The following is a 71529-nucleotide window of genomic DNA, read 5'->3' as shown; positions in this document are numbered from 1 at the left end:
TTCCTCCACAAGCATAGTGGGATGCAGCCCAAACTCTGTTGCATAACGTATGTTACCGTGGGGGAAGTTCAGTGCTGGTGAGGTGGCACGGTTGCTCTGGATTTTTAAAAAGAGTGATGCAAATGAAAGTCATGGCTGATTATTTATTAACTGAGTCTTTATTTCACCCTCACTGCTTCACAGTTTGTTCATCTCCAACATTCAAAGGGAATTAAAAAAAAGGCAAACGACGCCTGGGTGGACGAGCCCCAAGGGTCTGGCACTGATTATATGTTTCAGATTTGTAAAAGTTATTGTGCGTAAACCTCAAAAGGAGGCCCTTCCCGTCCCGTAGTGTTTGTGCATGTGTTTCGTTTTAGCGGATGCACGCCTCACATTCACGCTTGTGAAAATGAAAACGAAGCACTGGGGAAGAACTTGATGTCTTATTTATCCGTCTAAACGAAAGCTGCTTCCTAGACAGAAGCTCCCGCTGGCTGAGCCGACTGACTTCCCGCTGGTTTATGTTGAATGAATCAGAGGATAAAAAGAGGAGTCTCTTTTCTTGGCGTTTGTGACACTCAGATTGTTTTACAGCTTTCTTCATTCATCGTACGCGGGGCCAGTTATAGTAGCACAGTTTGAAACCGCTGCTCGTCCCAGCTTCGGCTCCTGGGAGCTAGTTTTTCACCAGGCAACACGTTACTGAGATGCATGATGGGAAGTGTAGGAGGTGGTGTTGAAATATTCAAATCATGAAAACACATGAGAAAACAAATCGAATCCATTACGCTGTTGGACAAAGCAAGACAGCCGCAGAGGACCAGTAAAGAAGCAACATTCTGCAAGTTTTTAAAGTCAAAGCAGTTGCCACATATTTCAGTGAAAGTTTTCTTCATCTCCAAATAGCCAGAAGTTGCTGTTAAGAGTTGGCAACGAGTTCAAAAGATGACAAAACAAGTTTCTTCTTCTCCTCTCTGCTCCCATTTTTGACTAAACTGACATTCAAGTGAAACATTTATAGTGATCTGGTCTCTAGAGTCCAGGATAAACAGGTCCAGGTGTGAACACTGATCTGGTCTCTAGAGTCCAGGTTAAACAGGTCCAGGTGTGAACACTGATCTGGTCTCTAGAGTCCAGGTTAAACAGGTCCAGGTGTGAACACTGATCTGGTCTCTAGAGTCCAGGTTAAACAGGTCCAGGTGTGAACACTGATCTGGTCTCTAGTGTCCAGGTTAAACAGGTCCAGGTGTGAACACTGATCTGGTCTCTAGAGTCCAGGTTAAAGAGGTCCAGGTGTGAACACTGATCTGGTCTCTAGTGTCCAGGTTAAACAAGTCCAGGTGTAAACACTGATCTGGTCTCTAGTGTCCAGGTTAGAGTCCAGGTGTAAACACTGATCTTGTCTCTAGTGTCCGGGTTAAACAGGTCCAGGTGTGAACACTGAACTGGTCTCTAGAGTCCAGGTTAGAGTCCAGGTGTGAGCCCCCTTCCTTTGGTAGTGTGAACACATAATGAGTCCTGGATCTTTCTTTCTTTCTTTCCTTCCGCCCGTTCGTCATTCCTTCCTTCCTTCTTTCTTTCATTCTTTCTTTTCCTCTTGTCTTTCTTCCTCCCTTCTCTTTCCTTCCATCTCCCCTACTTTCCTTCCTTCCTTCCTTCTCTAAAATAACTACGATCATAAATAAATCAGATCTTAACATGTGAGAGTCTTTCCATCTTGTTCCAACATCTGGATCATGTCTCCAAGTCAACAAGCAGCTGTTGATGGTTCTGATCCAGCGGTAGGTAGAGATCTAGAGAAGCATAAAAAAAGACCAATATCTAGTGAGATATTGTTTTCATACAAAATGTTTGCGTGGACATTTTTTAATTTTTTTTGTTAGATGTGCTCTTTTCTTGGTTTAAATATCTTCCTCTTGAGGTCGACTGAATCAGCATTAAAACCTTTAACAAGACAGTTTTTGGATTCTGTGATAGTCAATTTCAATTCCTTTTATTTGCAATATATATAAAAGCTTTTCTCCAAAAACCACTTTCCTTTTCACAAAAGAGGTTTAAAAGCAGCATCGAAATAAAAACGGCACAACTTTCATCTCAAATCACAATCTGTAATTGGCTCAGTTTCCTTATCTACCTTCATCCTCTTTATCACATTCACAGGATTCTGAGGACAAATTGAACCACAGGAGAATGAGGGCATGTTTTTATTTATTTTTTAATATATATTTTCTTGCTTTTTATTTGTAGAAAACGAATTCAGAAAGACAACATCACATTTCATCCCAACGACACGGTGTCCTACAGAGAGTACAGGCGGTACTTCTTCGAGCCGACCATGTCTGTGGGGAACGAGTCCGACGTGGTCACGATTCCCAACATGCTGGTGCTGGTGAGGCATCATTTTATCTTCTTCTTCTTCTTTGTGCTCATTCTTTTGTTGAGTGTTTGTTTTGTTTGTTTTCCACCCAGGGTGCGTCAGTGATGTTGGAAAAGCTGCCGTTCGCGGTGCGTTTACTGATCAGCGCCTCCTTCAAGACGTTCAAGGAGGGGCCCTTCCTGACCAAGACCGTAGAGGAGCTGATGTGGGGTTATGACAGCCAGCTGGTCGATTTCCTCAATACATACCTGCCCGGCATGCTGCCCTCGACGGGCAAGTTTGGCCTCTTTGCTGAAGTGAGTGTTGGGACGCCGTAACCTTTACCTTCCATTACATTCTCATGTTGGTGAACTGGTTGGATGCTTCTTGCCATGCCTTTCACTTTTTTTATTTTTAAAGAACCAGATGTTTTCGAGCACTAGAGTTTAATGGTGAACCAAGCTGTGAAAGGAACCTTCACTTCCTGGAGCAGACAAATGAACTTGTTGTTATTATTAAAAGAAATTCATCAGCTACAACTTGCTAATTCTCACCTCTGTGTTTATTTAGTTCAACAACTCCAACACTGGACTCTTCACCATCTTCACGGGACAAGACGACATCAGTAAAGTCCACAAAGTCGACTCCTGGAACGGCCTGACGGAGGTGAAGCGCTGACCTGGAGTTTCTCCATGTTCATGTGTTCTTATATTTACTCGTCTTACTGTTCTCTCTCTCTCTTTCTCTTTCTGTTAACAGCTGCCCTACTGGAGGACTCCTCAGTGTAATATGATCAATGGAACAGCTGGGCAGATGTGGCCACCCTTCCTGACAAAAGAGAGCACCCTACCTTTCTATAGCCCTGACGCCTGCAGGTAAAAACATATTCACAGGTCATGCAACAGAGTTTGAGGTGTTGTTTCTTATTCTGATGTCTCTAAAACATCAGGCTCAAACCTGTAAAAACAACTGTCCATGTGTATTTTATTCAAAAAGTCTCTATCTGACACCAATTTGTATATTTTAGTCCAAAAATAAGAAGCCCTGTAAATATGAAAGTCAAAATGGAAAGCAACATTACCCACAATCCTCTCTGCTCCACTCTAACATGCCAGGTTTCATTAGAAACTAGAGAAGCTACTCTTTCCATTGATACCAAGTATCACATAGCTGGAGCTAACCAGCTAGCCTCAGCCAACGGAGAAAACACACAACCATCATGTCTCAATATTTCTTCTTATGTCTCAATATTTCATCAAATCCCCGAACAGCTGACAACACGTACAGTTGATATTGTTTTTATTACATTTTTTGGTCCTTTTGAGTCCATCCACGCAGTTCTCCATCAGCTATGTACCACATGGTAACTTGCCTGACAGAATCCTCAATTTCATACATCCAACTAGTTGCCCTATGCTGGAGCAACAGATAACAAATACAATGCAGCCATATTGTATGGAACATGACCTTTGCAATAATATGTAGCATGCCTTGGTGACTGGTTTCCCTGGTGAGTTACATGTGTGAACAATATGGAGGAAACATCAGCATTTTTATGGATTCTATAATGTGCACAATGGTAGAATGTGATGATGGCTAGGCTACGTTGGTTATCCAGTGTAGCTATGCAATGGTTGTCCAAATGGAGAGTGGGAATCCATTCTCTGAAGCCTTACCTGTCCACAGAGACCAGAGACGTGGAGCTATTCCTTATTTATTTTGTCTTTTTAAGCGATCTCCACCTCCCAGTCGTGAATTCCTTTGCGTATTTACTGATTCCTGTCCTTTTTTCAGATCTATGGAGCTTGTCTACCAGCGCTCTGGTTCGATGAGCGGCATCCCTCTGTACCGATTCGTTGCACCCAAGAGCCTGTTTGCCAATGGGACAGACTACGCCCCCAATGAAGGCTTCTGCCCCTGCAGACAGTCGGGGCTGCTGAACGTCAGTAGCTGCCGTCACAGTGAGTATAAATCTGCACTATATGTTTTATTTATCGGTTTGGAAATGGATGGTAGAATTGTGACGTGAAATAAGGACAAATCGCCTCAAACTGGATGGTTCATAGTAGATAACAGAAAATTACAAACCTGCTGGGAACCGTTAGACAATAAAATACGGTGTAAGTGATCTCAGATAAGTCAACTATATTGGCCGAACCTTGGAAGCAAATACCTGAACTCCTTCACGATTTATTGGTTAGACACCTCTGAGAAATAATGACCAACATGTAGGGAGCACTGATTATATATATATATATATATATATATGTGTGTATATATATATATATATATAAAGATGAATGAACCCTCTGTGACGGCATTCATACGTTTCCTGAAGAGCACTTTTAAAGCTCAATACAGGGTCTGTGGCAGACGGCATCATGGCAGCACCTGCTACTTAGCCTGGAAGTCAAACAACAAATGTCTCGGGCTACAAATGTTTTTGTTGTGGAAAGTTTTGTCTGAATCTTGTCCGACAGATCAGATCGTTCGGGGGCCGAGCTTTATCTGTTGAGTAGCTGGTGTACACGTCACCTGAGGGCCGTAGAGTTAAATTAGTTTACAACATGTACCATCATTAAATCCAGCTGGGCGTGTGACCAGACTCATATTATTTTAGTAGAGTTTTTACTCAGCAGTCCAGCACAGTGATGGCTTTAAATATACTGACTGGCTATGGCAGAAATAAATCAAACTACTATTAAAAGCAAACACACCCAATTCAAAAATCTCTGTCCAGGTTGCTGTGAATAGAGTAATTAGCTCTAGGTACCAGAACTGGTTTTGTATGTTCACATTGACTCCATGTTCCTGGAGGTTTCAGCTTGGTAGATAGAGTTGCCGTTCTTTATTCTTTGTCCTTTTGTTCCAGACTCTCCAGTCTTCATCTCACATCCTCACTTCTTTAATGCCGATCCTGTGCTGCTGGACTACGTGCTGGGTCTTCATCCCAGTGAGCAGGAGCATGGCCTCTTCATAGACATCCACCCGGTGAGTACGCAACACAACACAGGCTGTACTGAAGTGGTTAAAGTAAAGATCAATCAGAGCCCTATACCCATCTAGCCTTGACTAAAGCTACATCTTTTTGTTTCTTTCTTTCCCGCCAATTGTTGCCTTAAATTAGCCTAGCATAACCACACTCAGTTCTTATCAGAATATGAATCTGGTGAAATATTTGTTGGCTTCCTTTTTTTTTTTTTATCACCTCTACTGCATTTCTGACGAAGTAGTTGCTCAATAAAAAGTTTTCTGCAGATTTTGCATTTTCTGACAGCTGGTCATTCACTCCAGACAGCTCATCTACCTGTGTGTTAGCTGTAAGCTAGCTGGTAGGGTTACTCCTCTGTCCATCACCACATTAAGCAACACCCCCAAACGATGTGATTGGCCTGGTAGACCTTTGCAGGAGCAGAATCAGTTCCTCAACAGAGAGACTCCAGATCAAACTTTCAAGAAATTATTTAAGAAATGATTAGATATTCTTTGCTAGCAAATGTTCTGTTACCAATTAATTAAAACTGTAAGACGAGAGAATAATAACACTGACAAATCTCATCTAGCTTGTTGAATCTGAGAGATGAACTTCCTAGAACTGAAGAAGCTATTGGGATGAGTGGTGATACATCTTCTCAAAAACTCTACAAGTCCAGTTGCCTTTTTTTGAACCTTTATTGGACCTGGATGACTGAGAACCTTCACAGACAACTGGACTTGTAGAGTTTTTGACACTTCACCACTTATCAGAGTAGCTTCTTCAGTTCTAAGGGACTGGTGGGAGGTTTGAGGTTTAAATAGGAAACTCTGTGGGTGACACATCAGAAACCAGCTTGTTTGTGTAAAGAACCAGAAATTGACAGACTGACCAAAATCATTACAGCACCATCCATAAGGAAAGAGGACAGGGACAAACAGCATTAATGGAAATGAGCTGCACCAGTTTCTGATGGATCATTCACAGAGTTTCCTATTTAAACCTCAGACTTCCCACCAGTCCCCTAGAACTGAAGAAGCTACTGGGATGAGTGGTGAAGTCCAGTTGCCTTTTTTTAAAAACACAACAAGGCCCATGTCCATTCTCTGATGAGTCAGAACTGATCTGATGTGATCGGTGTATATATTTTGTGAGGACATCACAGTTGGAAGGACCCTTGTGTAGAGGTCGGCTGATGCGCTATCATCACCGATTTGTTTCAGGGTCAGATTTTATGGTTCACAGAAAAACCAAGCACATTGTCGTCTCTTTTTCATGAGTTTCCACCAGAAAATCCTCAGCAGAGGTTGGGTAACTGATTACAGCTGATAAAAACTGAGTATATTGTTTAGCTCCTCGCTCAGATTCACGTTCTCCTCAAAGGCAGAGAGATAATAAAGTAGGTGAAGTGGTTGGATGAAGTTTGGAGTTTGTTTTTCTCCGTGGTAAAATCATATCAGGATTTACTGCTTTAGAATAACACAGTGACCTGTGTATATTTATAATTACTATATTGCTTTAGTAAACTCTAAATGCCAAGCACTGATAAGTTTGATAAAACGCCTCCGCTGCCGTTCATCTCATTCCAAGTTCCTTTAAAACAAACCTCACCTGGAGTGCCATCGGCCATAATCTGCTCTGTGATAAGGTAATTGGAAATTGGGCTATTTCGCCATAATTGCGGTTGTTTGTGAGTTAAAGGGTTGTTAGAGACTTTCTATGGCTCCAATAAAAAAAACCAAACCGGTGCAGATTTAAACTCATATCATGTTCCACACGAGTCCTGCAGGTGTGCACTGATAGGAAGTTAATAATTAAGGGAAGTCCGTTGGTTTCATGAAGTGATGTCTCAGGACGGAGGAAGAACTTGGACGTCTCTGAGCCACAGCTGAGACACGTTGAAGACAAATGAGGAAAATTAATTAAAGTCGCAGATAAATCCAACAACTGTTTGGACTTCTGCTGCATTTTAAACTCGTTTCTCAGCCTGCGTCTTCTCCAACTGCATCTATCAAATGAACCAAAGAAAGATAAAACAAAAAGTGAATAAATCCAAGAGAGATTTTATTTTAAATGATGATGATGATGAGGTAGAACTATTAAATGATGGTCGTGCTACATCGATTCTGATTTAGTGAATTGATTCCATCACTCCAACAACTAACATGGAGACGACGTCTTCTTCTTCTGCTCTATCAGCTCAGGTTTGGAAACAAAGATGGAGGAAAATCTTTTTCTCCTCTTTCTCTTCAATCTCCTTATTGTCCTGTTCTTTTCCTTCTTTGTACTTCTTCTTCTTGTTCTTCTTTATTTCTTCTTCTTCAGCTTTCTTCTTTCTACCACTTTCTTCCTTCTTCCTTCCTTCCTTCCTTTTTCTTTCTTCATCTTCTTTCGTCTTCTTCCTCTTCTTCTTCTACTTCTCCGTTATTTGTTCTTCAGCTCTCTTCTTTTATTTTTCTTCTTCTTCCTTCTTTCTCCTTCTCCTTCTTCTTCTTCTTTCTTGATCTTCTTCCTTCTCCTTCTCCTTCTTCTTCTTTTATTTTTCCAGTAGATTGTTGCTCCTCAGCAACAGAATCTCTTCACCAATAAACGTCTTCAGTGATTGATGTAAACACGTATATCTCTTCATGTTTTTTAGGTGCTAATCTGATTTTCACATGATTTCAATCAGGAGAAAGACACATTCAGTACTACTACTACTAGGGTTAGTAATAATACTACTAATAACAATAATAATGATGAAGTTGTATGGTTTAGTTTACTTTAGTTTCCTTCCAGCATCCTCAGACTCAGGTCTCTGGCTGTGAACGCTGCCTCGTGTTGCTGGTTACAACACGGATCCAGTTTTATTAATCTAAAACCATTTATAACATGGAATCAATGACTGTTCATCACAGAGGGTGAAGTTTATCATCTCGTAAAAGTTATGTCACTCAATAAAAAAACTAGATGGGTCACTCTTATCAGCAGGATATATCAGAACCTCTCCAGCTCGTTGCTTATTGCTGCTGTTTGGGACGTCCACCAGCTGCATTCCTACCGTTTCTGTCCTCTGTCCTCCTTCCCTCTCCTGACTACAGCATATTAACTTTTTATCAAATCCACATGTGAACGACTGAGCTCTGAAATCAGTTTTATGGACACATCAAACTTTAAATCCCTTTCTAGAGAGACGAGCCAAGGTACCAGCACTGGGACGAAGAGTTAAGTGTCAAAATTTAAAAACGTGCCAACGTTGTGTTTGGAACGAGGGCATTTTTATAAAAAACACAATCATTTTTTTTTTTTTTGTTTTTCTTTACAGCTGGCTCGAATCAGAGAAATTTCTCCAAGGCAGGAGAGGGATAGCAATGATGTCTTTGTTTTTTATTTTTTTTTGGCGATGGGATAATTACAGTTATTATTTTGTTTTTGAGCACACAGTCACTGGTGGTTCAATTTATGACAGGAAAAGCCACAAAAATGTCTCAATCTCTCTTTAAAGGATGCACATGCAACAAGAAGGTACAAACCTAGTCAAAGCAGGGTCACTTTTAGAGTTTAGCAATCACCCATCTTGTTATAAACTAGTGTAATTATTGTTCAGAGGTTACGTTTCCATCTAGGACTCATACACGTATTTGCAAAAACTGATTTACAACATGTCACTACATCTGTTAGCTCTGGCTAGCTAACCCTAACACATGGAGGTCCAGTTAAGACACCTTCACACCATGAGAGACCAGATCAGTGTTCACACCTGGACACTAGAGACCAGATCAGATCAGTGTTCACACCTGGACACTAGAGACCAGATCAGTGTTCACACCTGGACTCTAACCTGGACACTAGAGACCAGATCAGTGTTCACACCTGGACTCTAACCTGGACTCTAGAGACCAGATCAGTGTTCACACCTGGACACTAGAGACCAGATCAGTGTTCACACCTGGACTCTGACCGGGACACTAGAGACCAGATCAGTCAGATGTTCCCAGAGTGAATGACAGAACATGTGGTGTTTACAGATTCCTGCTGTTAGCCTGCACAGTGTCAGAGAACAGAAGCCTCCTCTTTCTCAACGCTGACGTCCTTGAGAGTCTTGATGTCTTAAACAAAGACTCAAAGCTGGATTCCAGATGTTTGTAATGTTGATGCTGAAATCCTACCCCATAATGTCAAGCTTTCAATATGTTTTATTGATCAGCTGTAGGGGATTATGGAGAAACTCTGCACATGTTTTCTCTAAACCTTCCAGCTTTAACCCTTTGTCTTTGCAAAAACATGCATGTCTATAAAAAGTGTCTAAAATCTGCACGAAAAGCTGCTTCACTCGCTAAATATTAAAGAATACAAAACCATTTGCAAATATTTTTTTAAGAAGGATAGCTAGCCATAATTAGCTAGACAACTGATCTTGATGTCAGACGAGCTAAGATCTGACCAGAAAGAAACAAAGAAGTTTTATAAAAGTTACTAAATACAACAAAAAGTCCATTTAAAATGCATCTTGATTGTCTGCTTAATTGCCACAACTAACATGGAGACGTCTTCGTCGTCTTCTTCTTCTGCTCTATCAGTTCAGGGTTGGAGACAAAGATGGAGGAAAATCTTTTTCTCCTCCTTCGCTTTAGTCTCCTTCTTGTCCTTTTCTTTGTCTTTTGATTCTTTGTTCTTCTTCAGCTTTCTTCCTTCTTCCTCCTTCTTCTTCCTCCTCCTTCTTCTTTCTCCTCCTTTCTCCTTCCTCTTTCTGTCCTCCTTTCTTCATTTGCCTTCTTCTTCTTCCTCCTTCATTTTCCCATTTATTTTTCCTGCTTTTTCCTTTCTTCTTCTTGTTCTTCCTTCTTGTTCTTCCTTCTTCTTTGTCTTCCTTCTTCGTCTTCTTCTTCCTCCTTCTTTCTTCTTATTCTTCCTCCTTCATTTCCCTCTTTCTTCTTCCTCTTTTTTCCTTCGTCTTTTTCCTCCTCCTTTCTTCTTCTTGTTCTTCCTGCTTCTTCTTTCTTCTTCTTGTTCTTCCTTCTTCTTCATCCTCTTTCTTCCTTCTCCTTTCTTCTCTTCTTCTCTTATTTTTCCAGTAGATTTGTTGCTCCCCAGCAGCAGAAGAAATCACTGAAGGGTTTATAAAAGTCACCAAATACAAGTAATTTTAAAATGCATGAGAGTTCATCTTGATTGTCTGCTTAATTTGCTGCAAACCTTTGTGTTCACAAAGCAGTAATGTGGCGTCTTATTGTGCACTTAAATATCTCCTTTAACAACTCTCTATATATTATCTGTGTTGTCGGGGCTGAGGCAAGTTTCATTTCCTGCAAGTTTAAATAGCTGATTTCAGCCTCTCACTTGCAGACGTTACCAAACATCAGAGTTGTGTTAGTGAAGGGCCAGATGCTTGAGGAAACAGCGTGGCATGAAAGGACGGCAAGAGGACAGTTACGAAAGTGTCCCTGCCCTTTCCACAAAAAGGTTCATGGAGCAGGACGTAGCACCAGTAATCCTGGTTCTTCTTTTAATGATAATGAGTCAGAAAATACTTTGGCTCGAGCCACCAAGCTGAACCGTTGAGACCATCTGAGAAAAAGCAGATGTGTTATTTGAATCCAGATTTGAGAAACCCACCGCCAAGCTGCAGGAAACACACCCGCAGTAATTGGTGACTTTAGTCCACTGGGTCTGAGCTGAGGCCTGGACTGGGCTGCGTTACAATTTGTTCTGCCAGAAAAGCTCTCAGAATCAAATCGAAGACTGCCTCAGTTGGTCCAACGTGTCTTTTTTTCTTTTGTCAAAGTGTCAGTAGCTATTATTATGATGCCGTTTGGAGCAACTAGTGTCTTAAACATCTTAAACCGATGACTATTTGTTCTTTTGAAACGTGGATCTTTGTAATTGTTTTGGTTCTCCCTGGCTCTTTAAACTCAAGCTTGGACGAAAGCTTATTGGAGGACTATAACATCTCAATTATGTGTGCCCAATGAAACGATTTAGGCATATTAGTTCCACTTAAAACGGTACAGCAATATCGTCCAACTGCAGGTCAGCAGTTTGAGGAACGCTGACGTATTTCAACATCACGAAGCCGCTTATGTAAATCAAAGTTTTATCCAGTTTTCTGTGGAAGAATTCAACCATCGTTAAGCTCATTTTGGATGAACTGAATTTTGGAAATCATGTGAGAGACATCCAGCACTAGCAGCGTCTGTTTGTCCACTGCTTTGGTAAAAATCTTCCGTCTGGTCAAAATATACATTGCAAAACTTTTGACATCCCTTAATCACAGTTTGGGTTTGTTGGATTATTGCTGCCTTCAAATGGAACTCATGAGATCATGCAAAATGTTTGGCGTTTAAGTGCTAGCATCAGCAGTAATTCTGCATTTATGCTAACAGCGAGAGAGCAACCACACTACAACTCATTTTTAACGGAAGCCGGCGATATGAAAGCCCAAGCTAACATCCAACCAGATGTGTGACATCAAAGTTGAGATGGCTTCAGCTGTTTTTGTCGCATGCGTTTGCGTCACCCATTGTCGTATTACATGCCCGTTCCAAATTTCCCATTGGCGGTGTTAGCAGGCGCTTAACTAATGGAAGTAACAATGCTGCTGACAACGCAGACCGAGTTGTAGCTTTTGTCGGTCAACCAACTAATGTTAGCATGCTAACAGGATGAACATTCAGCTTCTAGACATTAGCATTTAGCTGATTTCGGTGCTTGTAGTGTGAACATAGCATAAATCATGAGAACACAGCTGCTAGGCATCCGTTGAAGTCTAGAAGATAACAAGGCTAACTGTTAGCAAGCTAACAAAGGGGTACCTTAATGGTGGTAATGAAAAGAATTTATAAAGATATGAAAAAAAGTTTATAACAAAATTATAAAGTATTAACTAGTAGTAACTTATGCATGTTGTTTTAGGACCAGTTAGCTGTTGTTAGCATGCTAACATGCTATCCTTATTTGATGAACATTTAGCTTAAAGCTTGATTGGCCACATGAACTTTAGTTTAACTTGTAGGGGGACGGCTGTGGTCTAGTGTTTCAAGAATCAGACGTAGGCCTTTAAGGTCACTGGTTCAAATCCCCTCTACATCCAAGGCTCAAGTTCCCTTGAGCAAGGAACAACTTTAACCTCTGTGGGATCAGTGTTATAACTGTACAATTTTCTTTAAAACACTTCTGACCTGACGAAGAACCCAAGAGAAACAGAACTCAGAGTCCAGATGTCTTAGCTCTGTTTTAGATATGACATGACCAGGATGACAATATTCACAAACGTTAACCTAAAGGGATTTCCTTCCTTTGTTTACTGTGTTTGCGTTTGCGAGCGACGACTCGTTTAACTGTTGTCCTGGGAGTTGAACGTTCCAGTTCAACCTATTTGATGTGTAGCTGTCACTAATTGGACCTGGAAGCGTTTTTTATTACCTATTGAGCTGTTCGCATGTTTCGTTTTGTCTTCTCGCAGCTAACCGGCGTCCCTCTGAATGTGTCCATCCGCCTGCAGCTCAACCTCTACATGAAGAAAGTGTCAGGAATTACGTAAGGCCGCTCTCCCCTGACCATTTATCACGCCACAAACATTTGTCACTCATTGTGTTTCACGTCCATTGATGATTGAACGCGAAGGACGTGTAGATGTTTCCTTCCTTTCTTTGCCCTTGCTGCGACCTTCGGGGTTTGAAGTCGAATGTTCTTGTCCCCGCAGAGAAACTGGCAAGATATCTGAGGTGGTGATGCCGATGATCTGGTTCGAGGAGGTAGGCTCTTGATCGTGAGGTCATTTAGACATTACATGGTTTTAATCAGTGTCACATTTTGAAATGAAATAAAATAACTCCTGGAAACTACTTCTCATCTGGATTGTTCAAACGGTAATCACAGTTTACGGGAAAGTGAGTGTTTGAAATAAGTTAAAATGACTAAAACTTAAACTCATTAACTTTTTAAAATATAAATCTTTATAGGGTCTGACTTTACAGTTAGATGTATGCAGATGTTTTTCAGAAATAAAAATATTAATATCACAGAAGCTTTTAGAAGTATTAGCGGCAAAATATAATTACAAGTTGGAAAAGTATAAATAGTCTTTATGGTTAAGAGTTCATTTCAGAAAATCATGATTAAAATACTATACTAGTAGTTTTATTTATTTACCGTCTTTAATTTACTTTATCAAAGAAAATCCATTTAACACTAGAGGAAAGACTATATTATAATCATTGATATTTATTTAAGATATATAATTATGTATATATGCTTTTACTTTTTTAAAGCCTATTTTTTGTATAATGTATATTATTATAAATATATTTCATGTAAATTAGATGAATTATTAACAACAATTAGATGAAAACTGACTACAGAGAAACAGTAAAAATGGATAAAGTCTCATTACATTGGTGTAAACACTTCTGAACACATGGACTCTGATTTAATCCTAGAGGAGCACCTCTCTGATATGTAATATAGGCCCACTTTCCTGAATAAACAAGTGTTTGATTGGGTTCTCTTTATCTACTTTCAGGTTAATGTTTTGAGTCATTTTTATGAGCAGCTCAGTATTAAATATAAATCTGTTTCCTTCCTCAGAGCGGTTACATAGACGGCCCGGTCCTCTCTACCTTCTACACGAGCCTGGTCGTTCTTCCCGCCGTCATGGAGTACATGCAGTACATCTTCATAGCGCTCGGCCTGGCTACCATACTAATCGCCGCCCTGGTGTATTACAAGGCGAAGGTAAAGCCGTCGCTCAGCTCGCGGGCCGGTCGGCTCATTCTGTTTAACTGCATGCAGCGGCACGTCACATCGTTACGCATGTTCACCCTCAAACCGACGGAAAAGACGAGAATGCAAACTAAAAACCTGATTGATCCAATAACACGACTCTGGCCGTGTTGCTTTGTTTACCTGCAGGAAAAGACGATAAATGGAAGGAAATAGGAAAATGGTTCCCCAAACACAGATTTTAAAAACGAACGTTTGTTTTAGAGACGTTTCTGCTCATAAAACCGTCTTCTGTCAGGAGTTATTTTACGCTTTTCTGAATAAATCCCGTAAAAGTTTGAATTTTATAATATAATAGAATTAGTTAATTTAATTTCCTGAAACAGCTGGACACTTTAACTGAGACATGAGGAAACTGTACCTCAGCTGGGGACTATTTCCAGTAAGGGACTCATTCATATGTGGTGATGAAGCGTCTGGTGCCTTTTTTTTATGGGATTTATTAATAAGAAGAAATATAAAACTTCCAGACTAATTCTTATAATGAAATGATAGCGTAGTAGTTTTAGAAAGTCGTCTCCTCTGCTCCTCTGTTAACAGATTTCATCTTAAAACTGCTGCCTGTTTATCTTCACTCTGGTGATGTAAAATATTATCAGCTACAGCTTAATTAGCTGTGGCACATTACTCACGAGTTCTTATCAGCAAGGACAAGGTAACAAGTCTTTTGCTGTGTCATTGATATTTTACCCCGCTGCCCCCTTACGCAAAATCAGATTACAAAATATTGTTTTTGTAAGATCTCAGAAATCACGCTGGCCGTGGTTTAAAGGAACAGTTCAACAGTTTTGTTGCAGATTTGTGTTTGTACATTAAATATTAAACTGCAGCCAGCAGGAGATTAGCTTAGCTTAGCATAAAGGCTGGAAGTAGATGGCTTTGTTCAAAGTCCAAGTCTTTACGTTAAGCTAATTAGCTTCCATGTTATCCGGCTTATCGTCAAATTCTCAGAAAGGGTCAATGCCACTCTCAAATGTTAGCTCTGCTTAAAGACTGGAAATTAATAGAGCTAGCCAAATGGAAGTGCTATGATTAGAGCTGTACTGCCTGTTAGCTTAGCTGATATATATAAACACAAACAAAAAAAAACGCTAGCCTAGCTCTCCTTGAACACAGTCAGGTTTACTGTTTAGGTTATCAGCTGATACCAACACCTCCAATAAAATGGTGCTGATACCATTAGCCATGGCATATCTCTATAACCTGTTAGCTTAGCAAAAATACTTGACGGAAGTTATAACAGCTAACCAATCTCTAAACACAGTTTTATAGGTGCTTACGTTAGCTTTGAACACAATCAGGAACACAACAGTTTCAGGAACACAAACGTTTCTCCCATTTTGAGTATTTATGCTAAGTGCTGCTAAGCTTAATGCTAAACTAGGATAAGTGGTTCCTTTTTTTGAAAGTTTTTATTAATTTTGCATTTTTAAACATGAATAAAATCCTCTGCAACAATAGTACAACAATACAAGCATCCAAAATGGCAACTTGGAGAGGTGAAGAAAAAGTAAGGAGGATAAGTGGTACTTTAATATTCAATCAGGAATCAGACATTTAGCTTAGCTTAGCATAAAGCCGTAATGTAGCTGGCCTGGCTTTAACCTCAAGCTAATTAGTTAATTTGTGTTAGTTGTGAGCTTTAGAATTGCTCATTGGTGGCGACAGTGCCAGGCTAGCGTTTTGTTGTTTCCAGTCTTTTATGAAAGGCTAAGCTAAGCTAACTGTAGTCAGTAGTCTCTTTGCAACAAAATGCAAAACTACTCATTCAATCGTAAAGTCATAAAATAAATGTGGACTCACTAACACGTCAGTCTCAGCTCATGTGTTGTTATGAAAGGCATCTCATTAGACGTTGTATAATATCTACCTGTTGAGGTTAATGAGTCACCAGCGTGTGCATTTTCAGCCATTGTTCTGTTGACATAATCATCACATCACGGTTATAATACCATGTAATATACTGTATCAGTGGCAGGCAGCCGTCCATAAAACAGGGTGTAAATGAGGACGGTTAAATATCCATGTGGTTTGTGACGTCTTGTGTTTGCAGAGGTCTCATAGAAACGCTGCTCTGACCTCCACGGTGATCGCCAACATCGGGGTTGGTAAAACACGCCGTCAAACGTCCAAATCCAAAGTATTTCTGACGGATTTCGATCGTCATTTGATTTTTGAGCTGATCCAACGAATCAATGCAGGAAGAATTTTGAGAGTCGACGTTTACTTGTGATTTTAATTTTTGTCAGACTTCCTCCTTCCAGGAAGCTCTCAGATGGATTCTACTCAGTATATTTGATATTTATTTATATTTAAATCGTTTTCTATTGCAGTAGCTTAACAGGTGTTACTGGATTTATGACTGTAATGAGGTGAAAATTCACTCCAATCCATGTCAGATTATGGTAAAAAGACTGAACTGACCGACTGCATGTCCTCTTAAATTAACTGCATGGCTGAATCTATTACCTCCAGACACAACTCCCTGCATGAAAACCCACCGTAACTCTCTGAACATCCACGATCTAAAACAAAAACCCACCATTCCAATCACGCCGGTGCATTGCTCTGTGTTTTGTGTTGATGATGGGCTCGTCTTTTAGGCCTCCGATAAAGAGCCGGTAGACGGCTTTCAGGGCCACGTAACTCAGGAGAAAAGTATCATGAGCGTTTCAGGTGGGTGCACACACGAAGGCATACGCATGTATTCATTGCTCTTTTGTTTTTAAGACTTTGTGTTCAAGATTCTCTTCTAACGGCTCATTTTGCTCCTTATGTGTCATGAAAATGTAACTGAACATCCTCTGTTTTGGGCCACCTTCTGATTTCATTTAGTTGTGACCGGTTTAAAGGATAATTTAGGTCATGTCAATTGTAGTTTTCCCTCCATTAATACATCAGTAGTTGTCTGTGAGTAATTAAGAATTTGTAGGGCGCATGCAAAACGGTGTTCATTCACACACGCTGGTTTATTTCCACGTGTGAGGTTGTGGATATCTTTCAGTTCAGTGAGAGTCACAGTAAAAGAAACGAAAAAACAAATTAGTATTTAAATCTGGTGCACATATCTGAGGAGAAAATGCACTTTCAGCGCCAACAAACCCCTTTATTCTACCTTTAACTCATGTTCTCGTGGTCCTGATCTGAGTGAAATAAAAGCAGAACATTTGTATAACGAAGCTGATTCAATAAATTGGTTTGAGATAGGATTTAGATTTGATCAGATGATATTCAACACCATCGTAATCTTCTGTTTCTCAAATTTGTGTTTTTAATAAGTACATGGGAGGGGATCCAGTCAAAACTAAACAGGAAGCTAATGAAAAACCAAACTGAGATAAAGTACAAAACTTAGTATAAATGACACGTACTTGTGAAACTGGAGGCAAGTTGGCTTTATTCAGTTGTCACTAGATTACAGTATTTAACCAGAATTTACTGTGAGAGTTTTTTACTCTGTTCTAAATGTACCATAAAGTTTTATTTTTCACGTTTTTTAATCCTTGCAACACACACATAATAACACCTGTTATTATAACAACCGTCCAACCATGGTTTGTGAAATCAGTACGTGTTTAAAGCAGCAGTAAATGCTATGGAAAGCAAGCAGAATCTAAAGTGTGGCCACTAATTAAAACGACCTCTAGAGGCAAAACTGCCAAAAGTCCCAAAATAAGAAGTAGCAGAAGAAATTTTTTTTGCAGAAATGGATAAAGAAACAAGTCATTTAAACGAGAAGTTCAGAACTTTAACGTCCTGTCAGATGATTCTCTTCACAAGTTCTTCGCATTTACTGTCGATGCAACAGAGACGCCTGAATAACAATATTGTGTTGCATAAAGCAGCATATTTGTTGACATGTCTAATAAAAACTGGAAAAATATCCCTTCAAGGAACATTTAAAACATCTTTTAAAAATGTGCGATTAATTTGCATTAATGGAAATCACGAGATTAATCGTGATTAAATATCTTAATCTATTGACAACCGTAGGGTACATATCGTTAGCCTCATAGCACAATTGCCTACATCACATTTTAACGTTTTGGGAAAACAAGAAATTTTCAGCAAGCACATTGGTATTTTTTATTGATATTGTAACAGTGGCCAAATAATGCAGTTATGCTATGAGGCTAATGATATGTGAATGGAAAACAAAGCTAATTTGTTAGAGTCACTGCTGTTGCCACTCAAACTCCATTATGCCATGTTAGCTAATATAGGATCCGCACCAGTATGTGTCATGATGTTGAGTTTTATTGAGTTTTCTGATACTCTGTTTGCTTTTCCATGTGCTTCCTAGTTCCAGAAAAAATATCACTGTATAGCAAATATATAATAAATCGAGCAATTAATCTGCATTAAACATTTTAATCGATTCACGGCCCTACGAGTAAAACTAGACATGAGAAAACTGTCTAGCAGCGTCCTCCAGATGAAGTCTGTTTACAGGCTCCGTCTGTTCTCTGGAGGTCATGTGATGTTTTGAATACACCTGCAGTGTGAAGCTAAAAACCAGTTCAACAAGTGTTTAACAAGTCCTGCCGTGTCTCTGATAAACTGACCCGGAGCCATACCGCTTGGTGTTCACTCACAGCCGTCCCAGACCTGAACGGTGTTTCCTGACATTTGTTTTACGTTCAGTGTGTGCAGCATGAACTCAAACCCATTTAAAGGCTTAACAGTGAAACATTCAGGGTTGCTGTTTGTTGGATTAGTCGTATGAAGTCGTTCAAATCATAGAAAAATAACCTTACTCTAAAGTTCTCAGGGAATTTAAGGTATCTGGAAACTCATATTTTGTGATATTTTTTTTAATTTAACGAAAAGGTCATGAATGGTTTTAAATTTTAAGACGATGTAGATCATATTATAAGAATTCTCATTATAAGGTTTTAAAACATTTTCATTTCAATAATCAGATGTGCACATGCTCTGATGCACAGCTCAGGTTGTTCAACCAGTTTGTAACGGAGTAATGTCAGGATGAAAGCTTCTCTCTGTTTATGGAGTTTCCTTTTTTGGGTGAGTTTATTATTGAGTGAATGTTGAATGACGCCCAGTCATCCTTCTATTACTGCTTTCATTTTGGTGGTTTAATTCGTGATGCTGCTGGTGCTGCTTGAGCTCTCACCACCAACTCTGAACATGTAAATCAGAGGTTTATACTTTAGAGGACGTTGCTGTGCAGCCGGCAGTAAAACACCAAACATGTAAGAGCACGCTAACCACGTAGCATCTAAGATATGCAGCAGCACATCCATTTAAAGGGAAGAAGCTCGACTGAATTCCTTTAGCTGAGCTTCACTTTATCAGCATCTGTCCAGGTACAGGTGACGGTAAGACGTTGTGTTATTGTTTTCTAAAGGGTTTTTGCTGCCACGGCATCATTTAAAGGGGTATTCACTCTGAACGTACATTTCTGTTGGGGGGAAATGAAATCTTAATTTACCTTTATTTGATCTAACCCAGTACATATACAGTGCCTCTGTATATGAATGGTTAAAAAGGAACAAGATGAATGTTTAGGAACGGCCAAGGCAAAGTCTTGACCTTAATCCAATAGAAATGTTGTGGAAGGATCGGCAGTTACCGGAAAACCGGACACTGAAAACAAAGGTTTCACGTACTTCTGCATCTCACAGATACGTAATAACGGCTCAGTTTCCTGTATAAACAAACCAGCAAGTATATTATATCCGTTTCATTTGTTTAACTGGGTTCTTTTTTGAGTAATTTTTGCGCAGAAATGTAAAAACATCCAAAAACTCAATTAAAACCTGTAGCTGCTGAGATACACAACTTCTTTAAGGTGCAGAGGAGGAAACATTTGTTGAACACCTGTTTTTGGTCTTTTCCTTGGATTTATACACAATAAGAAATTAGAAATAACTTCTCTTTTTACTGGTGCTGCAGAGTTACCTCCGTTTATTTGCTAAAAGTCAGTGTTTTCATGTTTGATGACACTTTGTGATGGTGTTTTCATCTAGGTCGTATGATCTTATAAATAAGTAAAAGTCGTGGTTTCTGTGAAGGTTTTTCCAGTTTGACGAGACCAGAGAGATCTCAGGGTTTTTTTTTATGAACACTAAATAACGTCCTGTTTTTTTCCCTTCTGGTCCCGACAGAGAGATAAATGTGAAGGTGTGATCCCACCACCCGGAATCACAGGCCATTCACCCGAAGAGCAAGACCCTCTACTACAGGACGACACTGACTGACACACACTGACATGAACACACCCGGCCGCTGGTGTGGACCGACGGCAACACAGTACCTTGAACTGAAACTACTGTCAGGGGACGCCCCCCCTTCCTCCTCCCTCATTTACATTTAACAAGAGCAAGCGGAGCAAAGTCGTAATTAACTCTACTGTAACGTTTATGAAACTCTCGGCCAAAGACCGAAGCTCACTGTATTAAGTGTGTCTGGGTTTACGGCCGACGGAGTGGAGACTGAAAACCACGGTGACGGTTTTTAAACATTTCTGACCTTTCTCTGTCGGGGCGTCCGATCAGGAGCGGGAGTTACTGTGGTGGCTTTTCTTTTCTTTATTTTGTACTTTAAATAGATTTTAGAGAATTGTTTCTGTATTAACAACAAGGGAACAACCTGACAGGTGAGCTCTTTCTGTCTAATGACTGCCAGCTTTACAATGTGCCTTCTCCGAGGAGGAACCCTTCCTTGTGACCCCCCACCCCCCCATGACCTCCTGACCTCCTGCTCCTTGTTCTTCATGTGCACTGAGGAGAGAATTTCTATCCAACACTCCCGACAGTCGCGTCCGTTTTGCACGCGACCTTCCTCTGCCAAGGTGTAAATGTATTTTTGGAAATGAATGTGAACGCCACGCACCATCTCTGTATTCTGACGAATGAATCGGGAGAAACGTGGACGTGATAAATGTTTAATTGATGATCTCGTGGATGTAGTTGTCTGTGATGACTGATGAACAATTTCTCCATCTTTTTAAAAGATTTAAATAAATAAAAATAAAAAATGTTAAAATTGAAAACAAACACAAGGCTGGTGACTGTTATTTCAATTCAATTCAATTCAATTTTATTTATATAGCGTCAATAACAATACAAATCGTCTCAAGACGCTTTACAAAAACCCGGCCTGAAACCCCCAGAGCAGCCTGAAGGCAACGGTGGCAGGAAAAACTCCCTTTTAACAGGAGATACACATATCTGACTAAAGTGTACATGTGGAATCTTATGATACAAACTGATGATGTTACATGACAGTTTGAAATGTAAGAGGAATCATAGGCAGGTTGGAGAATTGTTCATTCAGGTAGGAGTGGATAACTGCAGGAGGCCATGAAGACTAGGCAGGCTGATGAGACCACGACAACAGATGTAGTATGGAGCTCCACGGGAAACACACCACTCCAGGCCAGAGATACTCACAAGAAGAGGGGGGAAGAGGAGGGAAGGGGGGGGGGGGGGGGGACACACACAGCAGTAAACATTCTACATAGTAATAGCACAGAATTGTATGACTAGTAGTATATAGGAAATTAGAGAGCAAGGAGGACATGTGTTTGGTGCATCGTCCCCCAGCAGCCTAGGCCTATAGCAGCATAACTAAGGGATGGTTTAGTCCAGCCCTAACTATAAGCCTGATCAAAAAGGAAAGTCTTAAGCCTGACCTTAAAAATAGAGAGAGTGTCTGCCTCCCGAACCCAAACTGGGAGCTGGTTCCACAGGAGAGGAGCCTGATAGCTGAAAGCTCTACCTCCCATTCTACTTTTTGAAATTCTAGGAACCACAAGTAGGCCTGCACTTTCAGACCGAAGTGATCTGCTGGGATGATATGGTACAATGAGGTCTTTAAGATACGATGGAGCTAGGCCTTTAAGGGCCTTGTATGTAAGGAGGAGGATTTTAAATTCTATTCTAGACTTTAAAGGGAGCCAGTGAAGAGAAGCTAAAACTGGAGTAATATGATCTCTCTTGCTAATTCCTGTCAATGCTCTTGCTGCGGCATTTTGAATCAACTGGAGGCTTTTTAAAGAGCTATATGGAGCCAGACAGTAATGAATTACAGTAATCCAGCCTGGAAGACACAAATGCATGAACTAGTTTTTCAGCATCACTCTGAGACAGGATGTTCCTAATTTTGACGATATTACGCAGGTGAAAGAAGGCAGTCCTGGTCATTTGCTTTATGTGACATTTAAAGGACATATCCTCATCAAATATAACACCAAGGTTTTTTACAGTAGTACTGGAGGCCAAGGTAATGCCATCCAAAGACACCATGTGATTAGATGATGAATCTCTGAGATGCTTAGGACCAAATACAATAACTTCTGTTTTGTCTGAGTTTAAGAGTAGGAAATTACAGGTCATCCAAGCCTTTATGTCTTTAAGGCATGCTTGGAGTTTAACCAACTGATTAGTTTCATCTGGTTTCATAGATAAATATAGCTGGGTGTCGTCTGCATAGCAATGAAAGTTTATGCCATGTTTTCTAATAATCTTGCCTAATGGCAACATGTATAACGTGAAGAGTATTGGTCCTAGCACAGAACCCTGAGGAACTCCATAACTTACTTTTGTATAAGTAGAGGAATCATTATTGACATGAACAAACTGGAATCTGTCAGACAGATAGGATTCAAACCAGTCTAATGCAGTTCCTTTAATCTTGACCTCACTTTCAAGTCTCTGTAGTAAAATATTATGATCAATAGTGTCAAATGCAGCACTAAGATCTAGCAGAACAAGTATAGAGACAAGTCCACTGTCTGAAGCCATGAGGAGATCATTGGTAACTTTAACCAGAGCTGTTTCTGTTCTATGATGAACTCTAAAACCTGACTGAAACTCTTCAAACAGACCATTCCTGTTTAAATGGTCACACAACTGATTAGCAACAACTTTTTCTAGAATTTTGGAAATAAAAGGAAGGTTGGAGATTGGTCTATAGTTGGCTAAAACATCTGGATCTAGAGTGGCTTTCTTGAGTAAGGGCTTAATTACAGCAATCTTAAAAGACTGAGGCACATATCCTGTTAATAAAGATAAATTTATCTGGTTCAATATGGAGATGTTAATTAATGGAAAAACTTCTTTGAGCAATTTATTTGAGCCCTGATTGGTTAAAATCACTAGCGATCTTCTCATTGCTGCAGATATTAGACTCCATTTGACACTATTGGTCCCAGTATTTACACCGCACCGACGAGAGAGATCACCTGACTCCTGATCCATTAAGGACTACACGTCTAGAGAAAACTTATTTTATATTTTTAACAAATGCTCCAGAATTCATAGAGCATCTTTAAATCTTATTTATGCAGCAACCATAACCAAAATGGTTGTGTGAATTTAGTGATAGAGACTAGACCTTCCATTAACATCCATCCTGATCGATCTGGTCTCACCTGTCCATCTACCTGGTCTTAATCTAAATGTGTCTCCACATGCGTCCCCAGCCAGCACTTGAGATCTGATCCCAGTTTGTGTGTCTGTAAATCAGCAGCGCCATCATGTGGTCAGTAGAATATTGTACCAGCTGCTGTCTCTAATGGATCTCTACCTACCGCTGGATCAGAACCATCAACAGCTGCTTGTTGACTTGGAGACATGATCCAGATGTTGGAACAAGATGGAAAGACTCTCACACATTAGATTAGAACTGAACCCTGGAAGCTTCCATCCTCAAAGGAATCAGGCCACTGCTGAGAAACAAACATCTCTGATGATAAAGAGGAAATAAAGACACCGGTTACGCGAACAGATTTTAAACAGGAAGTTGAGTTAATACCATCCAGGGCATCGGATGAAGGCCATAAACTCTGGGACTGTAAAGGGAGGAAGCTCTCAGCAGGACAATGATGGGCCGTCTCCATCTCAGGATGATTCAGACACATACAGTTCCTCTACATGTTTTTTGCATTTTGGTCTCTGAATTCTACCAGTGAACTCTAAAAGAAAATGTCAGGACATCTGTCCATGAGCTGAATGTGAAGAGAAACTGGGTCATGCAGCAAGACAACGAGAACCAAGAACACAAGTGGTTCTACAAAAGAACGGTTAAAGAAGAACAAGATGAATGTTTAGGAACGGCCAAGTCAAAGTCCTGACCTTAATCCAATAGAAATGTTGTGGAAAGATCAACAGGTACCGGAAACCGGATACTGAAAACAAAGGTTTCACGTACTTTAGTGCCTCACAGATGCGTAATATTGACTCATTTTCCTGTACAAACAAACCAGCAAGTACATTATATCTGTTTCATTTGTTTACAGGAAGCAGTCGATGTGAGGAAACCCACCAACATCTCAGAACTGAAGTGGTTCTGTTCTGAGGAATGGGCTAAAATTCCTCCAAGCTGCTGTAGACCACTGATCAGCTGTTTACCGTAAACCGGATACTGAAAACAAGAGATAGGTGGACATGAGTACCATCATCTCTAATGCACTGGCAGACAAGTTATCTCAGGAATATGTGTTCAGTCATAGCACTACTTCTGAACATCTGTTGTTATTGCACTTTAAGTTTCACATTTTCTATGTTGATGACGTATAGAATAGCTTAAGTCGACTAAAACTATGAAAGACAGAAATGACTAAACTATTTGTTTTGCTTCATTTCTAGTCCAGAGACAGAGACACTGTAATCTGAATATCTCTCCTCTCCCCAAATTAAATGTCAATCTGCTCTTATCACTTCACAATGGTGGACTTTAAAGGAACCTCAGCCAATTGGAGATCAGCAGTTACCAGAAACATCCAGTTGATGTTATTAAGCAGCAACATAATCCAATCCTGTGTCCGCAACATTTAACAGCTCACCTCCTTCTAGCTCTGATCACATCAGATGAGAACAACAAACTGCGGAACCTGCACCTCTCAAATATTAGCTTAGCATGTGATTTTCAGCTAAATTAATGCGAGACAAGATCCAGAAAAGCATTTTATTATTTCCTTCTTGATATTTTCTATATAAAGTCATTTTTTTTTTTATTATTGTTTTCACATTCAAAATGTCCTTAAAAAGAAGGAAAGAACTGTTAAATAAAATCTTGTGGGTTTCAGACGATCCCAAGCTTTACTATAAGACAGTAACAGGCTAATCAGCCTCTAAGAGACCGATTAGTGTCCTGAGTCTTGTGTTATTCCAGCCCTACAGATAAATGTCAGGCTTGGCTTTGTTCGTGTTATTGACTCATTCTCACCTTCCTCCCTCCAGCCAGCGTTGAGCCCTCTCACCGAGGTCCTGGTCGGTTTTAAAGCAGAGGAGTTTGACCTCTTTTATCAACGCAGATAGCGGCTGCAGCAGATAATGACTTCCAGTTCTTCTCAGAGAGAAGCTGTGTGGTCGTAAGTCAAAGTCTGGAAATCATTCCTGTTGGCAGCCATCGCTGTTGTTTTGTTGCTTTTATATTTAGCAAGAAATGAGATAAGACATTAAGATAAGAATTTATTAGTCTGCTCTATTAGTAATAACATTATCTGTCTAATGCTTTAGAATTTATTTGGACAGCGTGGATTATTAAAGGCCCAACAAACTAAATATAAGTGAGATGTTAAGAGTAAGAGTAAATCCTTGTAGACGGAGGACAGAAACAATTTGATAACAGCCATAACATTATGACCAAAAAAGTTGTGACTCATCAAAGAATGGACATGGGCCTTCTGAGGGTGTCCTAGTGGGGGGGGGGGGTCTTTGAGGGGAGGGTCCTCTGTGGATCATCCCACAGATACTTGATCAGTTTGGGATCTAGTGAATTTGGAGGCCAGGTCAACACCTTGTGCTGTTCTTCATGTTTTTTTTTAGTTGTTCCTAAAGTGTTTTTGTGTGTGTGTCTGTGTCAGGCTGCATCCTGCTGGGGATGGCTGCTGCCATCAAGGAGTGTCATTGCTATGGGGTGGGGGTGTCTGGTCTGGTCTAGGTGGGTGCTACATGTCTAAGTAACATCCACACCAATGAATCCCAGGTCCAGAAGTTTCCCAGCAGAACATTGAACTGTCACAAGATGGTCAATGTTATTCACTTCACCTGTCAGTGGTCATAATGTTGTGGCTGATAACTTCAGCTAACTACCACCAGCAGAAGGTCTTGCATCTGCCTGGTTTCCATTCAATGAATCCATATTTAAACATTTATAAATCTATGAATTAGCTGTTAATGAATCGATCATCTTCTTCGTTTATTTATTTAAGCATCTACCGGATATGTTAATTAGGTGGGCGGGTCCAACCTCAGGAAATAATGAACAGACATCACTGATTCATGTGATCATCTCTACTAGTGGTTGAATGAATGAGTTAAACTCCTCTTCCTCAGATCAGCCCTGTTGAGTAGGTGGTCTTTAATGTGACCCAGGACTCATTGTGTGTTCACACTACCAAAGGAAGGAGGTCACATGTGTCCCAGACCACCTCCACATGTGGACTGACACCAGATCATAAGATTAGATAAGATGAAGTCACCTGGTGAAGCTTTGTAGCTTCCTTTAGTGTCCGTACAGGTCTGAATGTCCCATCTGGTCTTTTATAGTTCTTCTTCTTTATCATCTCTTTCTGTAGATCTACAGGGATCTCTTTATACGTCCAATAAACCTGCAGCCGTGGGGCCTCTGGTTAAAGTTTGCCCCGTTGTAAATGCGGCTCAGATTCCTTCCAGACATCACCCCTGCTGCCTTCAGTCAGAGATCAGCTCTGGATGTAGGAGCTGGGTGTAGTTTGGTTTCTGAGCCACCAGGTGGAGCTCCTTTAACAAAGAATAAAAGGCTGAGATATTATTCCCAGACATGTTTGTTCCTCATCGCTGCATCAGTCAGATAATAATATCAACCTTTAGTTCATGTTTTCCTTCATGGGAGCAGACAAGGTGATATATAAACTTTATTTTTTGCACATTTAAAACAGATGCTACAAAGAAAACATGGATTCATGGTGTAAACAACCAGGTTATTGTTCTAGTGTCTTATTATTTCATCAGCACACATTAAAACGTCTCACCAAACTCTACACGTGATATATTCAGCTTTTTACAGAACAACAAGTCAAATGTCGTAGAAATCAGGGAGATGAATCAGAATGATGTAATATCACAGGTTTGATTGGCCACTCGGACGACTTTTATTAATAATATCTGATCCCAGGTCAGTGCAGGATGACTGATCCAAAGAGTGAACGGCTGAGGTTTGTCAGGCTGCTGTAGAAAGACAGTCCTGTTCGATGTAGAGCAGCTGCACACCAGAATCATTTCAGAGTAACAACAGCATGAAACCTTTGAGTCTGCATGTTCTCCCTGTGTCTGCGTGGGTTCTCTCCACGTTCTCCAGCTTCCTCCCACCGTCCAAAGACATGCTGGTTAGGTTCATTGGTGATTCTAGATTGGCCGTAGGTGTGAATGTCTCTCCGTGTTAGCCCTGAGATAGACTGGAGACCTGTCCAGGGTGGACCCCCCCCCCTCTAGACCAATGACAGCTGGGATAGGCTCCAGCCCCCCCCCCCCCGACCCTCCAGAGGACAAGTGAATATTTCCAAGCTGGCCATGTTGGCGCTTCTGTTGTTGTGAGTGTTTAAAGATCCTGGAAGACAGACCAACTTCCCCCGGTCAACAAATGTCTTGTGGGGTAGAACTCACTTAGACATGTTTAAGGACTCCTTGGAAGCCAGACCACCTACAGATGTTTTTTTGTTGAGGAAAGTTGATCTGGAGTCTCTCTGTTGAGGAACTGATTCTACTCCAGCAAAGATCTGACGGGCCAATCAGGTTGTTTGGGGGCGGGGCTTAATTTATGTGGCAATGGACAGGAGAGTAACAGCCGTTTAAATGTCTCTGATTGGTTCATCCAGAGAGACCAGACTCTGATTCTGGTAAGAGCTGAGGTTAAAATATAACCAGAATAGGAGACGTTCATGAACGCCCTCCTTAACCTTTTATCCGGAAATGTTTCTTGTACTTTTAACAGTTTTTACAGCGAATGAGGGCGATCTTAATAACTGTGCTGCCTTTCCTGAAAATATCCTGCAGCTAAACACTGAATAATTGTCGGGAAATCAGCCGGAAAATGAGACATCAACAGCTGACGGGAAGCCAATACACCACAACGCTGCTCCACATCTAAATATTTGGTCCTCAAATGTTTCCTGTTCTCATATAACAAGACGCAGAGCGCTTTAAACTGAATGTGGACGTTCTTTGAGTGGTTTAGTGCAGCTGTTGTCTGGCCTGCGAGGCTCAAATAGCATCAGCACTGACGACCCTCTTCCCCCCGGTCCTTCGCTCTGAGCAGGGTGGCGACTCTGTGGTGAAGCTCCCAATGTTTTTCTATCCTTTCCTTTCTTTCACCACGTTATCAACCTTTCTATATGTGTCTCTGCCCCCCCACCCTCCTTCTTCCTTCTCTCTATATTTAGCTGGCCTGTGACCTGGCTGCTGCAGACCGAGCCCGGCCTCCACACATCGTCAAAACAAGGGGCTAATCCTGCGCAACAGGTGCTGGCTGCGCTCGCACACGCCCCTGTTTCCACAAAACACCAGCACGCCGTCACAAACCGGACTCAACGTGACGCTGTTGCCAGGGGAAGTCGAGGTCGTCACAGAACGCCCTTTTCCAGAGAACGCTGGAGGTCGAGAGTCGGAGCCGCTGAATGACGAGTCGGACCAGCGGGCACTTGGCTGATGTTTCCACGGCGTCCGTCAGGCATCCGCTGGTTATTAAAACACTTAGAGGCCGTGTCCTAGAGCCAAACACGGCACGTGGCTAAACAATGCACTTAAACTGTACAGAAGAAGAGTCAGAGGTCCGTGCTCGCTCTACTGCGAGGAGCTGGGAGGGTTCATGGGAAGCGTCTCCGAGCCCGAGCCGTTGGACGTGACCGCCATGCGAGGCTGGTCATCGTGGGGGGCGCCGGACACCAGCTCCGCCCTCTTTTGGTCGGTTGCTGCAGGATGGACGGCCGTGGAAACGAAGGTCTCCATCCGACTGGGGCGATATGTGCTCACCTGGAGATAAAGGAGGTGATGAGAAGTATTTCAGTTCACAGTGGACTGGAGAAAGAAGGTCCAACAGAACCCACAAGAACCCACAGGAACCCACACTCTGTTGGTGTGATCATACGACGTCGGTGACTATCACTGTTGTGGACATTCTGTCTTTGTGTCTGTCAATAGATAGACGGATCAATAGATAGACGGCTACTATTAGCTGGGAGGCTAATAGTAGCTTCTATTAGCTGTGATGCCAAGAAGCTAGGAAAAGCTACTATTAGCTGGGAGGCTAATAGTAGCTTCTATTAGCTGTGATGCCAAGAAGCTAGGAAAAGCTACTATTAGCTGGGAGGCTAATAGTAGCTTCTATTAGCTGTGATGCCAAGAAGCTAGGAAAAGCTACTATTAGCTGGGAGGCTAGGAACATAGGAAGAGCTCTTCCTACAATTAGCTGGGAGGAAGCTACTAAAAGCTACAAGCCTTCGTGCAGATCATGCACCGGCCTCCACGTCTGAACCAATGTGATGAGTCTATTCAGCCTGAACAATGTTCTTCATCGTAGCTACAGCTGCAGGTCGACGTGTGAAGGAAGTGTCTGTGTCGAGCTGTTGATTCAAATCTACAGGTTTGTAGTTCTGAACCATCAGTCCGTCACCTCCACCCCGACACACACTTTAAAGCTGTGATGCTTTTATTCATACGACGTGCAGGAATGTGTCTGCTTCCTGGAGGACGCCCTGATGAAGAGCTCCTAAAAGTCCCAACAGAAAAGATTAGTTTGTTCATTTTAGGCCTGTATTAGATACGGTTACTGGGCTGTGATTGGATTAAGCTGCTCTTTAAATACTAAAAGTAGACGAGCCTCGATGCGTCAGTCACACGAACCTGAGTCTGGAGGCAACGCGGCGACTTGAGCTCCAGCTCCTCTTTAACGGCGGCGGGAGCGCAGCAACAAAGCACCTGCTGGAAACCGGCTCTGAACCTGGAAGACAAACATTTCACAGCAGGGAGGATTAAAGCTGCAGAAGGGATTATAAACACAAATACAGATTACCTGCCACGGGAGCAGATCGCCTACACAAGTGCCAACAGAGACGGATAAACGCCCACGCCCAAAGACAGCTAGCCCCTTTTTTTAATTTTAGTTTTTAAAATAATGTCCCACCTGCTGTTGAGGCAGTAGTAGATGATGGGGTTGTACATGGTGGAGCTCATGGCGAGCCACATGACGGCCAGGTAGACCTGCTGGATGTAGCGCTGCTCGAACAAGTCAGGGAAGAACTGGTGCAGGAGGAAGTAGACGTGGTAGGGCAGCCAGCAGACGGCGAACGTACACACCACCACGATCATCATCTTCACCACCTGCATCAGAAACAAGCTTCACAATCTAACCTTTGCACAGTTTGTTGTTTTTTTGTTGTTGTTGTTTTGACGTGGGGATTAAAAGGCCATTAAATTAAATGGAAGCGTTTAGCAATAGTGCCCGGCGGGGAGGACGGAGGAGGCGTCACCTTGCGTTTGGCGGTAAGCTGCTCTTTGTAGCGTTCCGTCGAATCTCCCGGGATCTCGCTCGCCCACAGGGTGACGCCCACGGTCGTGTACGCCCATCCCATAATGCACAGGGGCAGGAAGTAGATCAGCAGCGTCACGCACACGTAATATCTGCAGCAACAGTTAGAGGAGGAAACAGATTTTAGGATATGTGGTGTGTTTAGGACAAGTGAACAAGCTGAGACTGTGGAGGACGGGAGGTGAAAAAACGTGATAAATAATGGATTAAAAAATATAAATCAAAGTTCAGAGAACACAACAACCTTTAAAGGTCTGGACACAACGAAACCTGCATCAAATAACTACCGGCAGACTGTTGCGTTTCTTGTGTCTGGATCAAAAAGGTTGGACTTGAACAAAAACTTCTACCAACGATCAGCTGGTGCATACGTTCTACACCTAATGAAGAGCTACTATTAGCTGGGATGCCAGGAAGAGCTGTCTTGTAGATCATTATGTTGTTATGGAAATATTTGTGAGATCTGATAAATGTTCTTTGGTCTCCGTCGTCGTCTTTCCCGTCTTCACTTCCTGTTTCTCTTGTCCTGCTCACATCACTAAGACTCTCGTCTATTTGTTCAGTCTGTTCACAGTAAAGCAGAAACCTGTGAGATCGTTCACTGAGAGAAACTCATCGTCTCCCTACGAGATGAATGCAATGGATGGATGCAATTATAAAAATGTAAGGTGTGAACAAATGATCTTCTGGTCAAACATTCATTTCTGATCAGACCCTTAGAGATTGTTATCTTTTTTTCGTTTAATTGATAAAGCTGCAGTAAATCTGCTATTGATGCCTCTATGACTCATTTTGATGAAGCCTATTCTCAACGTGTCTGCATCAGTTCATTCCTGACAGATCAGATTCACCTCTTTCACTCCAGCCGCCTGTTTACAAGCTATTTCCATAAATAATACATTATTCATGCCACTCTGATTGGCTGGAGGCGTGGCCTCAGGTGTGCCTCTAATGGATAATGCAAAGTTCCTTACATTGCATCTTTACGTGGAGTAGCGGCTGTAGCTGGAGACTGATCTGGCTCCGCCCTTAGTACCAACAGGAAGTACTGTAGCTTTAAACAACTTCAGCTTGAAATCATTTGTCAAATCACACGACTTAAACCTGATCTTTCACCTGAAGACACATCTCTACCTCCCAGCTAGAGGTGTGTCTTCTGGAACTAGCATCCAAGCTAAAAGTGTCTTTTCCTGTTTCACCCCTTCCAGCTAATAGTAGCTCTTGCAAGCTTCCTAGCCTCCCAATTAATAGTAGTTTTTCCGAGCTTAGCCTTCCTGTTAATAGTAGCTCTTCCTAGCTTATAGCAGCACTTCCTAGCATCCTAGCCTCTGAGCTAACAGTAGCTCTTCCTAGCTTATAGTAGCTCTTCCTAGCATCCTAGCCTCTTAGATAACAGTAGCTCTTCCTGGCTTATAGTAGCTCTTCCTAGCCTCCTAGACTCTGAGCTAACAGTAGCTCTTCCTAGCTTATAGCAGTGCTACCTAGCTTCCTAGCCTGCCAGCTAATGGTAGCTCCCTCTATCTGAGTCCTAGCATCCAAGCTAAAAGTGTCTCTTTCTGTTTTCAACCCTTCCAGCTAATAGTAGCTCTTCCTAGCTTATAGTAGCTCTTCCTAGCCTCCTAGCCTCTGAGCTAACAGTAGCTCTTCCTAGCTTCATATTATTGTTGTACGCTGTCACCCACTCACATTTTCTGGAAGTCCACGGCGGTGTTTTCGGGCCAGTCTATGTAGCAGACGGTGCGTCCAGGCAGGACGGCGGTGGACGAGTAGTAGTACTGAGGGAAGGTTAGCAGCAGAGCTAGCATCCAGATCACAGCGATGACCACCCGGGTCTCTGTGGAGGACAGCCTCTGCTGCAGGGGGTGGATGATAGCCATGTATCTGCAGACACAGACAGAGCAGCATGTACTGGGACCATCTGTAGATTAATCAGTGACTAAATCTACATCTGTCTACGCTCTCCATCCGTCTGACCTGTCCAGGGCGATGGCTGTCATGGAGTAGATGCTGGCAAAGATGGCCGCTATGGGGAAGAAGTTGTGGAAGCGGCAGTAGACCAAACCAAAGTACCACTCGTTGTGAACGGCGTAGGCGAAGTTGATGACGGTGTTGAAGGCTGACATGGCGGCTTCGGCAAAGGCCAGGTTGACCTGAGGAGGAGGAGGAGGAGGAGGAGGAGGAGGGACGTAAGGATGGATTTAGACCCAACAACCATCAGGAACCCAGGACATCTAAACCCAACCAGGGAGTCATTCCTCAGACATTCAGGTGATCAGTTATTTCATTTTCACATATTTTGTGTCACCTGGAGACGATAAAGACACAGTTCACAACCTGGGAGACTAAACTCAGGGCTTAGCCTCCTCTCTGGTTGGACCAACAGGATAATAATCAACAAAACTTGATTTTGTTCTTTTTAAATGTACACTTTGATGCTTTTCTCTGTGTTTGCTGCAAACAGAATACCTCTGGACATGATTGAACATGAAATAACTGGTAGATTATCTGATAATGAAACATCTAAGACAAAGGAAGCTGGACTTTGTTTCAAGTCGTCACTCAGAGCTGGATGAGAGGATGAGTTGCCTGTTTGATAACGAGAACACCTTCATTTTCCGTCATATTGCAGAACTCCAGATAAAATTACTAAGCGTCACACTGTTGAGTGATTAAAACTGCAGTTCTATATCTGCACATTTGACGACGACACAGAGCTGAATGCTGAATGTTATCGTCTGTTAATCCGATAAAACGCATCCTGACATAATTTAATCAACCAAACGATTCATGAAAATAATGAAGGTGAGACGTCTGCTGGTGGAGAGTTTAAATGACTGATGTTAAGATTCAGACAGGAACCCTCATCAGTGATTTCTGTCTGTTACGTCTTTATCCATGATGATTAATCCGTGTCCATCGTTGGACACAACATCCACAATTCAGCCAGAGAAAACAGATGGTTTGAAAAAGGTTCATTAGAGCCTCGTTCACTGGAGAAAGAAAACAGATTCCTCCAACTACAGGTGAGTATCTCCACATGTCACCACCCACAGATGTTCCTGTTTAAAGCCACCAGTCTTTAGAGCTGGAGACCTGGAGGAAACATCTTCTAGAAACCCAGCAGGTGCACTTGTCTCTGTCTCATCTTATTTGTTGGATGTTCTTTAGTTTAAAACAAGTCTGAGTAGAGAACGCATTCACATGACAAACCAATCAGGTGGTGGTTTAATCTATGTGAGGACACAAACCTTTAAACTCTTAATTAAATGTGAAGAACAAAAAGAACACGCCCTTTCTCACCAGGAAGTAGTTGGTGACGGTCCTCATGCGTTTGTGCGCCAGAATAATCCAGATGACCACCAGGTTACCGACCACGGACACGGCCACCATGCTGCAGTACGCCACAGCCCACAGAGTGATCTGCCACACCGGCTGGATGAACTGGTTGGAGCCGTCGCTGCAGCTGCCGTTCGTCCCGTTACACTCGGTGCCGTTGAGAGGCTCCATGTTCTGGGCACCGGCCTCCAAGGGTTGGGCGTGGGGGGGGGTGGCAGGGTGTTAAAAATAGCCCCCCGTCACTGGAAGGGATTCTTCTCTGCGGCCAAAACGAGCAGCGCGCGTGAAAATGTTGAAACGACAGAAAAGGCGCAGTTGGCACATTTTACGCACCGAGACAAGCACCGCCACCGCCGCGCGCTCCGGAGGACATCACCGCGCCATGACGCACCCCCACAACTACTGACGCTCTCCAGGCTGTTTAACCCTCCACCAATACCCCCCCTCCTCTCTCACTCTCTCACTCTCTCACTCACTCCCCCCTCCCCCCTCTGATTAGTCCGGTATCAGGTCTCCGAGTCGGTTTGACCCTGAGACATCAGAACTGATCCGGACCCCTAACGCGACCTGAGCCGGATTAGATGGAGCTCATTGTCATGATAGTAGTTATATAAGGTGGAGGTTAGAGACAGGTGATGGTGTCACAGTGATCCATGTTTGTTTATGCCACTTTAGAAAACAGCTGTAGAGAAATAAATAAAGCAGAGGAGACATTTAGTCATCAAGACAAATAAAAACCAAACATGTGACACATTAAGAATCCCTCCACGTGTCTACTTTATTATCTTGGAAAACATTAGGACGTGTTTTGACACTTTTATCTTCTTCACACCACAGATGGACTCTGTTTGACCTGGAAATTAACCTGTAACCCCAGAGGTGTGTTTACTCTCTCTGATATGTAATATTGGTGTATTTTAGTCTGATATTTCAATGTCTCATTGGGTTCTTTTTGTCCACTTCCAGGACATTTGACAAACTGAGGAAGCTGAACCTCTCAGATGATGAGAGATGCTTCAGGTTCGTCCTTTCCTTGTTTCTTTATTGATATTTTTTATACTCTGGAGTTATTTTTATGCACAAACAGATGTAAACTCGTTTAATCTGCTCTGAACATGTTGGAGTTTGTTTCTCATCATGCAGAAGTTTATGATGATCTACTACGGTTCTATGGCTTCTTCCTGTTTTTCCAGCCGGGCGTCGCTCTGTTCAGATGCTTTAATCAGATCATCTCGTTCCTCTCGTCTCGTCTTCTTCTCCCGTCTCTATCCATCAGGCCTCCTGCGCATGTTTCCCTCCAGGTTCTGGTCCAGGTTCTGCTCCAAGATCTGGTCCAGGTTCTGCTCCAGGTTTCTTCAGTTCCCTGCTCTGAGGGGTTTCAGTCTCTGGTTTCTGTGAACTCAGATTCTTTTCCTTCCATCTGAACTGATTTCACTTGTTGTCGGGTCAGAAGTTCATCAGCTTTCAATGGTGTCTGGATCAACTGTCGCCATAGTAACGGAAACACAGATATCTGAATGGAGAGGTGTCTTTTAAGCTCTCTCTCTCTCTTTCCGTCTTTCTGTGTCTCTGTGTCTCATCTTTTAGGATCGGCTGCAGGGGAAGATAAATAAAAAAACAACTCCAACAGGAATTCATTCTCGTCGGTCACCTGCTCCTCTCAGCTGCTGTCAGGAAGGTAGAGAGGATAAGAGACGAGGAAACGATGTGACACCGGCAGCAGAGAGGAGAGACACAATGATGGGGGGTGGGGGAGGGGTGGGGGGGGGGTCCTTCGTTTGTCTGGTTTTTATAGAAAACTCATTAAAAAGTGAGAACTCTTTAGAAACGGGGACGAGTCGACGCGAAAAGAGAAAAGGAGGCGACTCAGATCTCACAGCGAGGGGTGAAATGAAGTGAGGAAACAATTCCTGGGGGGCGGCTTGACGGGGGTGGAGGACGTTTTGTTGTTTAGAGGAATAAATTAGAGGGGCGAATAGCCATAACATTATGACTAGTGGGCAGAACAGTGTGTGTGTAGTCTGCATGTTCTCCCAGTGTCTGCGTGGGTTCTCTCCAGGTTCTCCAGCTTCCTCCCACCGTCCAAAGACATGCTGGTTAGGTTCTACCTGTCCAGGGTGCCCCCCCCACCCAAGCATGACAGGCATCCTGTTTGCCTGTTTGTTATTTACCAGCCTCCAAGGTTAAACTAACATGTGCTTCTATGTGTTTGTCCTGTTGAGTCAATATTAGTGAGAGTGTAACCAAAGTCCCGTCATCAGAGCGGACGGAGGAAGGTTTGTCCTCCTGTCCACCATCGTGTCTCCAGTGTTGGACGCTGAGCAGGATTTCATATAAGTTTTTGAACCCACTCGTCTGCACAAACATCTTCCTCCATCTTCTCCGTATCCACCTCCTCACTGGTTCACTCAGTCTGCCGTTGTGTTTTCATCTCCAGTTCAGTTTGGGACATGAGTTTGGTTCTGTTACGTCACTGACCTTGAGCTTTGGTCTGCACTGATTTCACATCTAGTTTAACTTTGTTTTCATTCTGCTTCTTCCTGCTCTTTTATTTTCTGTCTTTAAACTTGAATTCACTGTTTCAAACGATTCACTTATACACTGATCTACAATGTGGTGTCTCCATAGACACGACCTGGACAAAAAAGAAGGTCCCCCACTCTAACATTTAGTTGGACCTCCTTTATCTTTGATTCCAGCTCATTCTCTGTATCATTGTTTCCAGAATCTTCTCCAATGTCACCAGATTTATTTCCATCCAGTGTTGCTTTAATTTTTCACCAAGATCTTGTATTGATGATGGAGAGTCTGACCACTGCACAAAGCCTTCTCCAGCACATCCCAAAGATTCTCAATGGGGTTAAGGTCTGGACTCTGTGGTGGCCAATCCATGTGTGAAAACGATGTCTCATGCTCCCTGAACCACTCTTTCACAATCTGAGCCCCATGAATCCTGACATTGTCATCTTGGAATATGATCCATTGATGGAATAACCTGGTCATTCAGTATATTCAGGTAGTCAGCTGACCTCATTCTTTGGACACCTAATGTTGCTGAACATAGACCTGAGCAACTGCAGCAACCCCAGATCATAGCACTGCCCCCACAGGCTTGTCCACCGGGGGGCGCTGCAGAAATGGAGCTACGCGGAGGAAAAAGATTGTTCTTCAGGATTAATTGAGAGCTGAAGAAAAGCTCTGTGGAACCTTTTGAGGTCGAGGTTTAAAGATCCGGCGCCGGCTGATGTGGGTCAACGACAAGAGTTAATCTGATGTTTTGTTGACCCATCTACAGCCTTGACCTCCCCCCTCCATGACAACGTCACGCTACATCCATCATTGTTTTTGTTGTGTTATGTTATATGTTTTATGTGCAGTCGTGTTAAACTCACATAAACATTTCAGTGTTTCCCATTCAATGCTAACACTACGGCGGCTGAGTTAGCTGTTACCATCATCCAGGGTCTGCAGTTTGTCTTCCAAAGGAGGATTCACTTACGTTTACACCTCACTGATATGTAATATTGGCTCACTTTCTCGACTTTACAAACACATAAGTGTAATATTTCTGTTTCATGTGTCTGAGGTTTGGGTTTGGTTTCTCTTTGAGTCATTTTTATGCAGAAATGTAGATAATTCTGCAGCAGCTCTGACTTCTTTTTCATCAACAAACACCCGACGCTGCTCGTCCCGGATAAATCTGCTCTAATATTTCGTTCCTGCTCCAGAGCTCAGAGCAGACGCCGAGCATCGAGGCTTCTTCAGTTCGTCTCCTTCGCTGTCAGAGCGCTTCGTCTTTGCCAGGAGCCAAACGTCTCTGCAGCCAAAGTCTGAAGGTCGGCCGTCACGCTTCCTGACGACGGTTCTGTAGCTGTGAGGCCGAGAATAAGGAAACAGAAGAAAAAAACAAATCTCTTCACCTCCCATCAGTCATTTCCCCACAATTTCATGCGACACGTCTGAGGATTAATAAGAAGCGTGTGGTTTTATTTCAGCTTTTCTTTGTGGTCTCTTTGTGTCTTTGTGCGAAGTGAAGCCTCTGAGATGATCTTCCTCTGGCCTCAGGCGTCCTCGCTCCACATTCAACATCAGATATGAGAAACTGCGACGAGCTCGATTGTTCCACGCCAGACTCTTCAAACGGAGGACGACGTTTTATTTATCAGATATGCAAATGAGACGCTTCATTAAGGCCTGTAGCATAAACACCACGTGCTTCTGTTAGCGTCGTATCAGTGGGTTTGTTCAGGGGTTTGTGGTCACGGGATTATTTTGGTAATTAATTGATTTTATGAAAACGTTAAATAATTTACTACTACGTTGTTTTTATGTCGTAATATTGGAGCAGTGACGACAGGAAAATGAACTCTAACTCAACAATTAGAATAAAACACCTTCATGGTCTAACTGATCAATGTTTGAGACGTTAAATTAAATTAAATGTTTGTTTTATAGGTTTAATTATTGACCAGGGGCCTCGTGAGAAGGGGCCCGGTCTGAGGATCCAGTCCTGTTATCCTGCCTCTGTAGACTTTGAGCTCTGTGGACTACAGGTGAGTTTGGGGGTGGACCCTCTACACCTTTCACACGTTTGTTATACACACTAGGATTGGTCAGCCACAACATTATGACCACTGACAGGAGAAGTGAATAACATTTAAACCATCTTGTGACAGTTCAGTGTTCTGCTGGGAAACTTCTGGACCTGTCATTCATTGGTGTGGATGTTACTTAGACATGTAGCACCCACCTAGACCAGACCAGGCACCCCCACCCCATAGCAATGACACTCCTTGATGGCAGCAGCCATCCCCAGCAGGATGCAGCCTGACACAGACACACACACAAAAACACTTTAGGAACAACTAAAAAAAAAACATGAAGAACAGCACAAGGTGTTGACCTGGCCTCCAAATTCACTAGATCCCAAACTGATCAAGTATCTGTGGGATGATCCACAGAGGCCCCTCCCCTCAAAGGCCCCCCCACTAACAACAGGACACCGTCAGAAGGCCCATGTCCATTCTCTGATGAGTCACCCACACAATATTAGGAAGGTGGTCATAATGTTATGCCTGATCGGTGTATCTCTGGCAACATGTAGAATATTTACGTCTCTCTTCAGCTGTAGTATTCCACAGGGATATTGTACGTCTGGGATGTTTTTAATTATTATTATTAATGAGAACATTTAACTACATATATATTAATAATTATTATTATTAATGAGAACATTTAACTACATATATATTAATAATTATTATTCACTCCAGATGATCTCTGGTCAGGATTCTGTGAGGGTTTCTAACAACATCAATCAGCTGATCAGCAGCTTCCAGAGACCTCTAGTGGAGAGAGAGGAGGCCTCAGTTTGGTTAGGATGAGGATTTATTTAATAAATGTTTATTTATCGTACTGGTGGTAAAGTAATTTAAATGACTCTAAACTGGAGCTCATAACTCACAGCAGACCTCAGCTGGATTAACTGAGCTTTTATAATATGCTATTTGTTTTATCTATATTAACTATTTCCCTATACTGCTTATATTGTCTTATATTTTTTTATTATTATTGCTTTATATTTTTATATTTTTACTATCCTGCCTATATATTCTTATTTATTTTTCCACCGTCTAAATATAAGCCTTACATCTAGATGCTCTTATATTTCTTTATATATTTACTGTCACATCTATTTCTATTGCTTCTATGTTGTTATATTGGCTCTGCTATGAGTGTATTTAAATTACAATTAAAATATTTAATTTTTAAAAATTTGTTATTGTTAAAGTGCTAATACCTAAAGTTTATTACTCATATAAAGTGCTATAATAAGTGAAAAGAGTGGAACATAATGATGAAGGTCTTCCATCAGCTTTTAAATACCAACTATAGTAAATTAAAATAACAGAGAAATAAATATGATAATAAAGATAAACTACAGGAGGAGCTGCAGCAACATGACATGAGGAAACACAGGGATGAGTTGGTATAGACACATGTGTTATGTTCTTTATATGTCTAAGAAAAGAAGCTGAGACATCTGATGTTAAAGAGTCTGACTGCTGAAGGATCAGTCTCTGGATGAAGGAGGAGACCGTCCATACTGTCCCATGCAGATGGTCAGAGGGGTTGTTCTTGATGTTTGACAGTTTGACCAACATCCTCTTGATCAGTTTGTCCTGTCAGTCTTGTTTGGTCCCTCTCTGTGTCTCCACCACACCTGCAGACCACGGTGTAGAAGGTTGCAGATACAACCACAGTGTCATAGAAGGTCCTGAGTGGTGTCCTGTCCTGAGGACCCAGAGGACCTCAGTCTCCTCAGCAATTACTAATGATTTAATTATAAACAGATCAACTCCTGCAGAGAAACTCTAGAGTCAAGTTGAAGCTGTTGTTTAAATAAATCCATGCTGGAATAAAGAACGTGTAGAAAATGTGAATGGACCCCTCACCCCTCTCCCCCTCCCTCCCCCCCAGTATTGATCCCTGTCAGTGTCCTACTCCATCCACAGCCCTCCATGACTTCCTAACACTCACCCCTGAGGCCTCGTCCGATACTCGATGCTCCGTCATTGAGAGTTTGTCTGTCGACGTTCAGCTGCTTCATTTCTCTCTGGACGGGTTCAGACTCTAGATTCATTCTGTCATCTCCTGCTCCGTGACTCTGGTTCCTCAGCTCCACCTCTCACATCAGGTAAGACTCAGATTTATTATTCATGTTCACAGAAAAGTGATTCACTTCAGGTTATAGAACGTTTAGTAGTTTAGTGATGCATTCGTTGTTGTTTTTTTGGTTTTTTTTTGCAAAACAACTAAATCAGGTTTAATTGACGTCATATTTATTTTATCAAAGTGACAAATAATCTTTTGGATAATTTCATTTTTAGGACAAACTGTGAGTCAAATTTTTAATGTGAAGCTGTAGTTTTTTATTCTAATTGTCTGTGGTGTTGATCGTCTACTTTAATTTGAATAAAAAAAACAATGCATGCAAACAAAGCTGCAGAAGACCTTCTAATACTTTAAGATGTGTGGTAAAGTTTAATTTTGGTCTGTTATCTGGTTCATTCAGATAAATGAACAAATACAACTTTGACTTGTTTGGTTTCCTGAAGATGTTTAATCAGATTCTACATTTTTAAATTAGTGGTTGGTTTTTATTAGAACTGAAGACTTGGATGAAACGTCTCCAGGAAACTGAACCAGTCCTTGAGTAGGTTCATTTTCCAGATCCTGATGAGTTTTAATAGCTTCAGTCAGCTAGGCTAGCTCCTGCTACGTGCTACACGTTGCCTTCGTCTGCAGATCTTTGTTTGAGTCACAGTTTGTAAAACTCTCTGGTTTAGTAAAGATCAGTTTAGAGTCCAGACTCAGAGGGTTCTGGTTGGCACCTGTTGACCAGGGCTGGGCTCAGAGGTTAATGGAGTCTACTGATAGAAAACGTCATGGAAAGGAAAGGTCCTGACCACCAGAGCAGGGCGTCTGGGTGACTTCCTGAAAACATCATTTAGACAAACACAGCAACGAGCTGCAGAGATGGACCTGGTAGTGTTATATTGGTAGACTTGTGTATTAACGGTGGTTAGTTCAGAACTGGACTAAGGTTGGACTGCAGCCTATGATCGAGGCTTGTTTCTCTCTGTGGTCAAGAAATTAAATTTATACACAAAACATTAGGTACACTAGTGAATGCATGACTGTTCTAATGTTCAGTTGATGGTAATTTAACTGGATGATCAGTTTGTTAAACTGTTAAACTGGATAGATCTAAAGTGTTTCTGTAATTTAGTCTAGCCCACTGACTAACATGTCAAAATGGGATTTAGAGCAGGACTCTTTTAGTAGAATACATTCACAAGTGTACCTAATGAAGTGGCCAATTAGTGTAAATTTAAATTGTATTTCCTCAATAATCCCCTGCGCCTTTATCAACAGAGATTTTTCTTTGCTCTCATTGACAAAAAGAGATTTTTTCATCTTGTTCTAAAATGCGTCTCATCTCCCCAAGTCATGACAACGACTGGAAATTAAAATTAATTGAATTATGTTTGGACTGTTATATTAGTGTACCTAATGAACTGGCCAGTTAGTGTAAATTTCCAAACATCATTAATCGGAAATTTGATTTTGCACGAGGACAAAAATCCATTTAATGGGAAAAAAATGGTGCTTATAGAGAGTGAGCCTTCATGTCCAGATTAACAGTATAACTGTCTGTTGTTTCCTCCAGAAGTATTCAGATAGTCAGATTAATGGGATTAAAGCCTCAGTGTTAATAATCTGCTGAGAGCGCCTCTCATTAATCTGAGTGTGTGTTTTGGGTGGAGTGTGTCCGGATGACTGGACTCATGTGACCGTCCTTCACACTCACTGATCAGGCTTCAGGGACTGGGAGGCGATGGGACATGACGCGTATCGATCAGCCTAGAAAACTCACCCAAAATCAGCTTCAGACGAAACGGACGTCACCAGAGATCAGTTCACCACCGACACGGCTGCAGTTTTATTATTTCATTCATAGCTCACTGATACTGGCGTCCAGGCAAAGAACAGCAGCTGATGGACATGCTAACGCTTCATTAATAAATATTCATATATACTCAAGGTTTATGAAGTCACTTATTTATCAGGTTTTGGTTCTAAATACTTCACAAAGGGTTTCTAAATATAAAGAATGTGCAGTTAAGCTATTTATTAAGATATTTAAGTCTATTTTGTAAAAACCACCTGGTTCTGCCTCTGAACTCATGCTTGGAGGCGTTTCTGTTTATTCTCAGTGTATTACTATTTGACTGTCAACCTGACACAGGAGGCCTGCATTTTGAATTTAATATAAGAATATGAGTAATTAGGATTTAAAATGATTTGTTTTGCATGAATAAAGCCTGTGTTTAAAACATTATACAGAAGCTAAATTATCACAACGAGTTCTGTATCTATCAGAACGTCCTATAAACAGCAAATGACTCCTTTACCTAAATGTTCAGTTCCTCTATTTATGTTTTCATTGTAATATGTGTAATTATTTGGGTATATTACAATATTACAAGATGTCAAATTTCAGAAAATGTTAAAAACTACTTTTACTTAGTGCATCTGCAGAACAGTTCTATGGTCAACATTTGGCAGGAGGCCCACATTTTGAATTTAATATTTTAAATAAATGTAAAGCCTTAATGATTGACTGGAGGAGGAGCTGACTGTGAAAGATGATTTATGCACAAATAAAGTCTGTATTTAAAACTGATACAGAAGCTGAGTTACCACAACGAGTCATATATCTATCGGAAACATAACTGACCATCAGAAGAGATATTTGCAGGTTTTCAAAACAAATTTTCTGCAGCTCTTTTATTAGTTTTCTGGAGCGTACAGTCTCAAGTTAAACACATTGTAATATGTGTAATTATTTATGTATATGTTACGATATTAGGAGACGTCTAAACTCAGAATCGACTTCTGGTTTTAGTTGCGGCAGCGGTTTCGTGGGAATTCCTGTGCAGCCGTTTCCTCTTGGCATGTGTGGGCCTGGGTGTCAGTCGGCTCCTGAAGGGCTCCGGGGGGTTTTCCATCCAGTTTTCCTTTCATCATCCATCGATCTGTCCGAGGTTGCACATGTGTTGTCATGTGGACCTGCAGAGCTGTACGTACAGTAACGGATGATGACGGAAAGACCGAGAGGATTCCCTGACCAAAGAAACGTACCAGCACGGGAATGATGCTTAGTTTAGTTTTTAATCGTAGTGAATAAAAACCAGGGAGGTCCGGATCCAGTTTCATCAGGTCCATGTCACTCACCCTGGTCTCTATGGACCCTGGTCTCCATGGACCCTGGTCTCTATGACCCTGGTCTCCATGGACCCTGGTCTCTATGACCCTGGTCTCTATGGACCCTGGTAGCAATAGACCCTGGTCTCTATGAACCCTGGTCTCCATGGACCCTGGTCTCTATAGACCCTGGTCTCTATGGACCCTGTTCTCCATGGACCCTGGTAGCTATAGACCCTGGTCTCCATGGACCCTGGTCTCTATGGACCCTGGTCTCTATGGACCCTGGTCTCTATGACCCTGGGCTGACCCTGGGTTTCTCTAGTTTCAAGTTAGAGTGGAGCAGAGAGGATTGTGGGTACTGTTGCGTTCTACTTTGACTGTCCGTCATATTGATGGTATTCTTATTGTAAGTCAAGGGGTTAGTCATATTCTTTAACATTTGGTTTGGGTTTACGTCTGCCTTAAATCAAATACAAATGATTTGCTTTGGCTACATTTTCTGTCGATTGATACGATTATTTTAAAAATGTTTTGATCTCTAACACAAACAGCTTTTTCACAGTAGTCAAGTTCCTCTTCTTGTCTGTTTCAGGATGGATCATCATGATTGTCAGCGAGGGAGAAGCAGAGGTCACAGGCACTACGACGATGAGGAGGAGGATGGTGAGAATAAAACGTGACCCTGAAAAATATAATCCAACCAAGAGCCTTTAATCAAAGCCCAGGTTTACCTGTCGAGCCATCCATCCATCCATCCATTCATCCATCCATCCATCAATCCATTCATCCATCCATCCATCCATCAATCATTCAGTCAATCAAGTCTTTGTGCTAAGCTAACAAGCTGCTAACTATTATTACAGACATGGACGTTTAAGAAGTCATCCTAACCCTGCAGATCTTTCTGGTTCTCTAACTACCTCCACTCTGTCTCTGTCTCAGAGGCCCAGCCGTTCTACATCGGCGTTCCGGTTTCCCACAGACGGAAAAGGCGTCGACATCACTCCCACGCCAGCGACGCAGAGCGCGAGTCGCGACAGTACGACCACCACCACCACGACCACTCACACCGAGGATATTACCACGACAGAGAGGGGCACTACAACGACGAGGACGGCAATTTAGAGCCCCACGAGCCGGCAGACCCCTCAGGTTAGAAACTAAAGATGTTAAATTAAACCTTCAAGTTCTCTCCCTTCACATATAAACCAAGTCTAACCGACACCAAAGAACTACCGGCAACGAAGGCCGACTGTGATGTCTCCTGTGTCTGGACGGAAAACGTTACACTTGAACGCACCACTGAGACTAGAGCCAATGATCAGCTGGTTCATATGTTCTACACCTGAGAGGAAATAACTCTTTATACCAGCAGGTGGCAGTAGTCTGGATTCATCATTCAAAATAGAAAACAAGAAGAGCTACTATTAGCTGGGAGGCTAAGATGATAAGAAGAGCTACTATTAGGGTTAGGGTTAGGAGGCTAGGAGACTAGGAAAAGCTACTGTTAGCTGAGAGGCTAGGAAGACAGGAAGAGCTACAAACTGTTGTACAGAGCTGTTTAATTTTGAAGTATAGACTCTAGGGAGGACGTGGGACGCTCCTTTGGGAATTGGAACCTTGATGAACTTGAAATGCATTCTGGGATACCTGGCTGTACCAGTTCCACACAAGCCTTCACAAAACACCTCTCCATGCGTTGTCAATGCAAGTACACATCCAGGTATTTGGACTGTGCTTGGTCTGATGTGTACATTCTGCCCGCGGTCTGGAGTCTCTCCGTTTGGAACTGGTTCTGCTCCAGCAACGATCTGCTCAGCCAGTCAGATCGTTTGGGGGCGTGGTTTGATGTGGTGATGGACAGAAGAGTAACAGTAGTCGTGAACGTTGATTCAGAGGTATTTTTTCTGTGCCTCTGTTTAAGCTACGCCAGACGTGCAGCTTTAAGGAAGTTAAATGTACACAGCCTGGTGAGACGTGTACGACCCCCGGCCGATCGGTGCTCTTTGGTAGATAATCTAAAAACTCTGCTGGGTGCAAACATGTATGAGATGAATATTTTGCAGCGTGGTTCCTGTTCCCAAGAGGCCATGAGGTCTGAAGCCTGTAAGCTGATTAGAGCTGAGGAACTCCAAGATGTGTGTGTGTGTGTTAGTCGTGGGGTGACTGTGAGCGTTTGGTGTGTTTTTGTCAGGAATCAAAGGTGTGCAGCAAACACGAGGCCTGGGGTGGGTAGTTTGAGGCTCTGATACGGGACCGTCGGCGTCGTCAGAGACATAAAGTTATGCTGACGACAGATCTGCTTTGGTTTTCTCGAGAGTGAGAGTGTTTGCATGGGAGGAGGAGGAGAGTCCTCGAGGGCCCTGTGGTGTGTGTCGACCCTCTTAAAGCCTCTGGCTCTTTGCTGCTTTGGAGATTTTAGTGGATTTCCACCACAGCTTACAGGAGAACGCTTCCAACCCAGTGAATGGCGCAGGTCTTATTCAGACCGACTACTCACATAGTCGCACATGGCTAATTGAAGCAAGAAAGACGGATGTGGAAATAACCTGGTAGGACGACGAGCTGAAAGGAGGAACGTATGAGAGGAGGTGTGAAAGTGTGACTTCCCTCCAGTGATGGTGGAGCGGTGAGCCAAGGACTCTCAGCTTTTACAAGAAGGCAGGAAGCTCGAGGCCTGTTTTGTGTTTTATTTTTTTATTTAAATTTTCTCGGCCTGAAGCAAACCTGAGGATCTCTCACCGGTTTGGGTCTCAGCTCAAAGGAACATGGCTTCACACAGGAACTTACCTGGCTCCCAAACAGGTAAAGATGGAACAAGTGAAGAAAGGAACAGGTGGAGTCATGACGTATTAGCATAGCCACATGCTGATTAGGTTCAATTCTAGCATCGCTCCTCTTCATTTAGAATAAAAATTTTCTTAGAAATGTTAACCCTCCTCTACATGTAGTGAATGTGTTCTATGTCATCCTGGAGATTATTATTCTTATGAATGTTCTTTATTATAAAAGAACTAAAACGTCGGTACTAATTGATGTTCGGGTACAACGGAACAAGTTGTGATCACAGCCTATTATCACCTCATTAAGTTATGTGTTAGCAGATATTATCTCTTTAAACGTCCAGCAGATGGCAACAATAATCAGCATTAATCTTTACCTATCCAGAGTAGGATTAATTTATCACCCTATAACCAGAAACAGCAAAAACAAACTCAGGGCTTAAAAGCTTTAAATCCATTAAAGAAGTTTACAAATCTGAAAATAAGTTTTCAAGTCTTGCAGAAAGTCTTTACAGTCTCAAAAAAACCTTGTAAAAGGTGGTTGGAGAAAGGGCTGCAGCTGTGAAGAAGAAAAACTCCAATGTAAAATAGTATTTGACTTAATTTAGTTTAGCTCTAGTGTCAAAACTAAAGAAGAAGCACAAGGAAAACAAATCTGAGTATCAAAAAAGCACAAAACTCAAAATCATGACACGTACTTACGCAGCTCTAATATTGAACACGGCATAATGGAGTCTGAGTAAGAAATGGAAGCTGGTAGCAGTAGTACTCTAACAAATTAGCTTTAGTTGTAATTTATATATGTACACTGGGAATGTCAGAAGATTAAAATATTTAAAAACTAAACTGAAAGCACAAGGAAAATACAGTTGCTATATGTACTGTACGTAAACTAGGGTTGTGGATGGATTCAAATATTTGATTGTGATTAGTCGCACGATTTCCAATAACACAGATTAATCTGTCTTAAAGTTTTTAATCCTCTTATCAACATGTGAAAAATATGCAGTTTTATGCAAATATATTTTATTATTATTGCCACAGTCCAGAACAATGACAAATTCTGTCCATATTATGTTGTGCAGGTATCTCCTTTGCCATTTTGGATCCAGTGGTAATGATGCAGTTTTGACCCTATTACTGCCCTCTGCAGGGTAAACCTATTTACTGCAACTGCACTTGAGGATCTGCTTGCTTTCCATAGTGCTACTGCTACTTTGATCACTTCACCAAACTATGATCAGGCCGAGTTTCATAATAACACAACGCGTGTGCAACCTCATTTATCTATCTGGAGTTTCATTTGATGCTGGACAGGAGGTGCAAAGTAGAAAATGCACACCAGAGAAAAAAAACAATGAGCTGAAACAACCTGTTTTACACCACACACAGTCCTTTAATTCATCATTAGTATAAAAATATTGAGATTGGTGCAGCTTTTAGTCATAATCAAAGTTTACCAGACTTCAGTGTGTGTTTGTGATTTCCCCAGTGGCCCATACATGATCCATAACACTGTGAAGGTAATATGCCCTGATCTCCTGCTGTGGGATTACAGCGGCCGGTCAGAGATCAGACACATAAGAATGCAAACTATGAACATAACAAACCTCTTGGTGACCTGAGCTGTAGGTGCTGGATGCACTGCGGAACATTGTATTGTATTGTGTTGTGTTGTGGTTAACACAGATTACACAATCGTCCCCTGAGTTGATTGACTCTGTGAATGTCACATTGAGGTTTACGACACTTAGCTCTGGTAGCGCTCACATCGACCAGTTTATGAGTTCTGAGCTCATTTTAGGGAGGAACAAAGTGAGCAATGAGAAACCAGGAGACTAGTGACACATGCAGCCTTGTGTTAATATATAAATATATATATATATAAATATATATATACATAGACAAACAGTGTGGAGACCACGCGAGCCGCCCCTCCAGGCTGGTGATGTTAATGGAGATTGATCTGCTCGGAGTAAAATTAGAAAAAGGTGCCCGCTAATAGATTACCCATGGCTTTCAGATAGTCATTAGAGGAGGCGCTTGGTTGCTCGTTAAAGATGACTAATGGAGGTTGTTTAAATTAGATACGGCTCTTTCCATCGTCTGGCCGAGGAAACAAAAACTCCACTCGGCTGATTTACCGGTCTGAGCTACATCCTGGACTGCTCTACTCCTCCAGATTTAACATCAAAATGTTTAGTGAATAATCATCATAATAATAAACCTCAGTAGATGGTACTAGATGAAAAGTTAAATGTCTGAGGGGAGCATGAATATTATATATCAAAATATTTCACTCAGAATTAGAAATGTTGTCTGTAGACTTAGACATTGGTCTGTGAAGGTTCTCAGTCATCCAGGTCATGGTTTATCCTGAAAACAAAGCTGAGACAGAGACGACTGGACTTGTTGAGTTTCTAGAAGACGTTTCATCCAAGTCTTCAGTTCTAATAGATGTTCCTATTTGAACATAAACCCCGGCCATATATCCATCTTCACTCAGCCAGGATATCATGGACTCATGAGGACAGCACCTCTGTTTCTGTGCATAGAGCTTCAGAATATCCAAAAAACAAAGACATCTGGACTTGTTGGGTTTTCTAGAATATGTTTCAACCGAGTCTTCAGTTCTAACAGACTGGTGGGGGATCGAGGTTTTTCCAAGAACATCTGAGTGGTGTCCACCTGAACCTCACATGACTAGAGTCTATTAGAGACCTTTTAGTAATGAGAAAGTAAGTGTTTTCAAACGCTAAAACAAACATTAGGGTAGTTTCTTCAGTTCTAAAAGACTGGTGGTGAGTTTACGTTCACTTAAATCGATTAAAACTGAAGACTTGGATGAAATGTTTTCAAGGAACCCAACAAGTCCAGTTGTGTTTATTTCATCTGTGTTTTTGTGGATATACCACGACCTGGACGATTGAAGAACCTTCACAGACTCAAGGACTGGATAATGAAACTGTAGTTGGTGGAATTTGTCTTAATCATGAATCTTTCACCCACGTTCACACTTTGAGACTGGAGTCTAATGACATTAATGGGTTGATAGAGTACCGTTCATTGGGGAAAGACACAGATTCCTTCACTTCCTGTTGAGTATCTGATCATTACCAGACTCTAGTCATGTGAGTTTCAGGTGGACACCACCCACAGATATTTCTCTGTAAACTCCAGCCACCAATCCACCAGTGTATTAGAACTGAAGACTTGGATGAAACGTCTTCTAGAAACCCAACAAGTCCAGTCGTCTTTGTTTCAGCTTTGTTTTCTGAAACACTTTCACCCTCAAAGAGCTCCCAGTGTACACTGTGGTTTATAATTAACTATCCCTCTAGTGAATGCATTTTTGTTGACTTGTGACTAATAACGATTTATCTGTCTTTAACTAATCATTCCTACTTTAACAGTCAGACTTCACTGCATAAACGTACAAGCAGAAATGTGTCTCATTGCATCTTAAGGAGAAAATTTGAAGGAACAATGAACAGTTGTTGAGATATTTCTGTATGTATATACTACAGACACATCCTAAATTAAAAATGATGCTTCTAAGCTCTCTAGACCAAAGTGTGTTTGTCATAGAAAAGCTCCTGTACTACAGATTTTCATGCTCGTTGTGGTTTGACAGCTTGGTTCTTGTGACTCAGATTTAACTCACATCTATAAACTATCTCTTGTTTCTTTAGTGTCGCCTGCTGCAGAGCGGCTGCGCCACATCCTGGCTGAGGATGACAGCACCCCAACGCCCACGATATTCACAGAGATGGACACGCTGCAGCAGGAGGGTGGCGAATTAGAGTGGAAAGAGTCTGCGAGGTACCAAGACACTCACATACAGGCGTTTCATTAGTTTAGGATTTAGAGGTTGAAGGTGACATGGAGGGTGGTGGACCGGGGCGCTACACGTGACCGAAGCTGTGGTTTTTAATTATATAACGGCCTCACGCTGCTTGATAGACTAATTGATTTGTTTCTTCCATACATAGTCAAACGAGAACTTTGGTCCCTCTCTGTGTAGGTGGGTGAAGTTTGAGGAGAAGGTGGAGGAGGGAGGAGAAAGATGGAGCAAGCCTCACGTGTCCACGCTGACCCTCCACAGCCTGTTTGAGCTCAGGACCTGTCTGCAGACAGGAAGCATTCTGCTCGACCTGGAGGGATACTCGCTGCCACAGATTGTTGGTGAGTCGCTCAGGACGTCCTGACACTAAACGTGGATTTAGCCAGACCAACGTCCACGACCTACAATTGCAGGGAAAGTTGTTCTGGAGTCTCTCCGTTGGGAACCGATTCTGCTCCAGCAAATATCTGTCAGGCCAATCAGGTCATATGTGGGCAGGGCTTAATATATTGATGGCCACATCATCTGAATTAGTTTACAACCAAATGCCTCTGATTAGTCGGAGGACTATCCAGCTGATGCAGAGTTTTTTTTCTCTGTATCAGTTAAAACACGCCCTCATAATAAAATGCTACCAGACTCATATTTTGCTACGAACTGAATCTATAAAACAAATTGTGATTCTATTCTGACACCAAAGCTGATAAAATCCACGTCATACCAGATCTATTATTCCTCTTCAGAAGAGATAAGGGTACAGAACATTCAGTCAGTGGCTTCCCATTTCAGAGACAAAAATAAAACTTGTTCTTCTGGTTAAACTAAGCTTTTTTTCTACTGAATATTAAAGGCTTTGGATTGGGCCACATTTGTTTTTCATCTTGGGTTTATTAATTACGTTTCATCCAAGTCTAATAGACGGGTGGGGGGAGGGGAGGGGTTGAGGTTTAGATAGGAATGTGACTAGAGTCTGTTAATGACCTTTTAGAAGTGCCTTCATGAACAAAGACAAAACAAAGGCATGGGGTTTTCTTGAAGCAGATTCTTCAGTTTAGGTTTATTTAAACTCATTTAGAACAGAAATGTCTTCAATAAACTAAATAGGTCCAGCTGTCTTTGTTTTGTCTTTGTTTGTTTTAATTTTGGGATGTACCATGACCCGGACAACTGAGAACCTTCAGACACAAGGACTGGATACTCTGCTGTAATGGGTGGAATTTGTTGTAAAGTTGTCTGGATCTTTAGCTGCAAAATCGCCAGCTGTTGATAAGTTAATTAAAGTTGCTTTTGTGCTGGAAATGTGTTTGATGAAGCTGGAAGGAGATTAAACGATGTGCAAAAAGAGACCAAAAGATTTTGAGATAAACTTGAGATAAAAATGAGAAATGTTGTATTTTTGCATCTATCAGTAGCATCTCAACAAATGTGCATAACAGCAACCACCAAAGATTTAACATGCTCAAAGAAATAGCCAACCCCTGCTGAGAGTTAGTTTGTAATATGGAGTTTGGATAAAGAAGAAAATGGTTCCTTGCTGCTCATTCTAACCCTAACCCTAACCCTCACTGTTGAAACAGATGTTCTGTAGAGGTTAGTACGTCTTCGTTCATTTAACTTTCCTTCCAGAGGACATAGTGGACCGTCAGATAGCGGACGGTCTCGTTCTTCCGGACCTGAAGGAGAAGATCATCTTTGTTCTGCTCAGGAAGCACCGTCACCAGACCAAGAAACCCATCCACCGCTCGCTGGCCGACATAGGGAAGTCCTCCAACGCCGCCGCCAGTAAGTGTGTGTTAGCGCCGCCGTACGTTAGCATCTCCATCCACTAATCAACAACAACAACATAATACTACTACTACTAATAATAATAATCATCTCAGCTTCTGATTACGTCTTAATGCTTCCTCTGTTTTCCACCACCTGTCTCACCCCCCCCTCGTTCTAAACTCTTCTGTGCTCATGGTTTCTGCTGCTGCTCTGTCAGGCCGTAGTCCTCAGGTTAATCTGAGTCGTAGCACTAGTTCAGCTTCTGGGATCCACCGCTCCACAGAAGACCTACGCTCTCGGCAGTCAAGCAGCCTTGGCCGCCTGCGTGAGTCTCAACACACTTACACCGTCACCTACATCTACATCTACACCATCACCACACCTATAACTACAACTACACATCAACAACAACACACCAACAACAACACCATTGGTTCATTCTCATCACACATCAGATACTTTTCAAAACACAAGTTTCTTTTGGTTATGAGGAGATTCTACAGAAGCAGATCATTTTCTTCTAAATATTTTTTACAAGGCCACTGCTACTAAAGGAAGAGAGATCTGCGTTTCCATGGAGACTAAATGAATAAATGTGTTTCCTTCAGAACATCAATCACTGTAGAACCTTAGTGATGAAGAGGAGCATCACATGTACTGGAAATAGAACAGAAGAAGGAGGAGGATGAAAAGGAGAAAGAGAAGAAGAAGGAAGAGGAGAAGGAAGAGGAGGAGGAGGAGAAGAAGGGGAAAGAGAGAAGGAGAAGAAGAATAGGGAGGAAAGAAGAAGGTGGAGGGAAATGAGGAATATTAAAAACAATGAGGAAGTGGAGGAGAAAGGGGGAGAAAGAAGAAGAAGGAGGAGGAAGCAGGAGGAGAAAGAGAAGGAGAAGGAGACAAAGACAAGGAGAATAGATGAAAAGGAAAATCAAGGGGGAGAAGAAGAAGAAGAAGATGAAGGAGAACCTCAATCTGATTATTAGAGGAACATTGGTCTCCATGGAAACGTAGCCATTGATTGATTCTCTTTTAACGTTTTTAATCAACTGTGACCTGAGCTAACCCAGCTACTGCATGACTTCAACTCTTGACGTGGCTTCCTGTGTGTGTGTTGAACACATGTCGGCCATAATGTGTGTTTACTTTACAGATTTGACTCCCTTTGTGTGAACCTTTGCTGATTTCTATTGTGAATCTCTCTGGGTGAAGGGGCTTATCAGAGGATTGTTTGGGGCTCTGTGTGCTATGTTCTTGTTCTTTCTCCGTTTAATTTCATTTGTTCCCAAATCTGCTTTAAAAAAGAAGTGAGTCATTAAAAATATAATCCTTCACACAAACCGCTGGTCACAATGAAGGTCGAAGCTGCCCTCTAGCTTTTTCTCTCAGGACTAATTAATTGCATCAGATTTACATTTTTTACTCAGAGTTTGTTTAATAAATGTTCATTTGCTGTTTCCTCATTTTCAGATCCAGCTCAGAGCCGAAGCATGAATGATATTTCAGACACACCGAGCTCAGACCAGGTGATCTTATTCTCTGTGTGTTTCTATGTTCAATTCACAAACAAGCAAATAATATATATATATATATATCTATATATATATATATATATATATTAGAGTATTCAATAACAATTGGTAACTCCAGAAGCTCCTAAATTTCATAGCACATCACCACATCCACAAATGAAAGTTTCCCCTTTTAAAACCGGACACTCTACTTGTTGAACTATGGCGTTGCATACGCCGATTTCTAATTGATCTGTTATCAGCTGATCTTGCTTGTAGCCTGTGGGACAATAACGATGGGTTATTTTATTTCTGTGCAGTTAACAGGAGCCACAGAGTACAGAAAACATTCACTCTCAGTGGTTTTTAGTTGTTTCTGTTACTTTTCAGTGAAAACATCGATTATGAGAAGTTGAACAGAGCCGTCAGATTTCTTAATCCCTCTAATCCACGCAGCCTGGGAGCTGAGATGGGAATTTGTTAAACTGTGCTTGTACCTGCATTTAATTCTTTCATTCTTGCACCAAAAAAAGGAACATCAGTGAAATAGTTTAGCTCCCGTCACATGTTTGTTATTTGGGTCAGTATCTTGACAAATACTTCAAAGCTGGAGATGAACGTGTGCGCGGGACCTCTGAGTCTGAGGTAGTTATTTGTTCACAGAAAGCTGGCGTGGCGCCTCCAGGACAAGAATAAAACAACACAAATAATCTCAGAGTATAGCAGCAAACCTTGGAGTGAGCTGGTGGATTATTCTTTAGGTTGAAATGTCCTGTTTTTGGTTGCTTAAGACCAAGAAGTTAGGGGCGAGTGAACGAGGACCAGCTGGTGAATTGACTCTGAAAGCTGCATTAACAGATTATGAAGAGATTTGAATCTAAGCAGCCACCACTCCACTGCCACGTGCCTCCTTGGTTCAGAGGAGGAGGTATGACCCGAACCAGCTGCAGCACGACATGAGCTTAAACCGGAAAATCAAACTCTACGTCCAAGGTGGTGGCTCAGGTTGTGGAGTGTTGGATAAATATTTGCTTTTATTCTTAAGTCTATCCTCTGATAATTCTTAAATTCAATATCAGTTAGAGATATTTTCAGTTTTGACACTATTTTACTTCGTTGTGAAAGAGATTTCCATCAAACTAATGTCGTCGTTGGTTCCAGAGTTTTGTGGTGTCTGCCCAACAAGTCCGGTTGATGTTCTTTTTGGTACCATGACTTGTTCATGACTAGTTCAAACTCAACAGGAACAGCCTCTCCTCTAAATGAATCCAGGAGATGTTGAGATGTTTCACAGATTATTACAGATGTTGTCAAGATTTAAGGCGTACGGACGCTGCTCCGGATTTCCTGTTAGTTTTTCCAATATTTGTTGAGACATTGCATTCTGGAAGAGGTAGACCACCTGACCCATGTTTGCATCCGAAATCTGTTCTACTGAAGTAATTTTAGCCTTCCTTCTCGCCTCCTGTCAGTCAGTTATCAAACCATTCACATCATCAGCTCACATGATCTGACCGGTCAGCTCCAGACCAACGAGCCTAACACATGTGATGTCTAACTCCCGTTTCTCCTTCCAGCTGAAGAATAAGTTCATGAAGAAGATTCCTCGTGATGCCGAAGCATCCAACGTCCTGATTGGTGAGGTGGATTTTCTGGACAAACCTTTCGTCTCCTTTGTGCGTTTGGCTCAAGCCACGACTCTTGGAGGCCTCACCGAGGTCCCTGTGCCAACCAGGTGGGCGTCCCTGCTGTCTCTATTTCGACTACACTCTCAAATTTATTCGCATGTACATTTATCACCCTTCTAAACTTCTCTCCTCACAGGTTTCTCTTCATCCTGCTGGGTCCTCAGGGCAAAACCAAGTCCTACAATGAGATTGGCAGAGCCATCGCTACGCTCATGGTGGACGATGTAAGTGGCGTACTCGCTGGTGTCATCACCGTTGTACTCACACAAATCTTTTGGTTTGACTTTTTATTCTTTGCCGTCTGCCAGCTGTTCAGTGATGTCGCCTATAAAGCAAGAGACCGTGAAGACCTGATTGCAGGTGTTGATGAGTTTCTGGATGAGGTGATTGTCCTTCCCCCAGGAGAATGGGACCCCAAAATACGCATTGAGCCTCCCAAGAAGGTTCCATCAGCAGAGATGAGGTACGTACTCAGACTAAACACGAAAGAAATACAAAAGGGTTTTCTTCAATGGTTGTAATCAGTCTTTTTTTATAATTACATTGTACAGTGCTGCTTAAATGTTTTGGCATCCTTTAGAATTTTCTACATTTCTCCTCAAAAATGTCTCAAAACATCACATTAGTCCTGAAAGTAGACCAAGAAAACCCATCGAACAACAATGAAGAATAAATATTACTCTTGTGCATTTGTGTATTCAAGAGAATGAATCATCTGTTTATACCTGTGAGTTACAAAAGTATGTGAACCCTTGTTTTTAGTTAGTTAGTTCATTTTAAATGTTTTCTGGTAACTGCTGACCAGTCGTCTTCAGTTCCCCGTTTTGTTTTAAAACAAAAAGTCTCATTACGTTCGCTGGAAACACTTGGATGGATCTAATTTGGCCTTGACATTAACTTTTAATCCTAGAGATGCTCTTACTTTTGCACCTCACAGATATGTAATATTAGCTCATTTTCCTGAATAAAGTGTAATCTTTCTGTGTTAATGTGTGGAAGTTGATGTATGAGATGATGAATAACAATGTATAAGGTTAAAACATTGTGGAAGTGGTTGCTCATTGTTTTGAGATTTGTCTGAATTTTTTGTTATTGTTCCAGGAAGTCGGTGCTGAACCTGAATGAACTGGGTCAGATGAATGGCTCGGCTGGCGGTGCAGCTGGTGGAGAGGACGAGGAGCTTCCAGCTCCACATGAGCTGGGAGAGGAGCTGAAATTCACTGGGAGGTATGGGAGGACTGGAAAACGTCTATGGGCATACCTACATTAAAAAAATGCTAAATATATATACGTACGTATTGGCACACCTTGCGTTACTGCAACCCTCATGGCACAATACAATTCAATACGTTCCTCATCCATTTCTGCATGGAAGTGGTAAGGTTTTGTTTTCTTTCTTGGTCCAGCACTCATTTTTATACTCCTTCTTTAGTCTGTATAAACTGGAAGGCTAACTACTTAGCTCGCTAGAGGTTTGCAGGAGCTCACCCATCAATTAATCATTGTATTGTACGTCAACCAAGTGTCAAGAACTGTAGTGAGGATAGATGATAGACCAACACCTGAAACTTTTCTTTTAAAAAAGAAAGGACGTATTTTGAACACATGGTCCAAACCGTGTGACACAGTCATCTTAACCGAGTGCTTGTGTTAACAGGTTTTGTGGTGGATTGTGGCTGGACATCAAAAGGAAGATGCCATGGTATTGTAGTGATATCTACGATGGCTTCCATATCCAGTCCATCTCTGCTGTGCTCTTCATCTACCTGGGCTGCATCACCAATGCCATCACCTTCGGAGGACTTCTAGGGGACGCCACCGACAATTACCAGGTCTTCTATGTGGACTCCAACATAATGAAACAAAGCTGCCAGACTGATTAAATAGGACATCGTCTCATATGTGAATTCACATCTTTCTACCCGTCTCTTTGCCTCAGGGAGTGATGGAGAGTTTCCTCGGCACCGCTTTAGCAGGGACCGTCTTTTGTGTCTTCAGCGGACAGCCTCTCATCATCCTCAGTTCAACCGGACCCATTCTCATCTTTGAGAAGCTGCTTTACGAGTTCAGCAAGTGAGACGCACACATGCTAAAGCGCACAACTGCATTCTGTACAAGTGGCGACGACATGTAAACGCTTGTCCCTTGACCTCTGTCCTCGCAGGAGCAACGGTATAGACTACATGGAGTTACGTCTGTGGATCGGCATCCACTCGTGTCTGCAGTGTTTCTTGCTGGTCATCTCAGACGCCAGCTACATCATCAAATACATGACCCGCTTCACAGAGGAGGGGTTCTCCAGCCTCATCTCCTTCATTTTCATCTCTGACGCCATCAAGAAGATGGTAGGTAATGAGCACCAAATGTTTTGAGAAGATTTAACCCTCATACCTGATTTTAAAATAGTTACGTTGTTACCACTAAGGGACAAAAGTGTCCTCTTTTAAAATGGCATAAAAAAAAAATTCTGCTTTTTTTTTACACAAATCTTTTAATCTTCTTCAGTCCTAATCATAAATACCAAATGTTTGATTATTTTTAAATATTTTAACCCTTTATATGCCAGTGTTTGTGATGGCATCACAATTTTCTTGTAAAAAAACACACAAAAAAATTTAATTGTAAATCTGAGACTACAAAAAACTAAAAATCCATCAAAATCAGTTTTGCTACTGTTCATTGACATATCCAAGGCTCTAATAATCCCCCCAAGAAAAATCCACTTTGCATTCAGATTATTGAAAATAATTCAATTTTTGTGTGTTTTTTTACAAGAAAATTGTGATGCCATCACAAACACTGGCATATAAAGGGTTAAAATATTGAAAAGAAAGAAAGATTTGTGTAAGAAAAAGCATAAAAAAATATTAACATATGCCATTTTTATGCCATTTTAAAAGAGGACACTTTTGTCCCTTAGTGGTAACAACGTAACTATTTAGGTAACACAGTGTAAAAATAGAGTATTATGGGATTTGTTTTTGAAATATCAAAATTTCTTCAAAAATACACACCTTTACCAAATATCATAGCAGCAAGCATAACCAACACTGAGTAATCAAAAAAATAAAACCTGAAAAGGACACTTTTGTCCATATCAGGTATGAGGGTTAAGATTCAAGACAAAGTATAAAGATGAAAACCTTTTGTTCTCCACAGGTAGGATCCTTTAAGTATTACCCAATCAACCGAGGCTTCAAACCCGACTTCATCACGTCCTACAAGTGTGAATGCATCGCTCCAGACCAGGGTGAGTCTTCAAACCATATTTTGTTTTTGGCTTTTACAATTCAGTTTATCATCATACACATAATTAGAAAAGATATGAGTTCATTATATGCTCAATATTCACTAAAGGAGATTTTTTACTTTCAGTCTTTACTCTGTGATGATTGTGTTTATCTTTTCTGTTTTTGCCTCATTTTTGGATGCTGTCTGAAAAAGTGAGTATGCACGTACAGATGAGCTACAAGTAATGATGAAGGAGTAGTTTATTATCTGTTACGACTACAACTAAGGAAGGCATTAACATCCGTCCTGGTCAATCTGATCTCACCTGTCCACCTTTAAGTCCCTGTGTCCACGCCTGGTCTTAATTAAAATGTGTCTCCACATGCGTCTCCAGCCAGCACTTGAGATCTGATCTCAGTTTGTCTGTCTGTAAATAAGCAGCGCCATCATGTCCTGACGCTCCCACAGATCAGCCCTGTTGAGTAGGTGGTCTTTAACGTGACCCAGGACTCATTGTGAGTTCACACTACCAAAGGAAGGAGGTCACATGTGTCCCAGACCACCTCCACATGTGGACTCAGATCAGATCACTTTAAAATAGACACTTGTGATCAGATTACTCAGGGCGGAGGTTAATTTGAGGTCTGAACTTGTCTTAAAATCCATCCATTATTAATTTGTTTCCCCCGTCTTCTGTTTTTTGTCGTCTTCAGCATCTGCGCTGGGCTTGAATGTTTCAGCTCCACCCTCAGATGATAACATGTCTCTGCTGGTAAGTGACAGAAGGCAGAAAAAAATATGTGATGTCGGAATCTCTTTTACAAATCATTGTTATTGCCATTTTTTTAAGTTGTTTGATGACGGTGTTGTTTCACCGAGCAGTGGTTGAAGTTTGAGCCACTGGAATCTCGGCCTGTGTTTATCAAGTGTAGAAAAACTGGACGATAATTTTCTAAATGCTGCTCCTCAGAGCGACTGAGCTGTCTAAACCAGACGTGATCGGCTGATGTGCTTCAGTGTAGAATCTGCTGACTGGTCTTTGATTGCAGGAATAAATGTGGATAAGGTCCATTGTCAGCGTTCCGTAAATAAATCGAACTGTAGATTATAGAAAACAAACTATTATCACCACGTAATAAACTATTGACCTTTTGACTTTTCCACCTGCTGCTCAATATAAACAGTAAATTAAAGTCCAGCAACATTAAGCATAAGAATCACTATGTTTGGATACAATAATAGACTGGAAGCCAGATAAACTTTTTTTTTTTTGGAGAAAGTTGTTCTCGTCGTTGGGAACTGATTTCGCTTCTGCAAAGATCTACCGGGCCAATCAGATAATTTGTGGGCGGGGCTTAATGTTGTGATGGACAGAAGAGTAACACTAGTCATACACGTCATTTGAACGCCGTGGAGTTGGATTTGTTCTCAACAAAATGTCTCTGATTGGTTGAAGGACGATCCAGTTGGTGCAGAAGTATTTTTCTTTTCACTGTGTCGGTTGATAGTTAAATCCAGATGTTCCCAGACTCTGATAAGAAACCTGAACCCTTTCGACTCAGAAATAAGAGGTGGTCAGTGTGATAAAACAGAGGCATCATGACTTTGACTCTTGATAACTACAGGCCAAGGTTTTTATTCAGGTGGCCGTTAGAGAGCGCTGTGGCTTCTTTTTTCCTCTGTTATCGCTTGTCTCTTCTCTTTCTCTTCGTTGCCTTCTTTGTCTCCACTCCTCTACCCATCCTTCCACATCTCCTCCTCCTCCTCTTCCCGCTGTCTGCTCCCGTCGGTGTAGTTTAACTTGACAGACATGGATTGGAGTCAGCTGAGTAAGAAGGAGTGTGTGAAGTACGGCGGCATGCTGTTGGGGAACTCCTGTAAGTATGTCCCCGACTTGGCCCTCATGTCCTTCATCCTCTTCTTCGGCACCTACTCCATGACCGTTTCCCTCAAGAAGTTCAAGTTCAGCCGCTACTTCCCGACCAAGGTAAGACAATGACGTGCATGCATCAACACCTGCAGAATGAAACCTTTCCTGGGTATGGCTTTAATGCTGCAAATATAGCAAACCTGCATGTTCAGAGTCTGGAGTCTGGATGAGGATAAGGACTGGTGATATAAAACGACAGAAACTAGATCATGATGTTCACAAGCTCTAAAAAGACGACTATGACTAGAATACGTAGAATATCACCGTCCTTTTCCTTTAAAAGATGCTCTGAGCTTCATCTCCACAAAAAAAAAAGCTGAAACAACTGGACTTGTTGGATTTCTTGTAGAGTTCATTTCCATTTTTTCTGTGACTAAGACGATGACGAGCTAAAACTAATATCTGATGATAAAACTCTGAGGAAATGTTAACAAGACCAGACTAGAAAAGATCTGAGTCCTCAGCTCTAAAAGAGAAAAGTGGGTGGTGTTAAAAGTTGAGGACAGTCCAAGTCCAGTTGTTGTTTCAGCTTCTTTTTTTAGTTACACCATGACCTGAATGACTGAATGAACCTTCATCCATCCATCCATCCATCCATCCTCCTCCTCATCCAACCCTCTCCCCCTGAATACTCTCCAGCTCCGTTCCCTGATCAGCGACTTTTCCATCATCATTTCCATCCTGGTCTTCTGTGGCCTGGACATCCTGCTGGAGCTCGACACGCCCAAACTGCACGTTCCCACTCAGCTCAAGGTCCTCCCTGCACACCTCCTATGTTTATTCCTACCTCTGCCGGATGCATTTCTTTCCTCCTTGATGCAGATTTATCAGATCAAATCATTCTTTTACAAACATCTCTTCTCTCTGTCTCTGTTTCCCTCACGTTTGAACCGTTCTCTTGGACGTTTTGTCTTCCTCCCTCTGTGTCATATCGCCTTTGTCCTGTTGTTGTGTTTGTTGGTCGGCCGCTAGCTGAGGAAGCTAATCAGTGATTTTTCCATCTTCATGTCAATCATGACCTTTGTGGGTCTGGATATGTTGATGGGGTTAGACACACCCAAACTAATCGTACCAACAGAGTTCAAGGTATTTGATTAATAATCTACATAATCTGTGATTCCTCTTCTGCATGTGAACATGTCTTATATTTCTGTGTGCATGCTAGTGGTGGTAGTGCTACTGAAATACTTTGAGCTTCTTAGACCTTAGTCAACTTTTAAAAATTTAGATTTTTTTTTTTTATTATTATTTTGATATAAAAACATGTAATCCATAAAATATATACTGTTAAAAATCAACCCCTTATCACTGAAGGCATGGGGTAATAATTCTGCTGCTGTAATTTAAATCAAATCTGATTTGTGGACACAACAAAATGATGTTTTCTCACCTTCTCCATCGTCTACAGGCGCTCACACTTAATTATTCACTGTATGAGTCTCACCATCCTCATTATACAAGTCACAACCATAGACTGTATATAAAGATGGACAGTAGAACAGCTCCTCTAAAGTGAGGCCAAAGCAAGTAGAGCTCCCCCTGGTGGCTGGCTGCAGTATAGGTCATAAGCTCCACCTCCTCCTTGTTAGTGGGCGGGACTTGGGTCAAACTAAAACACTAAAATACACGTCAAATAATTTTTATTTCAAGGATGGTTTCAGACATTTTAGGTAGTTAATATAATGTTGATGAATGATGAAGTGTTAATTCTTTTGGATAAGTTTTCTTTTAGTTAGTTACAGTCGTCTCTTGCCACTTCACGGTTCACTTTTCGCTGACTTGTTTCTTCGTAGGTTTTTAATTCATACATATCTAATTTTACATCGCCGGAAAATACAGCCAATAATTTAAAAAAATATATTTATGTATTTATTATTTTAATTATCTTTGCGGTAAAATAAATAAGCAATTTCTGTCCTAAAAAATTAAAAAAGTAAAAAAAATAAAAATAAATTAAAACACATATTAAAAGAAACTATTTTTTCTTTTAATATGCGTTTTAAATGTTAAAAGTAAAAAAAATAAAATAAAACATATTTTAAAAAACTACCATTTTCTTCTTTTAATATGTGTTTTAATATATATATTTTTTTTTCAAAGATAATAAAATAATAAATATATAATTTTTTTATTTTTTTTATTGGCTGTATTTTCCTGCGATGTAAAATTAGATATGTATGAATTAAAAACCCGTGAAGAAAATAGTAGTGGCAGACAATGACTGGTGAGTTACAATGGTGAGCGCAGATAATGGCTGCTTGTGTTAGAGCTTATTTAAATGCAGAATTCTGTGGCATATATGAGTTTTTACATATTTATTATTTTAATTATCTTTGCGGTAAAATAAGCATTTTCTGTCCTAAAAAAATAAAAAAATAAAAACAATAATAATAATTAAAACATATTAAGAGAAACTACTATTTTTTTCTTTTAATATGTGTTTTAATTCTTTTATTTTTTTTTTAACTTGTTTTATTTTTTAGGACAGAAAATGCTTATTTTACCTCAAAGATAATTAAAATAATGAATATATTCATTTTTCTTTCTTTCATTTTATTTTATTTTTTTTAATTATCGGCTGTATTTTGTAAAATTAGATGTAAAATTAGATACTATGAATTAAAAACCCTGGTACGAGTAGACAATGACTGGCGAGAGCGCAGATAATGGCCGCTTGTGTTAGTGCTTAAGCGCAGAATTCCATTTTTACCAATTTATTATTTTAATTATTTTTGCAGTAAAATAAGCATTTTCTATCCTAAAAACAGTAAAAACTGATTTTTGTTTTTACTGTTTTTTTGTTTTTTTTTAGGATAGAAAATGCTTATATCAGTTAAAACACATAAAACACATACTAAAAGAATAAAAAATACTACTACGTAGTGTACATAGTGCATAAATACATAGTAAGTAGACAAAGAGGCACAATGGAGAACACAGATACGGACGCCTCTGTTTGAGCTTCTTTACCCGCATTAGATCGGAAGTTAAAGAGCATAGAAAGTGTTTATACGGCTGTGGGAAGGGTTCATAAAGGTTTAAAATACACATACAACAGTATAATTAATAAAACAAATACATATAAAACCCTATAAATAATAATGGAATGTTAACCCCACGATAAACCAGGGATCACTGTATTTGACTGTATAGAAACAGGATGTGACATAATGGCAACCACCAGTTGCCATGCCAACTGCTTTGTAAAACCAGTCCTGTGGGAGTTATAAAAAAATAAAAAAAATAAAAACAATGTTAATCCAACATCTCGTTGTAACAGGTGGAGGTAGAGCAGAGCGTAGTATTAATTAAACTAAAACATGAGTGAGTCTGGAGGAAGTGTGGGCGGGGCATCAATATCACGGCTCCACGTGGCTCCGCCCTCAGACCGTACTGATCAGACTCTGGATCCAAACTCACAAGATGGCGCCGCACGTATCCCCGGGAGAATAGAGTCAGTTTGACCAATGAGAGGAAGAGGAGATGTGGTGTCCATATTTATATACAGTCTATGCTTTAAACTAAGAAAATACTGGATCTTGAAGCTTTTATTATCTTTTATTTTTTAGTAATAAAGAGAGTAAATATAAACTAGTGGTGTTGATGAGATGTCGTCTGATTTCCAACAAAGAAACTTCTATTTTTTTTTACTTTTTCCAATTATTTTACAAAAATATTGTGGAAAAAAAGCCTGAAAATCAACCGTTCATATTTTCCTCGGATCAAATTTGTCCTGTTTTCAAATGTTTTTCTATCAGAAATCTTTCTTTACTTCATGTAATTGCTTGTAAATAACATGGTTAAATACCATGGTTAGTTCTGTTGTATTCGAATGTAAAGGATTTCTGGCAGAAATATGACCCGACCAAAGTAGTAGATGAATAAATCCCCACACTTTCAGAACATGTCAAAGCTGCAGATGTATAAAACTTTCCCTTTATTGTTTTTTTTTATATATATATATTTTACCATTTATTTTAATTGCAGTGTTTTGGCTATAAATTCTGAAAAGAAGAGTAAAACATGAATGAATTCACTGAAAAGATCAGTCTGTGAACCTATCCTCTGACCTCTAAAGTCATTTATTTTTTATTTTTTGCTTATTCTTGCTCAAAAATTACAAGTAAGTCTACACTTAAAAAATAATAATAAAAATATTATAAAAAATAATAAAAAACTAAATAAAAAAATAATAAAAAATTTACACTTAAAATGTTGAGTAAATCTGAAACCGTTGTAATAATTTTCATCTAGTAAATAAATTCAGTAAATGTAAGTTAAAAAAAAAGGTCTTATATTTAGTACAATGACACATAAAACTGATTATTATCTAATTAATATCATACGACAATAAAATCATAGCCCTCAGTCTGGACCACACAAGCAATGACTGGATATAATTCAAATACTAAATAAATGTGATTTAAAAGAAAAATATATATTTTTTTCAGGATACTTAAATGATAAACATAAAGCAATTTATCACACATACATTTTTAATTAAATATTTTTGCACATTTGCATTGAGAAAACTCTTTTTGTTTTTTTTTTATTGATAAAGAAAAACAACCAAAGTACTTACAGGACAAGGACAAAACAGTGCAGAACATGAGAAAACTCATTTATATAAATATATATAAATGTATTTGTATAAATATAAATGATGTTTATTGAACATTACATTTATTGAAAATAAATAAAGAAAAAAAAGCAGTAGAGTTTGTGGTGATAAATTTAAATGAACCTGGGAGATAATTTTATATTTCAAGCTTTATAGACGCTAGAAGACAGGAGTTGCATGTTTGACCTGAAGACAATATAAAAATAAAAACAGCCTGGCCAAAAAAAAAAAAGTCTCCACCTGAATTTAACTAATCAAACAGGTATTCACCTCCTATTGGATAATTACTGCATGGGTGATTATCTTTCAGCTGACAACAAGTTATTTAAGCCCAACTGATGCAATGAGTAGCTTCTCATTTCTTCAACAACCATGTCTAAAGACACATCCTGTGGTCGTCTGTTTGAGAAGGGTCAAATCATTGGCATGCATCAAGCAGAGAAAACATCTAAGGAGATTGTAGAAACTACTAAAACTGGGTTAAGAACTGTCCAAGGCATTATTAAAAACTGGAAGGATAGTGGAGAACCATCGTCTTCCAGGAAGAAATGTGTGTTTTTTTGGCCAGGCTGTTTATAATACAGATGTTTGTTTCAGTTTTATTGTTCACATCCTCTGTAGTGTTTAATGAAACACTGATGCATCTAAAAATATACTAACATTTATATAGAACCTGTTCTTCCTCCTTGTTTGCCGTCTGCAGTGTTCCTCATCCAGACGTGAAGGTGATGATCTCCTTCACTCCTTCCTCCGTTATGTATTTACTTCTCTTATATTTGTTCTTGTCCAGCCGACGCGTCCCGACCGAGGCTGGCTGGTGCTGCCGTTCGGTAAGAACCCCTGGTGGTGGTACGTGGCCAGCTTCGTCCCCGCCCTCCTCGTCACCATCCTCATCTTCATGGACCAGCAGATCAGCGCCGTCATCGTCAACCGCAAAGAGAACAAGCTGAAGGTCTGCAGAAGAAAAAAATAACAGAGATTACATTTCATCAAATGCCATCAAAAGACCTTTTTCCAACTCCCTCCTCTTGTCCCGACTGCAGAAAGGCTGTGGCTACCACCTGGACCTGTTCTGGGTGGGGGTGCTGATGGCGGTGTGCTCCTTCATGGGCCTGCCCTGGTACGTGGCGGCCACCGTCATCTCCATCGCCCACATCGACTCTCTGAAGATGGAGAGCGAGTCGAGCGCCCCCGGAGAGCAGCCTCAGTTCCTGGGGGTCAGGTGAGAGGAAGATGAACCGGAGCTCGTTCAGGAGTTCCTCCCAAAACCAACCCAGACCCAGGAGAACGTCTTAATCTAGGGGCTTCTGATGAAATAATACTTTTTTACTCTCCGTCTCCAGAGAGCAGAGGTTAACGGGTATCCTGGTCTTCGTTCTGACCGGACTCTCGGTCTTCCTCGCTCCCATCCTTCAGGTCAGTTTGCTGGAGATGTTTTATTTTATTTTATTACATCATTTAGTTTTATTTTTTAAACCTTCCGCGCTCTGCTGATCTCTTTTCTTCAGTACATTCCCATGCCGGTCCTCTATGGAGTCTTCCTCTACATGGGAGTGGCCTCTCTGAGCGGCATCCAGGTGTGTTGAAGTTGTTTTGTTTGAGGAGTCCAATGGTTGTTCATCTCTAAAAAGTCCTGACTCCTGACACTGTTGTCCTTCCTCCTCCTCCTCCTCCTCCGCCTCCTCAAGTTCTGGGAGCGTATCAAGCTGTATCTGATGCCGGCCAAACACCAGCCCGACTTCTCCTTCCTGCGCCACGTCCCTCTGAGACGCGTCCACCTGTTCACCCTGGTCCAGATCGTCTGCCTGGCGGTCCTCTGGATCCTCAAGTCCACGTTCCTGGCCATCATCTTCCCTGTAATGGTGAGTGTTCGTGGAGGTCCGGAAACACGGTGGAGTGATCTTAGCGCAGAGATAATGTTCGGAGCTTCAGTGCTCGTCTTCGTGATTCAAGCTGGTGGACATGGACCAGTTTTTAGTCTCCAACCCCAGTTATCATGCTAGATACCGTAGGTCTTCGCCTTCTTTGTCCTGTCAGTATCTGTGGACAGAGACGCAGCAGTACTGGCCAGCAGGACTCATCCAGGTCATAGTTTACCCCCCCCCACCAGTCTATTAGAACTTAAGCCTTGTATGAAACACCTTCAAGAAGCTCTACAAGTCCAGTTGTCTTTGCTTCAGTTTGTTTTTTTTTTTGCTTAACAATGATTTTTTGTAACATACATGGAGAAGACAGTGAGGTGCTTTGGTTGCTTTGATTGGTTTATGACTGAACTCTCCATTTAGTGCTAATTAGCAAATATTGTGCAATGTTTTTTATCTGCATCTTTGACATCTGTGTCTTTGGATCTTAGTTAGCAGCTGTTAGCGCTGATCGTCTTTCCACCGTTTGCAGATTCTGGGTCTGATGGTCGTGCGGAAGCTGCTGGATCTGATGTTCTCACAGCACGACCTGGCCTGGCTGGACGACATCCTGCCGGACAAAGACAAGAAGAAGAAGGAGGACGAGAAGAAGAAGAAGAAAGACAAGAAGCCAGTGGAGCCGGACAGCGACGAGGAGGTGAAGGATATATATATATTTTTCTCACCATTCATTGTGTATTTAAATGTGCGTCACTCCATGTGTTGTGGCTGTGTCGTTCCTGGGTTTGTTCTCTCTGACTAATATTGTACGTTTCTCCTCTTTGTCCCACAGTGTTGCTGAAAAGGCACTGTATAACACTTACTACAGTCTTTATTGTCTGTCCACCTGTCCAACGTTGTTCCAGCACTTTAGAACATGTTTGCTTGTTTGTTCCTGTTATTTCCTCATTTCTTTGGTCCTGGTTGAACTGACGGTGTTTCTTAGATGTAATGTAAAGACAGTGGTGTCCTCTAAATTTTGTTACTGTTGACAAAACCTCTTTTACTTGGTGGCTGACATCCAAGACTCCTGTCTCACCACTGTCTGCATGCCACACTGGGAACTGGAAGAATTAGAGAAAAGAGAATCTAGTCAAACAAATGAAACAGAATGAGCCAATATTACATGTCCCTCCATGAAACATGAGGGTGTCCTGGTTTGGGTCGGTTCTACTGCATCTGGACCAGGACGGCAGGAAGGAGAGAGGAGGAAGGAAGGAAGGAAGGAAGGAAGGCAGGAAATAGAGGAAAGGAAGGAAGGAAAGAAGGAAGAAGGAAACAGTAGGAAGGAAGAAAGGGAGGAAAGAGAAGAAGGAAGGAAGGAAGGGAGGAAGGAAGGAAGGAAGGAAGGAAGGAAGGAAGGAAGGAAGGAAGGAAGGAAGGAAGGAAGGAAAAAGGAAGAAGGAAACAGTAGGAAGGAAGAAAGGGAGAAAAGAGAAGAAGGAAGGAAGGAACGAAGGATGGAGAGAGAAGAAAGGAAGGAAGGAAGGAAGGAAGGAAGGAAGGAAGGAAGGAAGGGAGGGAGGGAGGAAATAGTAGGAAGGAAGGAAGGAAGGAATGAAATAGAAGAAAGGAAGGAACGAAGGATGGAGAGAGAAGGAAGTAAGGAAGGAAGGAAGGAAGGAAATAGTAGGATGGAAGGAAGGAAGGAAGGAAATACAAGAAAGGAAGGAACGAAGGATGGAGAGAGAAGGAAGGAAGGAAATAGTAGGAAGGAAGGAAGGAAGGAAATAGTAGGAAGGAAGGAAGGAAGGAATGAGAGAGAAAAAAGGATGGACGGACGGAAAGAGAAGGAAGGAAGGGAGGGAGGGAGGAAGGAAGGAAGGAAGGAAGGAAGGAAGGAAGGAAGGAATGAGAGAGAAAAAAGGAAGGAAGGAAGGAACGAACGAACAAAGAAAAACCACGAAGGAAATAGAAGGAAGGAAGGAAAAAAAGAAGGAAGCAAATAGAAGGAAGAAATGAAGGAAAGAGAGACAAAAGGAAGGAAGGAAGGAAGGAAGGAAGGGAGGGAGGGAGGAGAGAGAGTGAAGAAAGGAAGTAAGGAACGAACGAACAAAGAAAAAACAAGGAAGGAAGGAAGGAAGGAAGGGAAGAAGGAAGAAAAGAGAAGGAAAGAAGGAAGAGAAACTGGGTCATGCAGCAAGACAATGAGCCCAAGAACACAAGTGGTTCTACAAAAGAACGGTTAAAGAAGAACAAGATGAATGTTTAGGAACGGCCAAGTCAAAGTCCTGACCTTAATCCAATAGAAATGTTGTGGAAGGACCTGAAGCAAGCAGTTGATGTGAGGAAACCCACCAACATCTCAGAACTGAAGTGGTTCTGTTCTGAGGAATGGGCTAAGATTCCTCCAAGCTGCTGTAGACCACTGATCAGCTGTTACCAGAAACATTTAGTGACAAGGAGGTCACAGCAGATACTGGAGACAAGGCTTCACTTACATTAGCACCTCATAGATATAAACAAGTTATTAAATTTCTTTATAAATATGCACACGTAATATTTCCGTTTCATTTGTTAGATTGGGTTCTCTTTGTACTTTCAGAACAGCCACACAGTGTAAATTAACACAAAGAAATAATCTGCAACAGTAACAAAAACAATGCTTCCATCTATCGCTGTCCTTTAAGAGTTTTTCCTTGACTGTCCCGCATGCCGACTGCCTCCTCTCTCTGTCCCCTAGCCTATCGGCCCTGTACCCCCTCCAGTGAACATTCACATGGAGGCCGTAGAGTCCCGCTCAGAGCCAGACTCCGCCCACGTTAACCCTCCTCCCTCCCAAAACCAAACCTCCGACTGTGAGTACACCGTCCTCCGCCTCTCGTTGTGTCGTTTGACCTTTAAAACATTTAATGCTGTTAAATAAAATGTGTTTGGTAGAGATTATTTTACATGAGTTTGACTTAGCTGTGATAATCTATTTAGCACAATTAACAGGTTTTTTTAAATGTTAACGCAGAGTAAGATAACATTTTAATGTCTAGTTGTATTAAGCCATTGCAGGCAGTGTAGTTGTTGTCTAATTTATGGTAATACTAGAGCTACAGGATTATCTACTTCATGATTTATAAAAATTCACAACAATTGAAGTTCATGTGAGGAAACACACCACACCGCTGTAGGCGACTGGTCAGCAGTTACCGGAAACATTTACACATTTTGCAACATTTGCTAAATTGTAAATTTGTGCATATAAATAGAACACTTCCTGTTTCAAACATGGCCGCCAGTTAAATAATATGTAAATATTCTGTAATATATTTTATGGTTTTATTCACCTCTGTGTGTTTCTGTGTCCATGTTGTTCTCTACATGTGTTTTTGCTTCGTCTTGTTTCGTGCACACGTTCTCTCTCCAACGTCCGTCACGCCTGTTGCTTCCTCCTCCCCCCCCTCCAACAGGAAACCAACCCGTACTCCACCGTCACGTCCGATCAAACCGAGCTGGACCGCAGGTACTGTGTGCTGAAACTGCACGTGCCCTACAGTGATCTGATGTGTTCCCCTGACAGGAACCCTGGCTGGGACAGCACCGCCAGACAACACCACACATAGTCGCTCCATAGAAACACAGCTGCTGTATCACTTGTATTTATATGTACAGTGTGTGTTGGGTTTTAGGCTTTTCGATTGTAGAATATGTTTGTGTTGCTTGTGTTGTTTTTACACTGCGGGCGTGTACAGTAGAGATAATACGGAGCTGTAAAGATTCTACAGGTAAAAGACAAAGCTGAAACAAAGGAAACTGGACTTGTTGAGTTTTCTTTAAGATGTTTTATCCAAGTATCTTCTGAAGTACCCAAACACCGGACTTTGGTACCTGATAGTCAAGTCTTTCTGGATTTGGACAACGCCTCAGAATGCATTCTGGGATACCGAGCTGCCCCAATGTCCCAAGTCAACACAAGTTACCTCCTGATCCAGACTGTACTCGGTCACACCTTGAATTGCAACAGAATTTGGAAAATTACTGATGGCATTTCGCAAGAACGTCCAAAATATGTGTCATGTCCCCAACACAAGTAACTGAAACACTGAAACTCCAATCACTAGGGCCCCTTAAGGACCAGATACTCACCTGCATCTATCCCTTTGCTGGCCCTCTGATTGGTCGGCCGACCACCAATCAGTCCCGACTTCTTGTTACTGTTGCTGGGTTAGACATGAACAACCATGCCGGAGTCCATTCCTATAAGAGAGATACATTGGAAACCTGTAATATTCAAGTCTAAATCAGAGGTACCCACACTTTTTTTGGCTTGCAAACTATTCAATTAAACTTTTCTACAACTTTTACAGTTACAGTGATTCCTTAGTCGATATAAATTGAAAGGCTAACTACTTAGCTCACTAGAGTTTTGCAGCAGCTAATGCTTATGCAGATGTATTGTTGAGACAGTTAATATTAGCAATCGTGCTAACGTTAGCAGAGATTGAAAACATTTCTAGTCTTGTCTCCGCTCCATTTTACACAATTTTGTAGAATCAGAATTACGAGTTTAAATACTACATTTACAGGTTTCCAGTGTTTTTCTATGTGAC

At 41.3% G+C, this 71529-nt stretch overlaps 3 protein-coding genes across 5 annotated transcripts in view; 2 read left to right on the top strand and 1 right to left on the bottom strand.

Moving 5' to 3' along the window:
* Window positions 1–21067, top strand: part of scarb1 (scavenger receptor class B, member 1) — a 26094-nt gene extending 5027 nt beyond the window's left edge. For 2 of the 3 annotated variants that reach the window (XM_084572716.1, XM_084572715.1), the window contains exons 3-12: window positions 2230–2371; window positions 2452–2655; window positions 2909–3004; window positions 3098–3213; window positions 4133–4299; window positions 5211–5329; window positions 12754–12827; window positions 12994–13045; window positions 13878–14024; window positions 20201–21067. In XM_084572716.1, coding sequence (XP_084428842.1) covers window positions 2230–2371; window positions 2452–2655; window positions 2909–3004; window positions 3098–3213; window positions 4133–4299; window positions 5211–5329; window positions 12754–12827; window positions 12994–13045; window positions 13878–14024; window positions 20201–20293 — 1210 coding nt within the window. In that variant the 3' untranslated portion in view covers window positions 20294–21067. Of the gene's footprint in view, window positions 1–2229; window positions 2372–2451; window positions 2656–2908; window positions 3005–3097; window positions 3214–4132; window positions 4300–5210; window positions 5330–12753; window positions 12828–12993; window positions 13046–13877; window positions 14025–16675; window positions 16749–20200 lie in introns of all 3 variants that reach the window. The other variant, XM_084572717.1, reaches the window with a different exon arrangement.
* Window positions 21068–29878: 8811 nt separating this feature from the next.
* tacr1b (tachykinin receptor 1b) lies at window positions 29879–34163 on the bottom strand. Its single transcript, XM_084571811.1, has 6 exons — window positions 33906–34163; window positions 32580–32755; window positions 32292–32486; window positions 30547–30697; window positions 30201–30397; window positions 29879–30017 (listed from the first exon to the last, which is right to left on the bottom strand). Exons 1-6 carry the CDS (start codon window positions 34110–34112, stop codon window positions 29882–29884), a joined length of 1062 nt encoding a protein of 353 aa, XP_084427937.1. The 5' UTR covers window positions 34113–34163; the 3' UTR covers window positions 29879–29881.
* Window positions 34164–50252: 16089 nt separating this feature from the next.
* On the top strand, window positions 50253–67840 carry slc4a5b (solute carrier family 4 member 5b). Its single transcript, XM_084572847.1, has 23 exons — window positions 50253–50320; window positions 50523–50683; window positions 51969–52124; window positions 52327–52434; window positions 53577–53632; window positions 55195–55352; window positions 55442–55529; window positions 55614–55768; window positions 56407–56532; window positions 56963–57137; window positions 57245–57378; window positions 57470–57650; window positions 58465–58555; window positions 59250–59308; window positions 60332–60523; window positions 61106–61219; window positions 61439–61552; window positions 65878–66039; window positions 66131–66309; window positions 66431–66503; window positions 66596–66664; window positions 66776–66949; window positions 67482–67840. Exons 1-23 carry the CDS (start codon window positions 50268–50270, stop codon window positions 67749–67751), a joined length of 3048 nt encoding a protein of 1015 aa, XP_084428973.1. The 5' UTR covers window positions 50253–50267; the 3' UTR covers window positions 67752–67840.
* The last annotated feature ends 3689 nt before the right edge of the window (window positions 67841–71529 follow it).

Source organism: Chelon labrosus, assembly GCF_963514085.1.
Source record: "Chelon labrosus genome assembly, chromosome: 22".
Classification (NCBI taxonomy): domain Eukaryota; kingdom Metazoa; phylum Chordata; class Actinopteri; order Mugiliformes; family Mugilidae; genus Chelon; species Chelon labrosus.
This window is presented reverse-complemented; position numbering and strand designations above follow the sequence as displayed.

What these genes read in the sequence shown, in the direction of transcription:
- tacr1b (XM_084571811.1), bottom strand. Translation starts at nt 34,112, where the DNA reads ATGGAGCCTCTCAACGGCACCGAGTGTAACGGGACGAACGGCAGCTGC. An exon ending in ACAGCCATCGCCCTGGACAG is followed by an intron (nt 32,487 to 32,579) that starts GTCAGACGGATG and finishes CTGTGTCTGCAG; the next exon opens with ATACATGGCTATCATCCACC. An exon ending in AGCTTACCGCCAAACGCAAG is followed by an intron (nt 30,398 to 30,546) that starts GTGACGCCTCCT and finishes TTTCTGATGCAG; the next exon opens with GTGGTGAAGATGATGATCGT.
- slc4a5b (XM_084572847.1), top strand. Translation starts at nt 50,268, where the DNA reads ATGGACACGCTGCAGCAGGAGGGTGGCGAATTAGAGTGGAAAGAGTCT. An exon ending in ACACACCGAGCTCAGACCAG is followed by an intron (nt 53,633 to 55,194) that starts GTGATCTTATTC and finishes TTCTCCTTCCAG; the next exon opens with CTGAAGAATAAGTTCATGAA. An exon ending in TCGTACCAACAGAGTTCAAG is followed by an intron (nt 61,553 to 65,877) that starts GTATTTGATTAA and finishes GTTCTTGTCCAG; the next exon opens with CCGACGCGTCCCGACCGAGG.